The sequence below is a fragment of the Meriones unguiculatus genome, chromosome 14, assembly GCF_030254825.1.
Source record: "Meriones unguiculatus strain TT.TT164.6M chromosome 14, Bangor_MerUng_6.1, whole genome shotgun sequence".
Taxonomy (NCBI): Eukaryota; Metazoa; Chordata; class Mammalia; order Rodentia; family Muridae; genus Meriones; species Meriones unguiculatus.
In genome coordinates, this window is record NC_083361.1 from 21052094 (window position 1) to 21124182 (window position 72089).

The window sequence follows — 72089 nt, forward strand, 5'->3', positions numbered from 1 at the left end:
CCTTTTGCACCAGGCTCTGACCAGCACACGTGAAGAGCTGTGCAAAGTCTGCTGAAAGCAAGAATGGGTAGGTGACTCCAGCCTTTTGCATCAGCTCACACATGCCATTGCTCTTTATAGCCAGCCAAAAGGATGAGCTTTGGAGCAAAATTCTACCTTCATGGGGTTTTTTGCTTGTTTCTTTGTTTTTTAAGGGACAGGGCCTAACTACATAAGCCAGGCAGACCTCCAACCCATGATTCTTCTACCTCAGCCTCTCCGGTGCTGGGGTTATAGATGTACTCCCCACATTCAACTCAAGTAGACTGCGTGACTCCACCATACCTCTTCCCTAAGACCAAGAACATCCAAAACCAGCCAGAGCAAATCAAGCCAGACACAAACCCTAAAACACATTCCTATGCAAAAACACATTTTCCAAGAAACAGATTCAAACCAGCCAGCTGGTAATGGACAGTAACTCCCCTTCTGGGCTTGCATCTACCCTCCTTCCACCACACTCCTGTTCTCCCTGCTCAGTATCTAGAGGACAACAGAATTCCTTCTTTTCTTCATCCCATTTCACAGATGGTATACATTTGGGTCCTTCAATATCCCCCAATGGAGCGCAGTTCCTCAGCCCAGGCAGGTTCTATAAAGGTTCTCTATTAATGGGCCTTGGAATTTGAACCAGTTTGGAAGTGTCTCAGCAAATATGATCATTGCATGCTCAGTCTGAGGCTATGTCCCCAAATCCAGCACTGACCACACTGCAAAGACAAAGATAAACTCCTTCTCTGCAGCCTCAGCTAGTGGGTGTTGCAGATTTCACTCTTCCCATGAGTTTTGACTCTGCAATGTGCGGGTGCTGTGTAAAGCTGGGATGCATCAGAACCTCACAGACTAAAGGCCTTGACCTTCCCAGGGGGGAGTGAGACAAGAAACAAGACAAGCCAGATCCTATATGATGGGATGACGGTCCTCCTTCAGGGAGGAGGACACAGGGAGGGCAAGATTTGGGGTGAAGGATAATTGCGATGTCGATCTTAAATAGGATAGATAATCAGCGAGAAGCAGACATACAAGGGAGCAGAGACATGGTGAGAAGGCAAGCCACACAGCTTGCCTATGCAAAAGCTCTGGGGCTTTAGCCACTCACTATTCACAGTGTAGGCAGATCTCGGAGGAGACTGGAGGCTTTGCCAAGCCATGTACCCCCAGTTTCCCATCTTAATGCAGCGCCACCTGCAGGCCAACCCCGTCTATAGGTTTACAGCAATTATGTGTTGAGCTTTTATAGCAGTTAGGGGCTGCTTTATTTAGCATCTTAGGGGTTTGCTTTGTTTTCTTTTAGATTTTTACAGGAAGGATGGTCACATTCAAAATCACCATAGGAAAGAAGAGCGGAGTCTTTGTAGCCAAGGATGCCTTTGTGTTTGTGATCCTCCTAACCTCACTTCCCAGGTACTGGGACGATAGACTTGAACCACAGGGCCAGGTCTTATGTGCCAGTTGGTGGTCCAAGCCAGAGCCTCATGTTCAGTACGTAAGCACTATGCCAATCAAGCTACATCCTAGCCTGAAGAGAAGATTGTGTGTGTGCTTCCCCCAAAAGAAATAACATGTGCTTAAGGTGACAGGCATGCTAGTTAACACTGATTTGGTCATTGCACATCAAATACAGGAATCCAGATATCCCATTATACCCTGCAGAAATGTGCCTGATGACGTGCGTCAATCGAAAAGAAAAAATAAAGCAAAAAGTTAGACAGCAAGAGAGGTCACAATAATTTTTTTAAGTATCTAATGGAGCTTGAAATATCAGACCGGGCTACAGTGTAATAACCTGTCCTTTTAGGGGGCTGGGTGCCTGTACACCACACACCCAGATGAAGCCAGCAGATCCCTTTACAATTTTAGTTCTCCCGCCGTCCTCTCCTCCCCTCACTGCCCCTGAGAGCCCCTAATAGAGATGGGGACAGTGGGCTCTTGCTGGAGAGGCAGAAGCAGCTCAGCCCGTTCCTCTTCTCAGGAGCAGATGTTAGGGGGCTCTTTAAAGGGGTGGGCTCTCCAACAGCCTGGAGCCTGGTGACATGCCCCTCTCTTGCATCTGTTTCAGCTTGCTCCTGGAAAGCCTGGCCTCTGTGCTCCTGCAGTGCCTCTGACACACACACACACACACACACACACACACACACACACACACACACACTTGACTTGAGCCGGGGTAGACGTCTCTCCCTGGCAGATTCTTGGGTACCCTTGACAAGCGAAGAAGCTCTCGGAGCGCTCCGCCTGCCTCTCCTGCAAAGGGGGCGCCCCTTCACTGCAGGAATACCACCTGCTCTGCTCACACTCTCCTTCACACAACCTTCAAACACCCGAGCCCACCCAGCCCCCTACGCGCGTTTGTGTACTCGGTCCAGGCTCCGCCTGAGCCCGCTGCGCGCTCGTGCATATTGATGAGGGTGTCTGCGTGTTTTCACCAGCCTAGCTAGGTGTGGAAGATGGGAGCCTCCGCGTGCACGAGTGTGCGAGGGCACCCGCATGGCTGGGGCATTGTGTGCCTTTGTGTGCTCGTGGGTGAGTGTGTCTCAGTGTGTCTCGGTGGCGGCAACAGCCTTATCCCAGGCTGAGGGCTGTGCGTGGAGGGCTTCTTCTGAGCCAACCTGCATTCCATCCAAGTTCAGGGACAGCATCGCCGACCCGGTGGCACGCGCAAAGATGTTCGCACCCTTCGTTCAGACCCATAAGCTCCGCCCTCAGATACAGGAAGGAAAATAAATAAATATATAAAACCTTTCAACATTCCCTGGGCTCAAACAGTCGCGAACCCATCCCCCATCCCCAGGATGTAGAATCCTCTACTTGAAGATGGACTCACATTGGCGGGGAGCGTTGAGAGGTAGCTGGGGGGGGGGGGGGAGAGTCAGAAGAAAAACTGAGGACATGCTGGAGGGGAGAAAGAAGCCGCTGAGGGAGAAGCGGGTGGTACCCACGCCACGCCCCTCCCTCCCACGGGACAGCCCGTTCTCCGACCAGGTCTTCCTCCGGGGTTCCCAAGTGAACCCGGTCTTTTCCTCCAGAAACCAGAGCCAGAAAAGGCTGCTGGGACCGGATTCGGTTAACGTCCCACCCAATCCCCCCCCAGCCCGTTGCGCGTGTACGCGCGGCGCGTGGACACACACACACACACACACACACACACACACACACAGCATCCAGGCAGCTGCTGATTGGCTGCAGGGAGCGGCGTCCCGGCCGGGTTTCTGAGGCGGGAGCTGAGCGGTCCTGGAGGGAGGTGCCCCTCCCGCGTCCCCTGCGCCCTGCCGAAGAGCGGAGCTGCTGATCCAGGAGGACAGGTGCCCAGCCGCCGCCGAGGACACCGGCCCGGTGGTGGAAGCCGGTCCCGCGGTGAGACGGTCCCGCCCCAGCCTGCTGCCTGGTCCCCAGCCTCTTGGCAGCTGTGCCGAGCCCGGCCCGGCTAGGGGCGCGCTCATGGAGCACACGCACGCCCACCTCGCCTCCAACAGCTCGGCTTGCAGCTTGGGCTTCGTGCCGGTGGTCTACTACAGCTTCTTGCTGTGCCTTGGGTTACCAGGTGAGGGGTGTGGGGGAAGAGGGAGGGAAGCCAGGGGCCCCAAGTTGCAGAACCAGCCTGTCCAGAACCTCCGGGGTCCCAGACACCTCCTTGGGAAGTGCCCTGGAGCCCCTCTCGGAAAAATAACAAAGTTTAAACCTTGATGGCAACTGTGGAGGTTTCCAGATCAGGATGGAGGGGACGTCTGGTGGGTTGGCGGGGACGGTGCTTGTGTGGCGCTGGGGCATTGTGACTTGTGGGTGTACATCCACTCCAAAGCGCGCCAGTGGGGTGTGTGTGTGTGTGTGTGTGTGTGTGTGTGTGTGTGTCTAGGGGGGCGCGTTTCTGAGGGGTCCCGGGAGGGCTGCGTGAGACTTGACTGCAGCTTCTGGGCAGAAAGCCTGGGGAAGGCTTCTCTCTGGGTTTTGCCTCCACACTGTCACTTCAGCAAGAACACTTCTGTTACCCTGTCGCTCTGAACCTCCCCTCCTAACCTACTCTGCGTAAAGCCAAGACCTTGGTGATGGCCACTCTGATCCAAGTGACAATGAGATGAGCCCTTGCTATCCCCTATCAGCCCTGAGGGAGAGAGTGGCTCCCAAAGACTGAGAAGCGTCAAGGGCTGCCTCTGGGTCTGGGATGTACGAGGCAGCTGTGCAGAGATGCGCCCTGGCACCTCAGGGGTGGCAGTCTCCTTGAGTTGATGTCTGCCTCCTCTAGTTTTGCCTCCAGGTTGACCCCAGTCCTCTGGTACCTGGGCAGCTCCCAGGGCTGCAGACGAGCGGCTGGCTGGTCCCACATCTTAGCGTCCTCTGGAAAGTGGAGCTGAGCCTTGAAGTGAATTCCTAAAGAGAGATGAGCAGCGAGAGGAGGAGGGGTGTCTGCCTGGGCTATGAGGGAGAGCACTTGGGACCAGGAAGAACACTTCCCAGTGGGTGGGTGGGTGGGGGGCTTCAGTTTGGGGTCTTTGGATAATCCTGCCATCCACCCAATGTCATGGGCATTCCTGGAGGCACCAGCAGGAGGAAGACAGGGCTAGAGACAAAAAGGCTCAGAAAGAGAAACATCCCTGTCCGAGCTAGACTCAGCCTCCACCACTTGTCATCTGTGCTCTGAGGACTTGAGCATCCTGGGATCCTGAGAAGCTAGGTTTCGGTCTTCCGACATCTGAAAGCTCACCCTTTCTCAAACATTGAGGGAATCCAGAGCCCCTGGAAAAAAATGGTTTCCACTCCCAAATTTGGCCAGCACAGGCAAGCACAAGTTTCCTAACATGGGTTTTCCTCTGTCCCCCTGTGTGGAGAGAAGTCCTCTCCAGGAGAGGGGTTCCACCTCTCTGCAGCCTGCCAGGTAGGGCGCTCCTGTAATTACCTGGAGCTGAAATTGATTTCCATCCAGGCTGCACCTCCCCCTCCTGCCCTCCAAAGCCTGTCCCCAGAGCTCTCGATTGGGAAAATCAGTTTTTGAGAGGCTGGTTATGTGTGATGCTTGCTGAATTGAAGAAGGACCAGAGCCTCTCTCTGCCTCAGCACCTCCTCATCGGAGTGCGGCTAACTCCCCATCCTGAGCTCTTCATCTCCCCTACTGCTTGTGCTGCCCACTCTCTCGGGCATTTTCTCTATGAATTCTAAGGGACAGAGCGGTAAAGACGAGGAGGAGAGCGACCTCTAAGAATCCAAAACAAGACCCAGGGTTAGGAGAAGGGGGAACGCTCAGACTGACTGTCAATGACCTAAAGTCAAAGTGTCTTGAACCTTCCCAGTCTAACCGAATGGCTACAGTCTTTCTCACTCACAGCTTCAGCACCCGCTGTATGCCAGGCGCTGCGCTGAGCAGAAGTTTAGCCCACGGCTTACAAGCTTAAGAGAGAGGGTTGAGATTTGAACTTAGATGGTGCGGATGTATTTGTAGACTTAGCTAACTGTTTTGACCACCTACTGTGTGCAAATACTAAGGATGTGCCAAAGGGCTCCAAAAGGTCTTCAGAGGCAGTCCCTGCATTCAGGGAGCTCACACATGGAGGGTTCTGATTTTAGAGGCAGCAGCTGGGTGTGGAAGAATCAAGCTTCTTGTAAAAGAGTGAAAGGGAGACAAGTCTTATCCAAAACTGTGGGCTGAAAGCAACTTTATTAGCAACCTGGGAGGCTGGCTCAAAGGCAGAGTCCTTGCCATTCTTTGGAAGCAGCAATTCTCATCCTGGGGTTCTCAGCTTTCCTGGGTCGAATGGCCTTTCACAGGGGTCACCTAAGAGCATCAGAAGACACAGATATTTACATCACGATTCATAACAAAAGCAAAAATCACAGTTATGAAGCGGCAACAAGAATAATTTTATGGTTGGGTCACTGCAACATCAGGATTATTAAAGTATTAAAGGGTCCCAGCATTAGAAAGGTTGAGAGCCACTGCTTTAAAGCCACGCGGGGAAGCAAGCATATCCCAGCGAATAACAATGCAAACTGAGGATCCAGCCACAGCCATGTGGTAGCTCTGTAAAGTGGGCATCACGAGAGTGGCTTTCCCTAGGGTGGTAGCAACAAGTGACAGCTTGGTTGAAGGTGCGAAAGCAGTTAAGTGTGCAGCTCTGTGGTCGTCACACACACTGATCGGCACTGTGTGGCTGCAGTTATAATTGTCATCCCATGGAGGAGGGGTCAGGAAAAGGGGCTGCTCAATGTGATTAGGGAACGAGGAGGGCACTTAGCCCTGCACGTTAGCCGTGCAAGTTCACCCTGGTGGTCTCCTGCTCAAACCATGGTCACCTTCAATTAGTCTCTTCACCACTGCTGATGGAGAGACACAGCTATGTGGGTGTGATGTAACGGGCCACGGGCCTTGCTCATATTGTTGAAAACTGAGATTTTAATTGAATCACTATTCCCAGCAGTGAACTCACTCCAAGTTTTCCAAGCCCCACCCCCACCCCCCACCCCCCACCCAGTGCTGTTAGAGATGTGAGTGGAAATGGAGAGACCGATGGGGAACGCCTGGATATTTGCCAAGAGGGATCCAGTAATTACAGGGAAGTGGCAGGTGTCTCTGGCCACATACAAGCCCTAAGTCGGCAGAAGGAGCTTGAAAAAAGGCCCTGTGATCCAGCCCCTTATTTCAAGTAATTGCTTGTGTGGGGCAGTGCAACAGGCCTGGCACAAGTCCAGGAATTCCCATATGAATTATGGGCAGAGTTAGCCACCTAGGAATTGAAAGCTTGTCAGTTCCACAGTTTTCCCCACCAGTAAAATGGGTTAGAAGTCAAGTGTGATTACCTCCCCAAGTAGCAGCTATTAATTAAGATACTCCATATAAAAATAGCTCAAGTCATACCTATGGCCTCAGCTACTCAGAAGACCAAGGCAGGAGGCTTTTTTGAGATGAGAATTTGAAGGTCAGATTAGGGAGCATAGCAAATCCTCACCCCACAAAACATTCAGAATAGTGCCTGGTCTAAGACAAACACATTTTACTCAGTACCTTCTCCACACTAGAACTTTTCTCTCACACTCTGCTACTTCATCTCCATTACCTACCTATGACCCACAGATGCACCTGAACCCATTTTATGGCTGAGTAAACGGAGACGAAGTGTTACATCTGCCTTACAGTCATAGCTTCAAACCAGATAAATGCACCTGCCCTCTCTGTTGTATTGCATGCTTTTTCTTCCCTCTTTTGGGAAACTGATTTAACTAATCTTGGTCCCCCAGTGCTAAAGACATCGGTACCTCTGCCCTTCGTAAGACCCCATCTGTTTCTCTCCCCCTCCCTTTCAAGGGAGGAAGATGTTTCTTATTCCTCAAGACACAGGAGCGAAGTAGGCAAAGCTAGTGCTGATTGGCTTAGTGGGGACAAAGCAGTATAAAAGGAATGCCAGATGAGGGAGGGAGCTATGAACTTGAATGCCTTGGGAAAGACAGCAAGGGGGTGATGGGTGAGCTACCCTGATAAGAAAGGAACAGTGCAAAATTAAACAGGGATTTGAAATATTTTTTTTTTAAATTTTGCTTTCTGAAAGGTGCCCCAGACATGAAGGAAAGCAAAGTCAAAATGGAGATGATAGCTTGAAATGGCACCCTACCCTACAGGAAGGAATGCTGCCACAGCTCCCTAGCAAGAGTGATGAGATCTGCCTCTCATGGCTGGGTAGGGAGGAAGGGAGCCTGGCACCCCGTCGTTACCATGGTTATTAACTAAAGGTAAAGGTACTGAGTAGCCCAGTGACTGCCTTGAACTCTGCAGATCAGTTTTCTTACATCCACAAAGAGCTTTGATTAGAGAAAGTTGTGGCAAACAAGCTAAGAGTAGAAATGTGAAGGCTGAACCTCTGGATGTCTATGTTCTGGCTTGAAGGTTTATGCCCTGTGTGACTACGAGCACGAGGCACTGACTACCCCGTGCTCCTGTTTCCCCACCTTTAAAATGGAGCAGCGGTCGTAACAGTCCGTATGCTGTAGGGCTGTTGTGAAGATTGAGTCAAGCACAGGACAGCCCCTGGAGCACTGTAAGCCCTCTGAAATGTTGTCATCATTTGAAATGTGGGGAAAGGTGACACCAGCTTTACCCTATCGTCAAAATAAGACGGACATTAAAAGAAAATAAGACTATAAATCGCTAAACAGTAATGACCAAGTCACTCCATCAGCAGCTAAGGAGGATAACTCATCTAGAACTCAGGCTTATCTGGGGATGCCAAATTTATTAAGCATTTGACAATAATGTTAACAAACTGGAAGACAAAATCCAAGTGACCCATCTTAACAGATAAGAAAACAGTGTTTCACAATAGTTAAAATCCGCTTGTAGTCAAAACTCATCCAACAAATGATAAAGAGAATTTCTTTAATATGGAAAATCCACAAATAACTCAGGACTCCTACCACTCTCGGGGGCTGAAGGCTGGGTGCTCCCCTAATCCCATTTTCTGGAGCCTGGCAGGAAGAAGTGTGTTTCTTACTGTACTGGAAGTTGGGGTAAGTCAGGCAAGAACAGAAAACAAAGGTATCCAGAAATTAATAAGTTCGATCCTTTCTCTTTATGTTGCTAGAATAGCCTTCATAGAAAACTTAAGAGATGTCATTGAAAAGCTCCTAGGAGCTAACCAGTAGCTCCAGTGGATTTGAGAATACGAGATTAATATGTAAAGGCCTACTGTTACCTCTATCTACCAGCAATGAATAATTCAAATCTTAAAAGTGAAAAAGTAACCTCAATAGAATTCCAAGTTCCCTCAAAGGATTTAAATGATCATTCCAGGAGCTGAACGATAGTGGGTCCCCTTGAAACAGATAATGGCATCCATACAGTGCAGCTTGAAACCGTCAAATTAGGAAACGGCCCAGGCTGAAGTGCCTCCCTTTGATCACTTTCTCCCATTCGCCAATCATTAATACCTCATCCCGCAGGTGATCACTGCTACTGTGCCTTCATTTCTTATGATCTCTTCAGGATATATTAGTGCATTAACCAAATACAAATGACTCTCCATCCCTGACTCTGCCTGAAATGAGAACATCACAAGGTGATTTACCTTTTCTTTTTCATTTACTGTGTCAGTCATTCCCAGCAGGAGGCATGAAACTTGTCAACCCTTTATACAGCTGTATAGCATTCCCTTGTAACCTTGCGTCCAAATTCACCTGATCTGCTTCCTGCCATAAAAGCATGCACATTGATTTTAAATAGCTCTGCAACCCCTAACTTAGCGGGTATCCTGTCTGTGCCGTACTCAGGCCCATTTGACCTCAGGACCCCTCATGTATGAGCCAGACAAAGAGCACTAGATTTGGAATTCTGAATTCCAGGCTCCTCTGGCAGTAACCCACTGTATGACTTTAGAGAGGGGTCGTCGGAGCCACAAGAATAGCAGTTTCTTCCTGAGCTCTAGCTGGAGACATAACCCTTAGTGGGAATATACCAATGCAAGTTTATAGAATCACAAACTCATGGTACAGCTCTACTGGAAGCTGCCCATCACGGCCTTGAGACGGAGGCCAGAACAATTGCTTTCTAGGCCTTTACCCTCCTATAGTTCCTGTAAGCATCACTTCTTCTAGGTTCTACTCTTCAAGGTTGAATGTAAAGCACATTGCATAAAAAACTGGATGTGGATCTGCATCCTGTTTCTATTGTGGTCTCAAGTACAATACTTTACCTCTCTGCTCCTGAGTGCTATCATCCTCAACAGTGGGGTACCAAGGCCATCAGTTAAGCAATGGTTTCTGATATCTTACTACCTGAATTCCAGTCCTGGCTCCTCTACTTAATCATCTGTTACTTCCCCAAGCCTCCGCATCCTTGGCCTCGAGAAGGATATTAACAGTGCCAGTTCCAAAGGGCTATTTTTAAGATAAATTAAATTGTGAAAATGCTTAGTTCCATTCTTGGCATGTTTGCTCGCACGTGGAGCAAGATTTGATGTTATTGACCTCTGGGTCTTATATTGTTGATACGATGATTAGAAATAAAACACACAAAGGCTTCTCACAGTTCCTCACACAGAGTAGGAGATCCATAAATAACTGACATTGTTTCATTGTCTAATATGTCCACACATTCAAGCCATGTCTATGTCCTATAACCACACTTTGTACATGGGTCTTTCCCATAAATACAGGCTTCTACTCACAATAGTGATGAAAAAAAAAAGTGCCCTAGCAAGCCAAAGAAGAGTAATCCCATGAGTTAGCCGTAAATCCCTTCATAAGCCTAAGCAATGGGCCTTCCTAAAAAAAGCTTGTCTGGCTTTCTAGACAACTTTCAGAAATAGTACTGGAGCAAGTACCACATTTGGTTGCCTGGGAAAAGAATGGAGGGTCCTGAAAAGAAAAGGTCCCACCAGAAAACTTCCAGGTGGACCTGAAAAGCATAGGCAACACCTGAAAGAGGAAGCCAACCCACCAGAGCCCACAATCCTGGGCGAGGAGTGGGGTGCAGGTGCCATTAATTTAAATACCTACAAGGAGGCGGTCAGATCATCTGTGGACAGAGTGGTCCGGTTTTAAGTAATGATTCGCTTATCCAAGGAATTGTGCTTCCCTGCTGTTCTACTGAAACAGGAGATGGTTAATCTCTCTCATTTACCCCCAGTGACAGATAAAAGTAGCAAAATCCCAAACCATTATGCTTGCTCTTAATAATCACTGGGTCTTACATCATACCTACTGTGTGCCAGGAATTCATGAAAGCACTTGTTATGTGTGAACTTGTTGTATGATGAGTCTTTGAGCATCAACCACCAATCATTCTCAAGTGAGAATTTTGGGTCACCTACCCAAATTCACAAACCTAGAAATGGCAGAGCAGCCCCTGTGTGCCACTACCTAGCTTTATCATGAGAAAATGATCATACACACACACATACATACCAAGATGGCAAGTGAGACTCAAGTGGAGGGGACCACAAGGAAGGCCTGGACTGGGTGTCAGAAAGTCCTCTGCCACTTGACTTTCTGGTCAACGACTCAGTGTTGGCAAATTATTCCAAAACCTAGAGATCCATATTTATATGGAACAGACAATGTTTCAATGTTGGCAACTAACTCCAAAATTTAAAACAAACAAACAAACAAACAAATCTTGTGAGCCAATACCTCCTGAGCCAAACCAAAAAGATGTAACTGCAGGCTTGCTGTAGCCCATTAGCCCTGCTGACTTACAGCCTTGGGATGCTGCAAGAAGCATCAAGAATTCCCAGGGTGGATCCTAACAGAAAACAAAACACCTAGCTAGACAGAGAAAGGGAGGAATAATTCAGGAGACCCGAAGAGTTTTGGAATGAACAAAGGCATGCCAACTTCCTGATCCAGGGAATTAGCATAAGCTAGAAGAAACTTCTCCAAGATATACGACAAACTACATGTTGACGGGTCTTGGAACGCAGATACAGCATTTGGGGAAAAGAGAATAATCCCTCAAACCTGCCAACACGGAGAAATAGGATGTGGGCAGAAGCGACCCCAGTCCTGGATTCACATAACAACCTCATGGCTTCATGTTAACAGGACTCTGGCAAGTGGCCTCCATGCCCAACCCATAGAATAGGTACAATGCCTTTTGCTCAGGGCTTAGGGCATGGATGAGGTAATATCATTCAGGGCTGGCACGGGGCATAGTGTCTGTAAGTCATGGCTTCCAGGTGGTTTGGATTTGTGTTTGGTTCCGTCCTTGCTGAGCCCAAACACTCGCACTTTACAAAATGAAGAGTCAAGGCCAACCCTGAAGCCACAGGGCCGGAACTGGTAGGGTCTTCAGCGGAACTCAGCTCTTCTGATCCTTTCCTCAGTCAGCGGCTATTGATGTCTGGGTACAGGCACGTGATCAGAGCAAAGGGAGACGGGAGCCAGTGTGCAGTGACCACGTCGCACCGGACTTTCGTCTGGTTGGCGTCTAGAATGGCTTTTAATAGTACTTGTGTGCAGCATCTGTCTCTTCTCTTAAACTTCCTGATTCCATCAAAGGAATATCTCGGCTTGGCATAGTGTGTCCTTCTCAGGATGTGCTAAATCTTCTGGGCCCAGCACCTTCGCTGGCAGCAGCATCTGACTTGAATTTAATGTCTTGTTCTGTTATATTTTTCCCCAGCACTAGGAATCACACCCAGAGCCTTGCACTCACTAGGCGAGTGTGGTACCGCTGAGCCACACCCAGGCCCTGTGTTTGTTTTTAAGCCTACCTTGTCTTTACCGCAAGGAGACTGGCTTGTGAGTCGTGGTTCCATGCTGTCTGATACAGTGACACAAGCCATGCAAGGCTATAGAGCACTCGACATCAGACGAGTGAGACGCTGAATTTTTCATTTCGTTTCGATTAATTTGCAATTAAAATCTGATCGTTCAGTTATTAGGAAATAACTGTCTGGTTGGGACAACTCGGGTATGAATTTATTCATTCGGCTCTGTTTTATGACCTCTAAGTAGAGGTCACGAAAAACTCAGCACACACAAAGAGATGCAACTGTGAACTACACTCTGGGTTCTGCAAACTTAGCTCCGGGGGAAAAGTTAAATATCTCAATAACTCATAGGAATTACATGCGTTGGGTGTGTGTTTGGTTAATATATGATGTTAAACTTTTGTTTCCCTTTGTTTTTTATTGTAGCTAGTAAAATTTAACTGCATATATGATTCATATTACATTCACATTGGAGCGCATTGATATATAAAATTTAGGAGCTAAGCATAATGGCTTACTCCTGCCATCTCAGCCCTGGGGGAGCCAAGGTGGGCAGATTATCAGGAGTTTGAGGCCAGCCTGATCTACACAGAAAGTTCCATATCAGCCTGAACTAGAAAAAAAATCAGTCTCTCTCTCTCTCTCTCTCTCTCTCTCTCTCTCTCGCTCGCTCGCTCTTTCTTTCTCTCTCTCTCTCTTTGTCTCTAAAACTCATAAATTTAAGAAAAAAAAGACAAGTCATTTTTAAACAAAATGCAAAATAAACAATAGGATAGGTGAAACCGAGTTTTAAATGCAAAAAAAAATCATAAAGTCCCTGGGCATTTCACAGGTGGGGTTGCTGTAACAGAACACTACTGTCATGGCTTGTGGTACCAGAAGTTTACGTCTCGCTGTTCTGGAGGCTAAAAGCACAAGGCCACACATGGAGCCAGCATGTTCTGGCTCTGGTGAGGGCTCTGTGCATGCTGCAGACTGCCAGCTTCCTGTCGGATCCTCCAAGGCAGGAGAGGCGGAGTGCGCTGTGGTCCTCTTGTAAAGATGCTGATCCTGCCTCACCTCCCCAGGGCACCTGCCACTATCTAAACATCCCACCTGGAAGAAAAGGCCCACTTACAATGTTGGAGGGCACAGACATTCATTCCCCCGCAGTAGAATCATGACTAAACTCTAACAAATACTCTAAATGGAAAACCTGACACTAACAGACCAAACCAGCTCCCCAGCCAGACATGGGTGGACCTAACACACCCATGTGTGCTTTGGTCATTATAGCCCAAGAAATGACTCTCTACCATCAACACTTATACCATCCCCAACACCTGCACACACCCCCAAAATGCTTAGAAGGTGGAGCACAGGGTGGATCCTCCATGGAATTAAAGAAGGGGAGCATCACTGTGGGGATGACCAAGCACCTTCGCTTTCTATAGTCTGGACTCAGAGTGGCCTGGCGTCCTATGAATGAAGGTTACAATAAGCTGAAATACCTTACAAAGAAATTAAGGACTTTTCTTACGTGTTCTTTCATTTTTGCCCTGGGGGGGCGGGGATGTGACTTTGCTACACACTTGATCTGCTTCCCTGGTTCATTTTTTTTTAACCTGCCCATAATCCACCCAAGTCCCCAACATTGTCAGGTACTGGGCACAGTGTTAGCTGCATGACAAGCCGCCAAAGACTCATTCCTTTCTTTGTGACATTTACATGCTACCAAGCTGACCAAGCTAATGTGCATGAGCACACACACACACACACACACACACACACACCACCACCACACCACAAGATATCAGAAAGCCACTCAACTGTAAACATTCAGCTGTGCAAATGCCAGGATACTTGTGAGACTTTATCACTGGAAAACTTGACCCAGACCAAGAGGCCAAGGAAAGCTCCCCTCCAGAAGAAACATTTCAAATTAGAATGACAGAGAAGGGAAAGGAAGAAAAGTAAGGAAAGGCAAACAAAAGGAAAGAAAAGGAGAAGAAGACCAAGGGACAGGAGAAGGGAGGTGAAGGGGAAAAAGGGAGAGGGAAGAAGAGAGAGGAAGAGAGGAGAGGAGGTGATGGCGAAAGAGTGGAAGGGGAGAAGACAAAGCAAAGAAGTTGGACCAGGTCTCTTGCAGGAAGGGACTGATGTAAATAAATCAGGACGGAAAGAAGGCCAGAGTGTCTAGAATGACAGGGGAGTCAGTGCAAGAAAAGTGACACAGGAAGCCAACCCCTTACAAAACCCAGGTGAATTGCTCTGAGCTGGGACAAGCCATTTCCCAATGTATAAACCAATGTATCCAACAGCGACTCCTCTCCCCCTTGTTTGCCAGAATGCTTGGCAGTCAGCAGAGCTTGGGGAATTGCTTTTCTGCTACAGACATGTCTTATCATTTCAGCTAAGTGCAAAGCAAGCTATCAGCCCCATCATTCCAAACAAGGGACTCTAGCCAGGCACACAAACACACAGAGAAAACACATATAGGCCCACGCAAAGCATGTGCACGCACATATGGATTCACCACGCAGAGACACACTGGCACTCACAGAGACATGTGCACATGCATACGTGTACACACAAACGCCACTGCCAAAGACATAGAATGGACTGTGACTAGCCTGGCTCCATCTCTCTACTTTTAGCATTCACAGCCTCACCTCCACATTTCAGCTCTTCAGCGTGCTCGTCAGACACGCCCTCGGCCCACTGTGCTTCTGTGAAGAAATAAAGTGGCTTCCCTAAAATGTATGGATTGATATAGCACTTGCAGGTGCCAGAGGGAACAAGGCCACAGGCAGGACAAGGCTGAGCATTCCCTAAAACAGTGGTTCTCAACCTGTCTAATGCTGTGACCTCTTAATACAGTTCCTTGTGTTTTGGGGACGCCCCTCTAACCATAAAATCCTTTTTGTTGCTACTTCATAACTGTAATTTTGCTACTGTTACGAATCATAATGTAAATATCTGCTCTGTAGGGTCTCTGATAGGTGACCCCTGTGAAAGGGTCATTTGGCCCCCAAAGGGGTTTCCATAGGTTGAGAACCACTGCTAACCCTCACAGAATATGCTCCCATATCACGTCTTCCCTGTTCAGGACCTTTCATATACCAGGCATGTGCTATATACTAGGAATACTGAAGAATTCTGGGAGGCCCCTGCCCTTCTCCATACTACTTGAGAGACAGATGGCATGCCAGTAAGCAAATGCATAAGCGAAACCACCTGAGGTACCGATGTGCACTTTGACAATCATGTCGCAGGGAAAGGTGGCAGGGAGCTACACAGTATAGTTCCAAGAGAGGGTGATGTCCGAGTGAAGTCTGAATACCGAGAAGGAGCTCGCTGCGCGGAGCACAGGAGAGGACATGGCAGGAGGAAGAAGCAGACAGGGTGGAAGCCCAGAGATGTGAGCGAGCCAGCACCAAAGACCAGTGTGGCTGGATCACACTGAGTGAGAAAAGGTGATCAGAGGTCAGGATGTGCTGTCTTACAAAGGTGCTTTGCACAACGAGCGATCTGGCTGCCACTGTGAGCCTTGCTAGAAGACACAGTCTTTAGAGGAGGAGATGTGCTCTAACTTGTCATCCAAAGCTCTCAGTAGCTATTTGGTGGTAGGGGAAAGACAGAAAAGAGGATGGAGACCCTCTTTGCAGTAAAAGGGACCTCAAGGGCACTGGTGGGAGAGAGGGAACTGTGCACAGCCTTCACAGTACAGCCACTGGCATTCAGCAGGAGTGAAAGTCAGAGGTCATATCATGGCCAGCCTCTCACATCCTAACTCTGCCCCATTCATCATCAGCTGCAGGCTCAAGGGAAGACAGGGACAGCCACGAAGGATCAGCAAGTCCATGATGTCCTCAGACCTCAAGGACATTTCTGCCTGGCTCTTGGGGGCTCTCATGGCACCAGGGAGAGTTGACATCTTGACTGTGACTGTGGATAAGTCCTGCTTATGATCAGACTGTGGGTGGCAAGCATCAGAAGCAGAGACAAAGGCAGAGCCTGCTTTGAAGCTGTCTTGTCACCTGACAGAGGTGAACAGGATGGAGAAGGTCACCTTCAGCACTGTCATTTGACAAATGAATGGGACTGGAGTTCTGGCCAGCCAGGCAGAGGGACATTGTCACCATGACTGCATTCAGCTCTGATGATACAAAATCTGGCAAGGAATTTCTACCCCAAAACTGAGGTAGACATTCCAAGAACATCTTGTGTGAACAGATGTAGCTCCAGAAAGGGCAGGGCTGGTTGGTTCTTGGGTCTTCCTAGCATAGACCTGGCCATAGAAAGTTGTCCTTTGAGATAATGCCCCCTCAAAATGTTAGTCAGATGCATGCAGGCTCCCACTCTCCTTAGTCACCCTCACTTCTTTTGGGTTTTTTTTTTTCATTTATATATGTGTGTATGTATTTACAGCCTGATCGTAGGCCCCCCTTCTCTCCTCCCTCACACCCCCTGGCCTCATTCCCCCTTTCTGTACTTCTTAGGAAAGGGGAGGCCAACCATGGGTACCAACCCACCTTGACACATCAAGTCACACCAGGACTGAGTGCATACTCTCCCACTGAGACCAGCCAAGGTAGCTCATCTAGGGGAAAGGGATCCGAAGACAGCTAACAGAGTCAGAGACATCCCCGGCTCCAATTGTTGAAGACCCACATGAAAAACATTATCTGCTACATATGTGTAGGGGGCCTCACTTCCTTTCTTGAAGATGTCTGAACCAGCCTCAACCCTCACCCTCCACCCATCTGCAACCAGAACATCCATTCTAGAAGGTAGGAAATCCTGCCTAAGCTTCCTTCAATAGCAGCACCTTCCCTTAAGTAACAGGCATGCCAATCCATAGTTGTAAATGCAAGTATGGCTGCATTTCAGAGAGGATTGTGAGCTCAAGGCTCTTGGGGAAGGTACAGTCAAGTTAAAGAGATGAAGCTCAAGGCCAGCTTAGCCCAACTTTACAGCAGGACACAGTCTTCAGAAAGATCTGTGTTTCTCCTGATTAATCTTCCCAAAACATCCCTAAGAACTAAGAGCCAAGGCTGATAACCGCGTTGAGAGGAGGCTATGCTATGCACTTTGCCGTACCTCTCCTCATTGCCTCCCAACACCCAGAGGGTTTTATTTTTAATGCATGGTGTTTTCCCCTCATTTTGCCTCTAAATAAATTTATATAGGCCATTTTCATACCTGCCTCCCATTTGTCTACATGAGCTATACACATCACATGTAAACACACACACATACGCACACACATTTATGTCCTCACAATTTGACCTTACCCCACTTCTTCAGCCATCCTAAATGGGTTTCTTGGAAAAAAAAAATGGAAGCTATAATATCTGGATTTGAGTTCCAACTAGACTTCCTGTCTGTGTGTAATTAACATCTATAAATTCCTATGTCATTATCTGTAAAATAGGAAGAATGCCCATCAGTCTGAGGGCGGTCATGAGACAATCTGCACAAAAGACACTTAACAAATAGAAGACTTCCTTTCTTAAGCCACGCACCTATCAGCTCCCTAACTGGGCTGTTCAGGCTGCATCACCAAGAACTGAGCTCAGTTTTATGAGATCCAACTTCCAGTCAGAGAAGTAAACAAAGGAAGGAGAGACAAAGAGCATGATGTGTGTTCTTTGCCCTTAAAAACTCACATGCTAGTAAGACCAAAACGCAAACCAAAAACCATGACAATAGGTGACTTGTTCCACAACAGGGGTGAGGGTGCTGGGAAGTAAGGGTTTAAATTCCTGTGGAGACTCAAAATAAGAGGGGTTTGTCTTTGCCTGGGAATGTCAAAAAGATGCTAAATTAGACTAGGAGTCCTTGAGAGTAGACATATCTTACATTCAAATTCCAAATTCCCTGTCTTCCTTGGCTCATAGTTACGGGTTAGAAAGTATTGGATGGATGGACGGATAAATGGATGGATGGATGGATGGATGGATGGATGGATGGATGGATAGATAGTTGGAGATAGGTGGATGTACAGATGGGTTTATGAGTGGACAGGTGGGTAAATGAGTAGGGAGATATACCGAAAGGCAGATCAGATATTGCCTTCCAAATTTTAGAAGTGTAATCTCCATACCAGCTTTTAAGAAACTTGAGACATTGTAATTGTGTCTTTTTTAAATCACTATCTTCACCATAACCATCATCATCGTCAACAACAGCAGCAGCAGCAGCAGCAGCAGCAGCAGCAGCAGCATCCACTGAGAACTTAATATCTGCTAGCCATTTTGCTCCACGCTGCCTCACTTAATATTCAGAGCTATACCTGAGCGCCTGGCACTTCCATCATGTCTACTTAGCAGATAAGGAAGCAGATTGCAAAAGAAAGTGACCTCCCCAAGGTCATCCAGCTAGCAGGCAGCAGAGGTGAGGTGAGATGAGTTTGCCCATCACAGTTCATGTTCTGTGCTTGCCCACGGGCCCGCTGCAAATGTTGGTATTCAGGGCACGGGACAAGACAAATGCTGTGTCTACTGACCTCTGTCTTGGTTCACCCTCGCATCCTGGTCTTTGCAGACATTCTGAGGAACTTTGTCTTCCTTCTAGACTGAGGGATATCCTAATGTTCCCTTTGCCCTCTCCCTAAGTAGATGGTTTAATTACTTGAAATCATTTTTTTTTTAAACCAAGGACACACAGTTGAGTTTCCTCCTCTCCAGTCCATTACTAAGTTACAAAATGGAAGCTGAGTCTCTTCCTTTGCCCCTTAAGCTAGCATATCATGATAAAAATTCTTCTAAAAATATCTTCCCTCATCCAGATCCTTCCTATGTTTCCCTTGTCACTCATAAAGGGGTTCGGTACCAGTCAAGACTCAAATTCTAAATCCAGCTCACGTGGTCAATGTTCGAGCCAATCAGTCCATGCCAGATTGCTTTTCCTAATGTTTAGAGTCATCAATAACAATCACTAACGTTAATATAGTCTTGACTGATATGCAAAGTGAATTAAAACTTACAAAGAACTCATCTATTATGGAACAGAAGCTCAAAGTAGTTAAGTGGCTTCCCTAAGCTACTTCTAGAAGGCGGAGTTGAAACTGCAGCTATATGCCAGGACTTCGAAACCAGAGCCGCTGAACCTTCCACAACATGTGGAAGCCTTCAAAGGCATTGATGTAGAGCCTTCCTTGTAAATCCTTTAGGGGGGGTTTCCACTGTCCATTCCCTTGTGAATTGTCTATGAGCTGTACTGATGCTGCAGAGGCAAATAGAGCCAGGCTTTTGCTCTTGGGGAAGGTACAGTCTTGTTAAAGAGATGAAGCTCTCTTCATCTCTTTGCCACAGGCCAAAGATGTGCCTTGCCAGCACCAGTTGTGGGTTGGTACCAGTGCTGGGGAGAGGATGAGAAGATACAGAGGCATTCAGCCTGTTCTCTGGAACCCAACCCCCTCCTTTCTGAGACCCACCATGCCCTGTGTATGCTGGTCACAAAGGCATTTATCATCACACACAGGCTAAGCAGCTCTCTTATGAGATTCATGGCTAAACAATGAAGAATGACTTTTGTCCTTACTTATAAGACATGTCCTGTCCAGTAGGAAAAAAAAAAAAGCAAACAGACAAACTGTTACTATACTATGGGGAAGAGTCAATATTTACACACATTTTGTCTTTTATATCACCTTTTGTGTATGGTGTTTTCTTTTTTTAGTTTAACTTTTATTTAATTTTTTTTTAATTTATTCACTTTACCACTGGATTGTAGCTTCCTCCTTCATTTCCTCTGGTTTTGCCCTCCCTCTTTCTTCCTCTTCCATAGTCCTCAGAAAGGGAGAACCTTCCTCCTCTACGATACACCAGCCTATCTCCTCAGGACTGCTGGCATCCTCTTCCTCTGTGGCTTGGCAAGGCTGTCCCACCAGGGGGAAGCTTTCACAGAGCAGACAACAGAGTCCATGTCAGAGACAACCCCTGTTCCCTTTACTAGGGAACCCATACGGAGACTGAGCTGCCTATAGGCTACCTCTGAACAGGGGGTCTATATCCTCTTCATGAATGGTCCTTCGCTGGTACATTAGTCTCTGCAGGACACTCTGGACCCAGATTTGTTGACTCTGTTGGTCTCCTTGTGGAGTTCCTGTTCCCTCTGGGTCCTTCTAGCCACACACACCCCATTCTTCCATAAGACTCCCTGCACCCTACCCAAAATTTAGCCATCTCAGCATCTGCTTCAATCCCCTGTTGGATGGAGTCTTTCAGAGGACATCTATGGCAGGCTCCCATCCTGTTCCCTCTCTTCAACTGCTTTCCCTGTCTATTCTATTTGCCATTCTTAAGAGAATTAAGTATCCTTCCTAGGGTCCTCCTTGTTACTTAGCTTCTTTAGGTCTGTGGATTGTAGTATGGTCATACTGTATTACATAGCTAATATCCACTTATAAGTTAGTATATACCATGTGTGTCTTTCTAGGTCTGGATTACCTCACTCAAAATGATCTTTCCTAGTTCCATCTATTTGCCTGCAAATTTCATAATTTCCTTGTTTTTAACAGCTCAGTAATATTCTATTCTATAAATGTACCATAATTTCTTTATCCATTCTTCATTTGAGGGACATCTAGGTTGTTTCCAATTCTGGCTATTACAAATAAAGCTTCTATGAACATAGTTGAGCAAATGTCCTTGTTGCATAGTGGAGCATTCTTTGGGTATATGCCCAGGAGTGGTATAGTGGGGTCTTGAGGTAGTGCTATTCTTAATTTTCTGAGAAAGCATAGCATTTATTCTTTCAATACAGCAGAGTGGTTCACTTTAGAGAACATTTTCAGGATGAGCTCACAACCCAGAACAGTGGCAACTCATACATTCATTTGCTCTCCAAACATCAGTGTTCACAGCTGAAACACAGCAAGATTGCTAAAACTTCACCGATAGTAACTAAGCTAACTCATTTGCCACAATTTGGACTTGATTAACCGGAACTTTCATCACTGTCACAAAAGAGCTCACAAAAACAAGTGAAGGAAGGGCTTATTTTGGCTCATGGCTTCAGAGGTATCACCCTTCATGATAGGAAATGGTAGAACCAAGAAGCAGAGAGTAGGGAATGCTCTGATCCTCTGGCTTTCTTTTCCCCTCTTTGCCTTACCCAGGTCCATAACCAAATGGATGGTAGAGTCTTCTCTTCATTAATCTTTTCTGGACTCAACACTCTGCAGAAGTGTGTCTCAGTTTCTGGGTGATTCTACATCCTGTCACATGACAATAAAGATTAATCATAACAGTAACTAATGTCAATTGAGTGCCTACCCTACACAGGGCTCTGTTTTCAGTATCTTACATAAATTGACTGACCAAATCCTTCTAAATCCATGATGTAGATCCTGTTCTATTTTTTTTTTTAGATTGGTTTACTTTTGTTTTTATGTGAATGAGTTTTCACATGTGTCTAAGCGCACCACATGTGTGTATGGTGTCCTATGGAGGCCAGAAGAGGGTGTCAGATCGTGTGAAACTGTAGTTGCAGAGGGTTTCCAGCTGCCATGTGGGCTCTGGAAACAGAACTGGGGTCCATTGCAAAAGCAAGAAGTGCATTTAACCACTGAGCCATCTCTCCAGCTCTAGAAACTATTATTAAAACAGAAGCACAAAGTTGGGTGTGAATAGTTCATGGTCATAGTTGTACTATGGCAAAGTCATGCTCCCAATCTACTTGCCAAATGCTGTAGCCTTTGTTCTTTTTTTTTTTTTTTTTTCAGTAAGAGGTCAAGGAGTGCATGTTAATATTGCTTCCAAAAAGACAGATCTTGGTTCCAACATCACCAATGGTTGTTTCATTAAAGCCATAACCCCTCTCTTCAGACATGGATATAGGAAGTTGAATCCCTATCTTGAGATATGCAAGAGTTTCTCCAGCAACCAGAAGAAAAAAAAATAGAAATGTTTTCCCTAAGAGAGGTGACAGTGAGAGTGGTATTTAATGTCCCCATGGGCTGATAGGCTTGGAAGCACATTTTTCACTATGGTAAGATCCAGGAACTAATAGGAAAGATGTGAGTGACATTGTATGATTTTGGCCACCAGCCAAGCTCTCTGCAGACCCAGGAAACAAAATACAACCAAGATAGGAAGAAAGCACGGTCCCTACCCCTGCTCAAACTGTAGTTTCCCTCTAGAAAATGGTTAGGATGTGTGCACAGAACCCTCCCATCATACCTTCTGATCAGTCGTGACTGATGTATTTAGCCTTTGGTCAACTTTTTTTCATTCCTTGTGTAACGTTTCAGTTGATCGTTCTGTGTTTTGAAGAATATAACTATCTTTTCTGCAATTAATAATAATTATTATAATTTTAGTGCCTTCCACCTTTAATTCTCCGTCCTATGACTGCAGTTGGCATGCAAATTTGGATTCTTTATTAAAAACATTAGTATGTATTAGGTAAATTAGTTTTACCTATAGTATTTTGTTAGAATTGGGGGGGGATAAATTAAGGTTTTCTCCAAACACAGACAGAATGCCTTTGGGGACAGCAAACCCTACATAGAATAAAGAATATGGGTTATCTAGTCTCCAAGGTTACATTCTGAAAGAATATTTGTCACCAAGTACTGCTGTGCATACGATGTCATGGCACAGACTAAGCACATGTCCCTAAACAAGACAGAAGGACAGAGGGCTGAGCTCCTGTGTCAGGACAGCGAAGAAGAGAGACAACCCTCTCTGAGCAAAAGTATTTCGGTAAAGAATTAACTGGATGTGGTCTTATGGGCAGGCAACAAAATATTTCTCCAGGTCACTAAACCTGGCTGCGAAATCAATAATAACCAGGAAACTGGCTGAATGTTTATTAGCTTCTAAAATCTATTATAATCTATTTATCTGGGAATGGGAAGAGATGAGAGCAATGGAATTAGAGTTTTTCATGTATGAATGCTTTTGAGAATGTGGATTCAAGAGAAATTAGCAGCTATTTTAATTTTCTGCTATCTCGTCCCTCATACCAATCAGGCTACCTCCAAAATATCTCCTGATAATTAACGTTTGCCTAACGCTCTTTCAGTTTGCAAAACTGCTTCACGGGCGTTATCTCCGACAGTCCCCAAAACAACCTTGGAAGTTTGCAAAGCAATTTCACCGAGGTTATCACACTGGGCTCTTGAATCCTCATCCCTCATTCCCCTGCGGTCCTCACAGCAGCCAAGCCTGCAGTCTTACAGTTCTGCAAACACAGCACGCATTCACACTTCTGTGAGTTTGCACTTATGACTCCACCACCAGGAAAGAAACCCACTCTTTCCTGTTTTGACCAGAGTGTCTTTATTGATTCTGGGAACCAGAAAGCAAAGGAAAGGGCAGGGCCCCTGAAATTGTGAAGAGCTGATAATGGTACCCATGATAGGGGCAGCCCAGCAGAACAGAGAGCAAAATTCTTGACTTGCAGACTGCGTGGATATTGAGGAAAGCTATGGTCCCTTCTTAAAGAATCATGGCAACTGACCTGTCCCAGTTGGGGAAGACATGGGTTCAAATTTAGGCTCTGCCACTTTGTAAGAAGTGACTTTGAGGCAGTCACTAAACCTAGCCCACATCCTCTCCATTACAGGAAGGGTCTAAAACACCCCACCTGCGAAGTGAGAGACACAACAGGGATCATGGAGTATAGAGCTCTGCCCTCCATTTTAGCTTGTCGTGAAAGACTGCTTACCAGAAGCTACTGAGGTTGATGATGACCACTTCCTTTGTGGCAGGAAAGGGCATAGAATCATTTGTTGTCACCGCCCTCGTTTTTACTTCTCCTGAAGTGATTATTTACTGTGTCTCTTATTCCTAGGGAGGGGGCAATTGCTCTTCCCATAGATAATTAGTGCTCTGTCTTGCAAGTGGCATTTTTGCTCAGAGTTAAAAAAGACAGTTTGCTCAGTCATAGGCAAGACTAGGGGATATCAGGCCGTCACTGCTGGTGGGTAAACCAGCTGGTTCATGAAGGACAGGCAAGAGTCATTCAGATGATGGGTGCGGGAAGGACTAAAGGAGGAGATGAGTTCACAGGCAAAGACTACAGGCTGGAGAGAGGATGGCTCGTTTGTAGAGCTTTGCTTCTCCATACCGTGGACAAGAGTAAAACCAAAAGGATTCTTGAACTGAGGCCAAATTCCAGCCATGCCTGCCATCTACATCCAACTCTTTAAAGTCACCATTTCACACAGAATCAGTTTTCAGTTCCATTTTTCATAGGAGGAAACAGACGAAAATTTCATTAGGTTTTCCAGGGTCACTATCTTAAACTGGTTGTTGTTGCTATAACAAAGTATCCGAAGCCCGGTGATGTATGAGGAAAGAGATTTTAGTTTTAGATTTTACTTGTGACCCTGGTGGCTGTAAAATTCAAATATTAGTTTTAGATTCAAATTTTAGTTTTAGATTTTACTTGTGACCCTGGTGGTTGTAAAATTCAAATAGCACCAACTATGTGACATCTGGCCAGGGTGTCCTGGCTGTGTCACAGCATAATGGCAAACACTGATGCAGAAGGAAGTCCATTCAGAAGCAGTGCGGGAAGAGATGAGGTCAGAGAGGCCAGGCTTGCTCTATAAAACTTACTCTCATCCGAGCTAACTCCTACGAGACCCGAACCAGTCTACCCAAAAGAGTAGGCATCAGCTAGTGAAATAGCTCAGTATATAAGGCACTTTCCACCCAGCTTGAAGACCTGAACTTAGTCCCTGGAAGGCACATGATGATGAGAGAGAACTAACTCTCACGAGATGCCCTCTGATCTCCACATCCATGCCATGGTACACTCCCTCACACATGCACACATAGAGAATAAATAAACCTTTATAAAAAAAAAAAAAAGTCATGACTTAACCACTGACCACCAAGCACCCCATCTTAAAGGTTCCATAAGCTTTTAATACCACCCAGGGAAAGCAAGCTTCCAGGACAGCCAGCCTCATTTAAGCCATACAGATTAGAGCTGAACCCGTCATGCACAACATCACGGCTGAGCCAGAAAGATACAGCTTCTTCCCTCTCTGGCAAGCAGGCTGGGCCCTGAAGCCAGAAAGAAACAAACCGCTCCAAAGTTACAAGGAAGCAATCTCCTGCCTGCTTATCATTTCATCTCAGGAAGGTCCAAAGGCCCTTCCTCTCCACCACCCCCAGGGCACAGAAGTGGGTTTTCAGAATCTCCCAACCTAAAGCCATTTCAATATAATTATGCCTCCTTGACCTACATGTCATTCAGCTTGGGCTGGAAACACGCACCCACGCATGCACACGCACATGCACAAACACACATACACACCACTTAAATAAAAAAACGAACAATTTCTCCAACCATAGAAAATTGTTCCCCAAGGTTCCCAGGTAATTAGCCATTGTCCTCTAGGTATGGCCTGTTCCCTGCCTGTCCGTGTCTCCTAGCACAGACAACACCACTTCGACCCTGCTTCTGAACATGGGTCCCACTGCGGAACAGAACATCCTGAGAAGGGCAGCCTTGGAGGCGCGTGCCCGGGCCGTGTGTGCTGGGGAATTTTCTGATGTTCTTGAACATCCAGATCCCTCAGATCCTTCCTCTGCTAAGCCAAGGAGGGAGGAAAGGAAGCATGTGCTGTGTGGGAAGAGGTTATTTTTCAACAGCCCCACCTCTCTTCTCACATCACGTGGATGAGGAAGTGCCAGTGGCTGGCTGTATTTACCAGCTGTGTTGGTATTCATGGCAGAGCCTCTGTTACACACACACACACACACACACACACACACACACACACACACTCCTCATCACCCTTCAGAGATGCCTGTGGTTTGAAACAAATAAGCTTTATACTTAGCAAAGCCCCTTAATGCTCAAAACCATTTTGCAAATCCCCACTGCCTTATGACAAAGCCCCTCCAACATGGCTGCAAGGCCATTGACCGGATGGACTATTTCCACTTCTTCCCCAGCAAGCCCCCTCTCCCCCTCTCTCCCTGCTCCATCTCTGTCTGAGAAATGAGAAAGGATGACATAAATAAGGAGGCTTAATGAGGACAGCTTGAACTGGAAGCCACCCTACATGGAACTGTGGGTCAGCATGACCTCCTGGTTCTCCTCTTTTTGTAACGTATTAATTGTGTGTATGTGAGTGCAGGTGTGTGCATATCAAAGCCAGAGAACAACTTTCTTATGCCTCAACATTCTTGGCTTCCACCTTATGGCAGGGTCTCTCTTGTTGATTCTGTTGCCACCCAGCTTGCTCTAGTGGTCCACGAGCTTCCAGAAAATTCTACTGCCTTTGTCTCCCATCTCTCCGTGGGAGTTCTGGGGTCACGGGTGCTCACCGCCACACCCAGCTCTTTGTACATGGCTTCTGTGGGTTAAACTCAGGTCATCAGGACTGGGGGCTAGCTAGAACGTTTACAGCTGAGCCATCTCCCTGGTCCTTCCCATCTGATTTTCAAATCAAGCTCAAATCCTAACAAAGGCATGAAATAGACAGTTTGGAATCTCGGCAGCTCATTTAGTTGTCCCCTTCTCTTCACTGCTGCATGAGTGACACTCCCTCTGGGGAGCCTTTCACAGTCCTTAGGTCAGATGTGACCTTTCTTCTGAAGTGGTTCCACCACTGTCTTCTGCCCCTGTGGCACACCTATCTGAGTATCTACATGGCTTCCACCAAGCTAGGAGTCTCAGCCTGCTAAGATATGTGTAGCCCACAGTAAAGAGGCTAAAAGCAGAAAGGCCAGCGTCTGGGTTGAAAGGCTGAGCAGGGAGGTTGGCCAGAGCATAGACTCTCCCTCACCCAGATGAAGGACTCTCCCTCACCCAGATGAAGGACCAAAACCACTTCTAAGCACTTAAATTGTGTCCGATCATATAAGTGACATAATGAACCTGAAAGGTGGGTGTTTTCATCCCCATTTTACAGATGAAGAACACTGAGGTGCAGCTCATGGAAGAAACTTAGCCATGGTTCCAAAAATAAGGAGCAGTAATCAAGATATGAGTTGCTGGTTTCAGAATCAATGATCTTATTGTTCCCACTTTTAGCAAGTTCGGGATACCAGGAAGGAGACCCTCATGCTCAGCAAAATGAAGCATATCACTGAGTAGCTTGCATTCCAGGCATGGTGCAGTGTTCGTGCATGTAATAAACTCCCCCATCTTCTTCGCTAGTCTGGTGGGAAGATGTTGTTTTTCCTTGCCTAGAGGAAGAAAGTTAAGTAACGCACTCATGTGTAAAAACGGGAAGTTTGAACTCCACTCCATCAGTCACTGCAGTAGGTGATGGGGAAGAGTTTCTGAAAGGGACCTAGAGAAATGGGTCCACAGGGAAGGAAGCAGACATGGTGCATGTAGTGCTGCGCCATGAAAGTAACAGCAAGTGGATAAATGTTCAGCAGAGAGCCTCAGTGGGTCCACCCGACCATCCATCCACTCTCCATACATACATCTGCCCATCCAGCTCACCCATCCTCATCTTATTCTCCACCCATCAATCAGCCCATTCTTCATCCTTCCAATCCTCCATCCATCCATCCATCCATCCATCCATCCATCCATCATCAATCTTTCATTCTACAAATGCCGAATGAGGTCATAATTTGTCACAACCATTTGACCAAGTTAATTTCCAATTAATAGCTGGCACGTTTGATTGTATCACCCAATTCGTGAGATCTTCACAGCACTTATCCCAAACACATCGTTTAGTTTCTCACAGCTGAGCAAACTCAGGCATGGAGAAGTTGGAGCCACTGCCCCAAATCACACAATCAGAGGGTAGCAGAGGCGTATTCACCATCCTGTTTTTATTTGTGACACATGTCTTTTGGGGATGATGCCAGGAGCCCCTGAGAGACCTTCTCAGTCATAAGAATGGGGTCTATGGCCCTTGTGATTGGCTCTTGCAGCGTCTGAAACAGGAGAACTATCCCAGCACGTTCAGACCAGCTCACTTTTCCCCTAACGTCTTGTGCAATTGCGGGTGCTGGATGTCAACCTCATACTAAGAAAAAGCTGGGATTTTGAAGCCAAGTTGACCGCTAAAGTGTACACACGGCCTTGGATGCTGGGCTGGGAGCTGTCTTTAGGGCGTGGTTCTTGAGAGCAATAGCCTCAAGGCTAGAAAGGAAGCTTGGGTCAAAGGCTGGGGAACTGTAGCTCTACTGTATTTCTGACATTCTTATTTACTGAGTGTGTTTCTCAGTCACGAGCTCCACGCCTTTGCTCAAGCTGTTCTAGGACTTCTAACTCTGTTCTCCTTAGCTTCTTCCTTCATGCCCCTAAGAAGTCTTCCCTTGACCCTGACCATAACCAGCAGGTGGCTTCATCCCTTGAGCCACAGTTGCTGCATATCCAGTGTCCTTTCTGCCCTTAGTCCGTGAACAGAGTAAGATATGTGTTCAGCATGTGCCCTCAAATGAAAGAAGCAAGTCCAGAGACATGTGACTTACCTGGAGCCACAGAGCTGGTGGATAGAAGCACACAGCCCTACAGGCCAGAGTAGGGTATGAGGTCCCCGTGGAGAGGGAGCACTGTGTATCTGTTCATCACTGCATCCTTGTCAATGGTACAGTGCCTGTTGCATGGTAGGTGGCTTAGGAAACATTTGTTGAATAGATATGTGAATGTCAACATTGTTTATTACTTCTTTTGTCCTTGCCTGTTTAGAAGAACAAGTCAGGGTCACAGAAAATGATGGCTTTCTTCTTGGCGGCATTTTATATGCACAATTGATAAGCCATTTGCCCACTGCTAAAAATACATACCCCTGCAAACCATTGGATGGCCAGTGCTTAGCTCAAGATGTTTAATCAAACAGCGACAACCGAAGCAGAGCCACAATTAGCCTCTGACACCCCAGTGAACTCCAGATGAACAGCTCGGAAGCCTCTGACTTCCTGTTAGTCCCCTGGCACCCAGTGACCATCGCCCTTGGGTCTACAAAACAGCAAAAGAATAAATGAGCAGTCTCTGCCCAAGGCAGACACCAGCTGGAGCAGATGGGCAGGGTAGGCAGGAAGAGAACACATGGGATGAATGCCATGGAGACTAGCCAGTGGGGAACATCGCTGGGTACCGGATGAGACAATGGGGTCATCTCAGTCATGTGCAGTAGAGTTCAAGAAAATCATTAGATCCAGAAATCCCTTTATCCTCTCCTCCTCCTCTACTCCCAGGGGTCCCCAAAGGCCATATGGCTCCTCTGAAAAACATTCTTTTCTCCCTCGACTTTCTCATGCCACACACAAGCTTGTTGATATATACTGGTATCCTAAGCGGGGGGGGAGAAAGACAAATTGGACCAATTTTACATAATGGTTCACTCTCCCAAGAGGATCAGAAAAGTGCATAAACAAGTAAGTGTGTCAAATGGGCTTTAGAGTGTTCATAAATTCTGTTTGAATCTGGGGTCCAGCACATTCTTCTTGATTGACCTGTGACAGTTACCCCTCTCAGCTTCCATATTGTACCTCTAAAACAAAGGTAGTTATAAGTCCACCTCATGGTATGAGGGTTAAATTCAATACATAACAAAACTTCAGAAGGTGAGGTGCATTCAGTAAGTATTCAATAAAGAGAAACTTTCTGGGTGCTGACCTCTGCATGCCAGGCAAGCTCTCTACCCCAAGTTACATTCTCGGCCCTTGGGAACCATTATTTTAAAATGTAAGAGCTTTGCCCAGCTTTTGTAGGATTCATTTCAGAGGACAAGAAAGCTGGTTGGGGCATTAGATGCGATCACGCCCCTCTTCCAGACCTTGGCATTTTTCATCTATAAGTGGATGAAAATCTTACCCACTTCATTAGTATGGATTAAGTGCTATATGCAAATGGTCCTCAACTTGCAATGGTGTTATATTCTGATAGACTAAACCGTCCACAGTAAGTAGATGCTATGGGAAGTTGGTAATAGGTTAATATATCCAATCCACAGAGAATCCTTCTATCAACAAAACACACCACAGACTCTTGGTTGTGTTTCTTCACAATGCCAGGCCTGAGAGCTGTAGTTGTTGTCAGCACTCAGCATTTAAAGACAAGATTATATTTCAAATCACTAGACCATAAAATTATCCAAATTCAGACCTTAAAGTATGCCTTCCACTGAATGCATAATCGTCTTTTCCCCTTTATGCAGTTGAAAGATGCTTAGTAAAAACAGATTTTGGCAGAGACCCTTTATACTGGTATTCCAGTTTGAATATGCAACATTCCCCATTAGCTCATATTTCAAACACTTCAATCCCAACTCTTGATACTATGTGGGGAGGCTCTAGAAACTTCAAGAGGTGGCTTCTAGCTACATGGAGGAGGCCATTGGAAGCAGCTTCTTAAGAGTACATTATTTCTGTCTGTTTCTTGTCTTGCTCTGTTTCCTGGACTGCTATGTTTGCTCATCATGATGGACTGAACCCTCTAAAGCGATGCTCCAAAACAAGGCATTCCTCCTTTAACCTCTTTGGTATAGGTGTTTGGTCACCCTGATGAGAAAAAGTAATGAATACAATAAGATATTGTATTATTAGAGAGTGTGTCATATTGCAGCCATTGTGTGTGAAGAAGTAAGCACTCTGTGAGAATGGCAGGTATCTTCACATCTCCTGACTCTTGGTGTCTTTGCTGTTCACCCTTTGTCCCTGTGAGCCAGTGAGACCCATACTCACCCTTCCCAGATGTGAGCTAAGATATGAGCACTGATGGGTCCCTCTCCCTTACTAACCTGCTCTGGTTGTAGACATAAAAATTGAGGACCTGAGCAGAAACAGGGCTTTCCCTGGGCACCTGGGACCTACATCAGAATCCAGTCCAACACAGAAGCATCTCCTGTGGCATCTCCTGAGTCTAAGAACACTTGTATTGACTAAACTTGACACTTGAGTCAAACAGTTCTTGTCCAGAGTTAGCTACCTGCTCCATAGTCCAGGAGAAGGCTCAATCAAGATGGCCAGTGCCCCATGGAATCTTCCATCATTCAGTGTCCTTAGAAAATGCAATCGTAACAGTTATATGTGATGAGAATGACTGCTAACTGAATATTTCCTTGAGCCTGGATCTAGCCAAGAGTTTTATATGTCCAAATGGCTCTAATCTTCTTAGCAGACCAGCAGCCATCCTCATTTCCTGATAGAATAGGGTATGTGAACCTTGTGTTAACAGAACATGATCAAGAGTGCCAGCTAGAAAAATGAAGGCTTGGAGCTTCATCACATGGACCCCATATCTGGTACTGCTAAAGGGGTCAAGAACATGATCCTAGATAAGTCATAGACCCTTGGGAGGAATCCGTACTATTATTCTGCCAAATGGACATAGTGTATCCCTCATCAGAGAGCTTCCCCCTTGCAGTAGATAGCAACTAACGTGGAAACACTCAACTGGTCATATGCAGAGAGTAAGAAACTGAAGTTCTCAGCTCTAAATGATACATCACACACACACACACACACACACACACACACAGTGAGAGAGAGACAGAGAGAGAGCACTCAGGAATCTTGGCAGAAGAAGGGAAAAAAGATTGCAAGAATCAAATATGGTGGATAATATTTAGGAAAGAATATTTTCTGGACTCAGGGCAGGTGCACACAGGAACTCACAGAGATTGTGACAGCGCACACAAGACCTCAGCAAGCTCAAGCCAGATAAAACCCCAGCATGGATATCCTACTAGTAGCTGAAGAGCTATTGGCATTTGAAAGCTGCTGAGTAAGGGACAGCCAGTTTTATTTAACAATATAACCCCTGATATATTGATCACATGTCGGGACAGACTTCACTCCCAAGACTAACTAGACTTGATGGTAGAAATACAAAAAAAGAATAAATCTCAAAGTTGGATAACGAGGAGAGGGGGTGGTTAAGGGAGAAGGTGGGAGAGAGAGGAGAAATATATTCAAAAATTACATGAACTCCTCAGATAATTCATTAAAATGTTGACTCTTAACAACTGAGGATTTAGGAACCCAACCAGGTAGTCCAGAATCTAAAAGTATACCTCTTGTTGGAGATGTCCTAACCATCTTGGTAACTCTCCCACTTGGTGATTGCTGCAGAGCCACCTGCCAGCCCAAGACTGGCTCTTGTAAAGCCTTGCCCCATCTGTCTTTCTGACAGACTCGCAGAACTGGGAAGACACAGCTGCATCCATCACTCTGTTCAGAACTTGACCCAGAATGGCACCATCAAGTGCTTGCGAGATGCTTCTTCATTTTGCCAGCTCTGCTGTCTTGGCCAGGTGGCATATTCTCTCTGAAAAATCAGTTTTCTCATTTGTTCTCAGAGACCAGGGCCTGAGTTCCACCTGCACTGTCATCTCCCTATAGTTTCCCATGTATCGTCTCTTCTTAAATAAGTGAAGTTTACTTTGTAAGCAAACATTTACCACTGCTCTAAGTAGAAAAGAAATATTCCTATGACAGTCCTAAACTGTGTCATCTCACTGCATGGTGTAATCTTTTTGCAAGTTCTTTATAGTAAGGTATTAATAAATTTACAAACAAATTAACTGCGTTTATAACTTCCTAAGTAAGAATGTTCATCAGCAAATTCCGTAAAACCATCTCATCTCTACAAAGCTACCAACACACTATAGGTCCTCAATAGAAGGTAGCCATAAGAAAATGAACTTCTAGCCAGGTGTGGTGGCACACACCTTTAATCCCAGCACTCAGGGACACAGAGGCAGGTGGATGGCTGGGAGTTTGAGGCCAGCCTGATATACATAGTGAGTCCAGGACAGCCATGACTATACAGAGAAACCCTACCTTGAAAAACAAAAAGAAAAAGAAAGGAAAATCATCTTCAGCACTAGGAAGTATAGTTTGGAAGCTTTGGGGTCTGTTGGCTGCCTTGAATGTAGCTTTATGATCAAGCTCTAAAGTTTCCCTGGTTACCAAGGAAGTTGCCCCTGGTCAAAAAGCCAAAACCAATTCTGCTCTCAAGAGAAGGTCAATTGATTGGCAGGACTGACTTCAGCCTGCAGCATGAATGCTGACTCACTGTTCCACTGCCCTGAGTCAACCTTTCCTGGGATGGCAGCCATCTTTGCTCTCACTGCCTATTAATCCACAGAGAGAGACCTGCCAGTCTAGTCTACACAAGAAACCACCGCTGTTAATTTCTAGAGGCAAGCCAAAAGGCTACATGGATCCCACACCCAAGAGCCGCAGGCCAAATCCACAGCATTTGTTCTACCTGGGCAGACATCGCCAATTCATCCTTGTCCCACTGAGCCCAGCTGTAGTTCGAAGAATACTTTCAATGTGGTGGCAAAGTAGCCACTACCAAAAGATTTCACATGGAACTTTTAATATATAAAAATAGAAACAAAAGAATGAAAACACTGGTCTGGAATGTTTCAAGGTTAAAGTTAAGAGTATTTACTCATCTATTAAAGACAAGGAAATCATGAAATTTGCATGCAAATGGTGGGAACTAGAAAAGATCATTTTGAGTGAGATAACCCAGAAACACAGAGACACACATGGTATATACTTACTCATAAGTGGATATTAGATATATAATATAGGATAAACACACTAAAGTCTATAAGCTAACCAACACGGAAGGCCCTAGGGAAGATGCTCAATCCTCATTCAGAAGGGCAAACGCATTAGACATAGGAAGCAGGAGAAGGCAGGGAACAGGACAGGGGCCTACCACAGAGGGCCTCTGAAAGACTCTACTGATCGAGGAATCGAAGCAGAGACTGAGACCCATAGCCGAACTTCTGGCAGAATGCATGCAATTTTATTAAAGAAGTGGGGAGATAGAAAGACTTGGAGGGGACGGGAGTGCCAAAAAGAGACCAGCAGAGCCAAAAGAAAACTGAGACCTGGAGGTCCTGAAAAGAATGATACCCCAACCAAGGACAATGCATGGAGAGGACCTTAAATGCAGGCTCAGATGTAGCCCATAGACTCAGTCTCCAAGTGGGGTCCCCAGTAAGGGGAGCAAGAGCCTTCTCTGGCATGAACTCAGTGGCAGGCTCTCTGATCACCTCCCCATGGTGGGGTGCAGCCTTGCCTGATAGGATAGGGTCACATAGAAGGCAAGGAGGACCTCCCCTATCATTGGACTACGGGAGGGGCATAGGGGAGGAAGAAAGAGGGAGGGAGAGTGGGATTGGGAAGAGGGAGTGAGCCACAGCTGGGATACAAATTGAATAAATTGTAATAAATGATAATAATAAATAAAATAAAAATACAAAAGTATTTTAAAAGTTAAAATCTTCCTAATATATAAGTGCATCATATCCACAAAGAAAGTAATAGAAAAGAACATAATAAACAGAAAAAAAAAACAAATGAGTTAGAAGCTGCAAAAATTGAAGCACTTTCAAGAGAATAAGTAATTTTGCACTTTTATATGTAATTTCATACATTCACACGTGTTTCGATCAAGCCCATTGCCTTATCTCCTCCCCTCCAATTTCTCCCCTTTCCCCTTAATCACTTTACCCGCCCAACATCATGTATTCGCTCTTTTCTAAAACCCTCTGACTTTAACTGGTGCTACCTATTTGTATAGTGGTCAGGTGTGTGTTTTCAAAGACTGCATCTCCGAAGAAAACTTACTCTCCCTCCTGCAGCAGCATCTTGCTAACAGATTCCCTAGCTTTATCTTCTCTCCAGGAACTAATTTTTTTTTTTTTTAAGAAAAAATGTTATATCAGAGGATGCAATAGACAAGTGAGCCGTTATCCAATGACGGCTCTTAAGGGCTTAATTTTGTAGATCATAATCAATGTTCTCCACCAAGGACAGAAAACAAAGAGGACAGAGGTTGCATCAGCTACAATTGGAGGGTTAGATTAGAAGCAACGGGCCAGGGAAATCAGAATCTTCCCCGAAGAAGATTCCAAAGGAATGTTCAATTCTTTCCCTTCCTTCTTTCATCCGTTTGTTTGTTTGTTTGTTTCCTTGAGCACTTTAACTCTCTCCCACTCATCTCTGCATCTACCCCTGGTCTAGCCTCTTGCACATGCTCTGCCATCGTTAACTGATACCAGTTGGTTGGGCTTTAACGGGCAACAATAGTTACTTGTTTTAGTGTTTACTCACTGCCAGGAAATATGCTAAATACTGTGTACACATTATTTCGTGCAACCTCACAACAAGGTAAAAGGGCTCTCATAGCTGTGATTCTCATCTCACAGTTGATACTGAGGCTTCAGGGTTAGAACGCTCACAGAAACCTTTCTCTTGGGATTTGATTGCAGGAAGCCTGCTCCCTGCTCCTCTAAGGAAGGGTTCTTAGATGCCCTGATACCTTGGATGAGGTTCTTCCTGCAAAGAGAGAACAAGACCATTTGACCCTTCAGAATCTTTCTTGGAGTGGGAAGGCCATTCCCTAAAGTTGTGCATCCCTTGGGGTAAGGGTCTGTTCTTAACTATTAGTTCCCTAGTCCACAGTTAATTTTATGCTCCTCATAACCTGCAAAAGGAAGAAAGCTCTATTTCCCAGAGTTCTTGATAGGCAGAAGTATAATCATGGGAAACAAAGATGGCCACTGCCCAGCTGGCAACATTTGAGACTGGAGATACAGGATGAGACAACCACCCTTAGGAGTTCCTGCCCTCCTTCTCTTGTGAAGGTCTCCCTCCCCCAGAGTTCAGATTAAAATCCCCTGGAAGCCTCCAAACACCATCCACAGAGGCCCCCAAAGAAGTCTTTTCAGCATCCTGCGTTTCCTTCTCCTCCCCAGCCTTCCACCAAAAACCATAGAATACCAGTATCAGTGAGGAGGAGGGTGGCAATACCCATCACTCAGTTCCATCTGCTCTCATCACAGGATCTAAGCAAGGTCACAGCCAGTTTCCTACCCAGCAGGCTGTGTGATTGCCCTTCCTAACAACCCAGTCTTGGGAACCCTGAGGAGTATACAACGTCACCAGCAGACTAGCTCAAAATGCCAGAGGCCAGCACGGTGTGAGAGCTGACACTCCTCAGACGAGAGATAGACAACTAGGGCTGCATTTAAGTGGCAACAGAAAGAGGTGAGTATTGCTCTCTGGAAATTCACAAGGGTGTAATTTAGGATGCAGAGAGATGGGATTTGTGAAAGGTTAGGCTAGGAATTTAATTAGCCCAGATAAGCAATTCTCTCTCTCTCTCTCTCTAAATTTTTTCTAATTTTTGAGAGCTGCATGGATGGAACAACAGTGCCTTTGGTGCCCTGCTCTTCACAGAATCACTGTCACTATCAAAAAGTTCTTCTTGGCGTCTAACCTGGTCTTTTTATAGCTACAGCTTCATTTCTTTTTCCTTCTTACAAAGTCTCTTTAGCTGCCTGTAGGAGGGAGATGAAAGGAGACAAGGGATAGGACAAGAGAAAAGAGAAGCATTTTGTTCTTTAAACCAGTGTTTTTCTGTTTAGTGGGATTCATCTTGTAGACATACACAAAACTCTTAAGGAAGCACCATGCTGCTCTCCCCCAAGCAATAGTTAATAAACAATAGCCAACAGCGGAAAGAAGCTTCATAATTCTTATAGACATGGAGGAGACAAAACCTAGGCTCTCTCTCTGGCTGAAAACCTCCATGGCAGGGAAGCTCAAAGCTAAGATTTATGGTTATGTGCCATGCTTCATGTGCAGACTGAGCTCCGCAGAACAGGTCTCTTGGTTTCAGGTTCACACCGTTGCATCCAGGGAGCATGGAGGGCTGCTATCACCTGAAGCTCCGTAGGCCTGTGCACCAAATATGGAGACTCACCCCATAGCTGACCACTGATATTAGAAGCTTAAGTGAGCCTCTCACTCTGAGCCCCCACATATGACCTCTCCGAATGACAAAAAATTAGTCTTCCAGAGGGAGCAGGGTCCCAAAGCAGGTGTTCAAAGATCCCGTATGTCATAACATCAACAGTCACACAAAGCCTTCCTGTCACCATCACAGGTCAATATCCCAGGACAAGCTCAAAGTGAAAAACCTATATAGGCATGGGCACCAAGTGGTGTGGCTAATTGGAAACCATCAGGGAGCCCAGCTACCATATTATGGGGATGGGGACGGGCTGACACACTTTAACTATCTAATGTCTTTTTCATTGTGTGTGTCTGTGTTATGTGTGTGCACACTGTGTGCCTAGGAACTCACGGAAGTTAGAGAGGTTATCTCGTGTCCTTCTGGATCTCTCTCTATGTTGTTCCCTGCTGACTTGAAACTCATTTTCTTAGCCAGGTGGCCAGCAAGGCCCAGAAAACCTCCTGTCTCCCCTATCCCCACCCACCATGCTGTAGTTAAAGACACAGGCAAGCACAGCTGGTTTTTACATGACTGCTGGGAACCAGAATTCAGGTCTCCAGGCTTGTACAGCCAATGCTCTTACTCACTGAGCCATCTCCCAGGCCTGTCTACAGTGTATTGATTAAACATATAAACTTGGGTACCAAAGGTCTCTCCTGCCTCCCCACCCTTCAGCTGTGTGTCCTCGACAAGGGATTTAACCTCTCTGAGTCTCCGAGCTCTCAAATTATACTACTGCCCTCACATGGTAATTAAGATCAAAGGAGATATTGTGAAATGCCCAGGACAATGTAAATGTTGAACTAATGTTAACTGTTATGTGCTGGGATAGTTAAGATGCTGAAAATTTTTAATTGTCAAAAATAAAAATTGGGGAAAAAAAAGCAGAACTAAGAGAAATGAACTCAGAACTCTAAGTGATCAGCCTCCCCAGCCAGCTGTCTCTTCTAAGGAACCTACAGGGACGTCATAGTCATTCCAGACACCAAAAACATCTCTGAAAGACATTTGACCCTTCTCCGCAGCTGGTAGATCAGTTGGTGGGATGGTTTGATAACCATAACTGTGCTGTTCTCCCTGCCACTCTCCAAATCTTCTCACGTCTGAAGACTATAAGAGGCAGGTGCAGGGAATCAGTTGTCCCAGGAATATCAGAGATGACGCTCGGGGTCCCAGAACATGGGCTTTCTGTTCCCTGAGTGCTTGAGCCTGTCTGACTGCACCAGAACAGGATGGATCCCCAGGCCAGTTGGTTTTAGAGAGAAACTGTGAAATGCAATTTCAGGCAGTGGTGATGTGGGTTTCTCAGCTCATTCACCCCTTGCAAAGGTGCGCTGACTCTGTCAACACCACTTTCCCTTTGTGGAAAAATGTGTGACAGTAGAAATGATGGATAGTTTTCATATGTGAAGTCAGAGCAGCATCAGGTCATAAGAGTTGAAGTTTTTACCTTCCCGTTGCTTTTCTAAAAAAATCAATACACAGTTCCCTCTAACTCCCCAAAGCTCACCTCAAGGTCTCCTAAGTGTCCCTGATATTAGCCTGGGATTGGGAGATCTCTCTGCTCACACAAAAGAAATGAGAAACTCCGTGTCTACAGATTAGTTTCTCAAGAGAAGCAATTACTAGAAACTTCGGGAAATGTCAAGTATGAATACCTGGCAATTTTGTTGGCTTTGATGGCTTGCTTGACTTAAAGCACTCGTTAGGTGGGACTGGAATATTTTTGCCGCATTTCAATCTGGAGAATTTTTAGCACCATGCTTGAAACTGGGTTCAACTGGGGAGGAAGAGACAAGGACAAAGTCATTCTAGAGAACACACTCAGAACATTTCTCGGGGACACCCTGGAATTTACCCACCTCTGACACCTGATAGTTATAGAGGCCAGCGAGGCGCTGCTCAATGAGTGAGGAGAGATTGTGAGAAATGACAAGACTTTTCTAAATTTGAATGACTGGCTGACACCCTTTCCTATGTCCAAGACTAAAACAGAGATCAAAAAGGTGGCTCAGTGTGTGAGAGTATTTGCTCTGCAAGGAGGACTGGGTTCATATTCCCAGCACACATATAAAAAGAAATAGCAGGACATGGCTGTGGTGCCTAGAACCATGGCAGTCTGGGGAAGAGACAGATGGACCCAAGAGCTCTCTGTCCAGCCAGCCTAGCTGAAAGGAAAAACTTCAAGTTCTGTGAGAGACCTTATTTCAAGGCAATAGGGCAGAGCATGACAGCAGAAGACACACATTGACCTGCTCTGGCTACGGCAGGGGGTAGGGGGGAGGAGAAATGGAGGGAAAGGAGGAAGGAGTTTAATGTGGGGTAAAGTCACAGAGAGCTAGAATATCTTCCTGGTTTCTTCACCTGTTTGGTTTCTTTGGACAACTGATACAAACCTCAGTTTCTCCATCTATAAAATGACAGTATTATCACTATTTTGTGTTCTCCCATTACCTAGTTCATTCCCAAAGCTTTGCACAGGCCTAGAATTCTTTTTCCATCCTGGTGAGCTCTTTCTTCTCACCTCAAATGTCACTTCTCATCCCTTGCCTTTATTCTGCATGGTATCATTATCTGGGATTCATTGTGCATTGCTGTGTGTTGTTTTTTTTTTTTACTCATTTATTCACTCACTCACTCACTCTTCTTTCACTCTATCATTCCTGTGACAGAAAGAAACTTGTCCATTTTGCTAATCCCCTCGTGTAATGTCTATTTTTGAATAAATGAGTGAGTGAGTGAGTGAATAAATGAATGCACAAATGAATGACAATAGGACACAGTCACCAAGGACTTACCATGTACGAGGTACTGTTCTCTCTGTGAAAATTGTCTTGTTTAATAATTCTTCCATCTGAAATCAACCCCATGATGTGGATATTCTTATCAGCCTCATTTTATAAAGAAGGAAGCTGAAGCACAGTAATTGAATAAATTTGCCCCAAATCTATGAGCCAATAAGCAACAGAGCCAGGATGAAACCCCAGGGCAGCCCTGCTCCAGACCATCCATGATTGGCTGTTGGGTACCCCATGTTATTAGTGTAGTAAGGGTCTAACAGCCTGATTTCCAGAAAAGTCTAATTGTATGAGATTGAGTCATGGCAAGCAATGACTAGAAGGCAGCCCTTTGATCTAGATGCCCTTTCCAGATCTTTGCCTTCCGCTCTACCTGCATGCTTGCCAGCTTCCCTGTGCCCACTGTGTGCATTTCTCATTTATTTCTTCTGTATGTAGCTATTTGTAGGCTATTTCCACACGCTGGTGGAGACCCTGACCGTCTGCAATGCCAATTTGTGCCCACCTTCAGCCCATGCATGGTTCATTGCCTGCAAATATAGATGCTAAATACTTGGTGAAAGGATTTCAGAATGAATAAAACATTTTGAAATGCTTTTGAAGAGAACACAACAAAGCTGTTTAATAAAAGAGAGCTATTAAGTGCAAAAATGCTTACAGAGCAAGCACAAATCAATAGAAGTGTTCTTTGCCTTAATAAAAGCAATGTTTCATGTGTCCCACCACTGGGCCTTTGCACATGTTGTTTCTTCTATTGAAATGCCGTCTCCTTTCACATGTCTTCCCTCTTTACCTCCCTGTTTGTCCCTTGATCTCAGCTTGAACATCATCACTCCCTCAGAAGTGGTTTCCTGGTCACTGCTCCCAGCCACTCCTTTCTAGCACTCACTATAACCTGAATTTATGCATTTTCTTCTGTTGTCCCCTGGTCAACATTTTTCTCCACCAGTAAGTCACAGGGTATTAAAGCAAAACAGACAACATCTGTCTCGTTTACTGTCTCCTCACTGCATATAACTCACAGGTCCTTAAAAACATTGCTGACTACACAAACTTACGGGATAGCAGGCTTACAAATACAAACTATTCTTTTAGAAGGCGATGTTTTCTGAGGTAGGCTCTTCATGGAGCGTGTACTCATCATTGTTTTCTTTTGGGTACAATGAGTGGGTCCCCATCCCCCTGGAATAAATATTATTAAACTATCATCTGCAGCATGAACCTTGACCCATGGCTTGAAGCCTGGCTAATGTAACCAGAATTCTGTCATCGCCAAGTGCTTCGAATGAGAGTGAGAGCGACGCAGGCTTGAAACAGAACACTAGCGGGCACTACCAGCTACTGAGAGGATGTGGAACGGCTGAGCCGAGACAGTTCTCATTATCTGATACAGGAGACGAACACTGTGGGCTCATGTATTTCACAATCCCCAGCCGGTCAGCAGTGTGGAAGGCTGTGGACTCTTTAGAAGGTAGAACCTTGCTCCAGGAAGTGAGTCTCGGGGGTAGGCCTCAATGCCGGAGAGCCAGGCCTTCCACACTACTGTCTCTCTGCTTCCCGACTGCGCACACAATGTGATCTGCCAGCTCACACCCTCACTACTGTGCCTTAAACTGTGAGCTAGAATAAGCCATGCCTCAGTTAAGCTGCTTCTGTCGGGTGTCTGATCACTGCAAGGAGAAGAATAATGACAGCTACGCACTCTAAAACATAAACACGCTTCTGTGTGTGCTGCCCAGTAAAATCTCACATGGGCATGCTTCTCAGTGAGGGCCATACTGAGGTATGAGCAAGCACACTTATAACCGAAAAATTCTGAAATGAATTCAAAAGTGCTGCCCGCCCGGATAGAGTAGAAATAACAAACTACATGTAACACACACACAAGTTGTGCTAAGTTGACACAATGCTATAAAACTGTTCGCGTGAATAAATTAGAACTCCAAGTATTGACATAGCAAGGCCTCAAAAACATACTGCTGAATAACAGAAGGGGACAGTGGGATGGGCCAGAATAGTGACAGTGTGGAAAAGCAAGAGCAGGCAAACATCACCCTGGACGCAGACTCTGCTTACCCCTGGAGAGAGAAAGAGAGGAGGGAAAATAATGGCTTTGGAGCTATTTCAAGACAGACTTCACCTCTGCCTGCAATGTTATTTCTTTTTTATGAAGGAATGAACCAAATATAAAAAACAATGTTCAAATTGCTGTAATTTTAGGACAAGTGCACCGGCTGTGTGGGTGTGCTTGTTGTTAGAGGGTTCTATTTGTGAACTACTGCGCGCTTTGCCTTGAGTTTGGGTGCAGGGCCTTGCCACACAGCTCTGCCTAGCCTTGAGCTCTTGGATCAGTCCTCTTACTTTAGACTTACACATGCTAGGGTTGTGGTGTACACCGTGACATCGGGTTCAGGTAATGTTTTAAATGGCTGCAGAGAAATGAGAAATGGGAGCAAGAGAGAGGAAGAAAGGAAGCGAGAGCAAGGAGGGGTGAGAGGAAGGAAGGGAGGAGAAAGGGGAGAAGGGGGAGAGATTCTGGCTTTGTTCCTAGACTTCAGACAGAGGACAAAAGCTCTCTTTGACCCTCGATTGCAAAGCAAGATTGACAGTGTCCAGAGTTGATTGTAAGAATGAATGAGAATCAGTTTTATCTAAATAACTTTCAGACATCATCCATGGGTTATTGCTTTTAAATTATTCCCTAATGCCTTTCTAATTGCATCGTATTCAGGGAGATTTGTGTTTATAAAAGCTATCAAAGATTGTTTCTGTGAGGGTGTGTGTGTGTGTGTGTGTGTGTGTATAAAATCATATACATCTGTGATATATGGGTTTGTGTACATATCAATTGTTTATTGCCAGCAATTATCCTAAGGGAAAAGAAGTGGGTGATTAGAAAACAGTAGAAGAGCAATTTCTATTTTTTGTGATTGTTTTTTAAGTATGCACAATGTATGCTGATCACTTGCTCCAAAAAAAAAATCAATACAATTCTTTTTAAAATTAATGCAAAGGTCATCCCTTAAATGCACTTAAAAGGAGGTCCTAGAATCTAACTTCCATAAAGGTTATTAAAAGGTCACGCTGCTGAAGATGTAGCCAAGTGGTAGGGCATTTGTCAATATGTAAAAACCCTGGATTCTCTCCCCAACACCATAACAAGGAGGGTATACAGCTCAAGCAGCATGGAGGCAAAGGCATCCTAGTCCCACTGCATTACACTTGTCTTTTTGCTGTTATAAACTGTCTGGGGTGGGGTTTGTCAGGGTGCAATCTTTCACGAGGACATGAAGGCGAGAGCAGGAGGCTGCTGGTCATGTGGTATCCTCAGCTAGGAAGTAGAGAGAGATGGGTGCTTGTGCTCAGCTGGCTTTTTCCTTTGTGTTCAGTCCAGGACTCCAATCCAAGAAACAGTTCCACCCCTCTTTAAAACGGGCTTTCCCATCTCAATTAGTCCTTCATAGGTAGGCCCAAGATACTTGTCTCCTGGGTGATTTTAGGTTCTGCCAGGTTGGTGATCAGCATTAACCATCACACCCCTATTTCCACAGTAACTCGGACAGACATTTGGGTAAGGATTCAATTTGGGGACACAGCACGGACTCTCCTGGGCACTTGCGGTTCCAGTTTCACATCTGTAGTAGGTTAATGTCAGCATCACCTCTCACAGTTCCGTGCGACACAAACAAACTACAGCATGAGCATATATTTAAACTGTATCCAGCTGTTCGTCTGAGGTGTGATCTGTGGTGCTGGATGTCCCACAGAAACACCCATTTGATCCTCTGACATCCTATCCAGATGAGAGGTACCCCAGAAACCTCAGACCTAGGGTCTTACTGGCAGCCAGTAGTCATCTCTGCCTTGGGGATAACCTTGATTCTCTTCTCTCCACAGCAAATATCTTGACGGTCATAATCCTGTCTCAACTGGTGGCCAGGAGGCAGAAGTCCTCCTACAACTATCTTCTAGCACTTGCTGCTGCTGACATCTTGGTCCTCTTTTTCATCGTTTTTGTGGATTTCTTGTTAGAAGATTTCATTTTGAGCATGCAGATGCCTCCGATCCCTGACAAGATCATAGAAGTGCTGGAGTTCTCCTCCATCCACACCTCCATTTGGATCACAGTCCCCTTAACAGTTGACAGATATATTGCCGTCTGTCACCCACTCAAATACCACACGGTTTCCTACCCAGCCAGGACCCGGAAAGTCATTGTGAGTGTTTACATCACCTGCTTCCTGACCAGCATTCCCTACTACTGGTGGCCTAACATCTGGACTGAAGACTACACCAGCACCTCCATTCACCATGTCCTTGTCTGGATCCACTGCTTCACCGTGTACCTGGTGCCCTGCTCCATCTTCTTCATCCTGAACTCAATCATTGTGTACAAGCTTAGAAGGAAGAGCAATTTCCGCCTCCGTGGTTATTCCACAGGGAAGACCACCGCCATCTTGTTTACCATCACCTCCATCTTTGCCACCCTCTGGGCCCCCCGCATCATCATGATTCTCTACCACCTGTATGGCACACCCAGGCAGAAGACTTGGCTGGTCCACATCATGTTGGATGTTGCCAACATGCTGGCCCTACTGAACACAGCCATCAACTTCTTCCTCTACTGCTTCATCAGCAAGCGGTTCCGTACAATGGCAGCTGCTACCCTCAAGGCCTTGTTCAAGTGCCAGAAGCAGCCTGCACAGTTCTACACCAACCATAACTTTTCCATAACAAGTAGTCCTTGGATCTCACCAGCAAACTCACACTGCATCAAGATGCTGGTATACCAGTATGACAAACATGGAAAGCCTATAAAAGTATCTCCGTGACCGCATAGGGCTGGCACTCGTGCCTCTGTGTAATCTGTTTCCAGATGAGAGGGTGTCCCATCCTCTGGCTGAACAGCTCTCCTTAAGAGTGCTAACCTGATTTCCTATCTCCACAGACTGAGCAGCTCTCAGACTGGCAGATGAGAAGAGATGGAAGAGAAGAAAGGAAAGCATGAATCTTGTTTTTCTTTTGTGCACTTAGTTTCACAAAATCACACTGACAGCCAAAGTTCCTGCTGGCTTGAAGATCCCAATGGCAGTTATAAATGCCGTCATATTGTGACCAATAAAGACCATGGTAGAGGAGTAGTTAGTGCTGGTACCATCCACAGCTACTAGGAACTAACCGCTCATGTGTGTAGCTGATGAGGTCATCCATCATTTCCCTGTGCCATTGCCAGCAGCTAACAAGGCTGACTGTTTTGGGGTTGTTTTTTTTTTTTTTTTCCAAGGTGCCCTTTGTCCAAGACAGGGTTGTAGTCTCCAAGTGGCCCTGGCAACTCTGGCTGCAGAATGACAGCATGGGGGAAAAAAAGTATCAAATACCATCCAAACTGTTGTAGGAATGTCTATGGGCGGATCCAAACCGACATGACTATGTCCCTTAGACTTGGGGTCTAAGGGGCAGTTTTCTATTTGCCATAATGTATAGATTTTATGTCTCCTCTAAAACAAAGACCCTGCCTGGTGCGTGGGGGAAAGGAGGAGTACTTGAGCCCAGAAAAACAAAAAATCAAACCCACTCTTGCCACTGTTTCAATTCATCCCTGTGTCAGCTGTATGCGACCCTTGCATTCAAAATCACTTCCTACTGTGGCACTGCGCATGCTTCCCAGAGAAGCCTCCTATGCGTCAAGTTTTAGTTCTGCCTCTTGCTTGCTCAAGCTCCTGCCAAAACTGTTCAGTCATGGGGGGGTCAGAAACTGCAGCTCTTCTGGTGGGTAAGGGGTGTCTAGCTCCCACCACAGCCCAGCTGGCATCGCCATGGAGGACCTCAAATACAAACAAAACTGATCCAGAGGGGTGGCTGTGCCAACCACTGGTATGTCCTTTGATGTAAGTGGCTCAGTTAGGTGGTGCCAATTATCATTAAAGTCGTTCAACTCAGATGCTTCAAAGATGATAAAATATATTTATTATTCTCCCCTTGCCCATTCAAGGTAGGAATGAGTCTAGGATGCGGATAGGGGCTTCCTGGAGAATTAACACTTGTATGTACAGATGTATAACACACACATACACACATGAGTGTATTGACTGTGTCCTGAGGTGTGCTTTAAAGAAGATAAGAAAGCTAGAGTTCCTCTTGTTTTGCATTTTATTTGTGCCCCTTTTCAAGATTCCCAGCATTTGAACCCATCCCTGGTTCGGAAGAAATCTTTAAAATGATTTTTGAAACTGCATGATATTTTTGGTGACCAACCTAAACAGTGAGCTGGAACACTTGGTTCCACAGGCTTGATTTCTACTGCATTTTCTTCCTAAATCGGAAGGCATGTGCCTATCACGTTAAGGGGTCTTCAACAAAGAAATGGGATGGAAAGGTCCCCGGGGCAACACAAGTCCTAAACTTCCACCAAGGCCCTTCAGTCCTAACCCAGTGGAACTTGGGGTCGTATCGCTCCTGCTGGTGTTCATTCCTATCCCTTTCAAACGACTTATGGGAGAGTCTCACCAAACCCAATGGTTACATTCTAAAGTCAGTGCAAAAGGGAATGACTTTCTGGTTCCTGTACCTAGTCCTCAGGGAAGAGGACCTATGAACACCCAAGAAGCTGCATTTTTCTCCAGTGTTGGGACAGGCTGCTGATACTTGGGTTGAAGATAATACAGAGTCAGCTGGTGGCAGGGGATGTGTCCTGCTATGGTGGTATATCTGAGAACAGCAGGACAACCGGGACACAGCAAGCCACTCCCACTGAAAGGTCTGCAGAAGTTACTCACGTGAGGGATGAGCAGAGTCCTAGCTTCCATCTTGCTTGCTCCCCAGACCATATGCTCAGTCCGTGAAACGAGAACAAACTCTCCCACATCACTTGAATTGCATTTCTTTCTTTCTTTTTCCCCAAGCATGTCCAACTGAATGTATGTTCATTAGCTGTGTGTACGACACACTTCCACTGCACCCGCCCCATAAGCAACATTAACCAAAGGCTACCTATCCTGAATATATATTATATATGTGTGTGCGTTTATTTATTTTTTAAAACGTATATCTCTGAAAATGTTAGTTTGAGCTATACATAAATGATTCAAAGTGCAATATCTATAAAGGTTAAGCAATTCCTTTTTGAGAATGTACACAAGATGAAGGGCAAGTCTTTGACTCTCAGTGCTGTCTGCCGTGTGTTTTAATTGTATGTAAAACATATTAATTATTTAAAAGCTGGGTGTGCAGTGGGAATGCTTTGCACAGATTCTCACTTAGTACTTTTCTTAACAGTAGTTTCTACCAGGTCGTACGGTGTCATCTCCTTCTTCTGACAACATTTTCTATCTCTCTAAGTCATTTTTTAAGCTAATCTATGAAAGCACTCCAGATAGTTGCTACATCTTCTGTTTAAAATACACACGGATACCCTTTGGGTATATATATATATATATATATATATATATATATATATATATCCACCTATACATGTATGTATATATACATATGTACTTATGTATGTATACGCCTAAAGTTTATTTAAGATTTCGGGATGCCAGAAGGAACATTCATTTATTATTGATATTCATAATAACAGACAATAGTGAAGATGCTTTCTTTCTAACTTTAAACATTGCAAGCCTTTTCTCTCAGGCCGGGTTTGGGGATGAAGCCTTGACTATCGAAGCCTGTCACATAAACAGCTGCTGCTAAGGGCCACCACCTTAGCCTGGGTTTTTGTGGTGCTTCTTTCAAAGACTGTTCACTATCACTCCCATCGCTGTATGGTTTGTATCCTTGGACGTGGCGACAGCGCCACACATGGGTACATGCCAAGTCTTTTTCTTAGCAAGTAGAAGCCTGAAAAAGGAGACTGAGGGGAAGGGCAGACAAACCATAGATGACAAGCCATGTGACTGCATGAACACCCGTGTTCCAAACACCTTGCAATAGGAAAGGGTTATTTTGTACAGTTGGTGCCTACCTGTTCAACCTGGGGAGCCCTTTGGAAGTGCATAAACGACTCTAATGTTGACTACTACTGCTCAAAAATGGAACAGGAGGCTACCACCGAAAAATAGTAAATGCTCATATTTTTTTAACTAGATAATTTATTGTGTTTGGACTAGTTTGTATTCTAATAAATTCTAATATGGTGCGCACTTGGTGTTTGCTGTTTGCATATGTGTTCAACCAACTGCAGAATGCTGGGGTTTTATTCATATTATTTTTAATTGATAAAATCATAATTGTATACAGTTATGGGGTGCGATGTGATGTTTTGATATATGTATTAAATGTGCAATGATTAAATCAAGCAAATTAACACATTGCCTCACTTACATATTTGTGCTGAGACATTTGAAACTTACTTTTGTGTCTATTATGAAGTTTACAATACCTTATTAGTATCAGAGAACTTCATCTGTGGAATGGGTCTCAAAACATTGAATCTTTATACCCTGAGATCAACAACTCCCTGCTCCTTAGCCCCTACTTCCCCAACCTTCTGATATCATTATTTTCTCTACTCCTATGGCCCCAATGGTTTTTTGTTTATTTGTAGGTTTTGTTGTTGTTTCGACATATGATTGAGATCATACGATCTTTGTCTGCCTGGAGCTCAGTCATTTCATTTAGTATAATGTTCTCCAACTATCAAAATACTGATGAAAGTTTTAAAATATTTTTAAATGATCATTTTACTAATATCTTGTGTTGAATGTTAGCATTAAAAACAGAATCCCAGGCTGAAGAGATGGCTCAGCTGTTAGACTCAAAAAAACAAAAACAAAAACAACCAGACTCCCACCTGCCTTCTTGTTGGTCATGTGGATTTCAAAAAGTTAGAGCACAAAGTTCTGCTTCCCATAATCCTAAATTGCTCATCCTGGGTATAAATCTGGGTTCTGTTGTATTTTGTATCCTCTGTGAGTGGGATGTGATCATAAATAGAATCAGCATGTGGCGAAGTGCTCAGACTTGCACATCAGGCAGTTGTAGACTCATGACCCAGCTGTGCCACTGACCAGGTGTATGACTTCAGCTGGTCCTTCAAGGCTTTAACCCGAAGAATTTTCCTTATGTGAAAAGTACTACCAATTGCAATATTTTCCATTTGTCTGCAAGGCCTGTAACTGTTCTCGTGGTGAGACACCTACAGCTCGGTGTGGAGCACTGTGGGCTGTGACCTTGGACAATGTTCTCAGCCTCTGAGTCCCAGATTCCCCTTCACAATGGTGACTAATCAAATTTCTAGTAAGTACCACATAGGGTGCCTATCAGTATCAGGATTTCTACAACACTTTACAGGTGAGGATGCTGAACCTGGGAGTGGATACGTCCAGAATCAAGCCCAGGTCACTCCGTATGTTGCCCTTTCTGCTGTGTCTCACTGGACCACCTGAGTCATCAGAAAGGTCGCATTATTTTTATGACCCTTTTCTAGGGTTGAGAATACTGTATAGTTCTGAAGCTCTTCAAGCCCAGGTCACCCGAGTATGAGATATATTATAACTGCATTGTCATTTAAACACACAGCTTGACATTTCTCTGTCAAGTGGAACTTTTCTTTAAATTGATTCTATCAGCTCTCAAACTCTCTATGCATTTTCCCACACAAACCACCATCAATTCTGACAGCCACCCACAAACTATTGTTACAATCCATCTTTGCATCAGCTTAGAGACTGAAAGTGACATAGAACAGCAGGAAAAAAATGCTGACAGGGTCACAGGATCCGCTGGCCATGGCCACAGCATCCTCATTAATTTCACTCACCAACTTAGAGAGGGAGCCGATAGAGGCTGAGCTGTTAGATAATGATCCTTTTATTAATACATTCTGCTAAATGATGGCTCAGCCTCGTTGGAGAGTGTACAATTAATCCAAATACTTGCCAGGCACAACAGGAGGGATGAGCAGCTTGTAGCTATGGGGAGAAATAGAGACTGTGAATATCCTGGGTTTGTTGGGAGAATGTGTTACATTCCAAAAAGGATGGAAGAGTTTCCTGATTTCAAAAGAGCAAGTAGGGCAATAGGGAGGGGAAAGACCTTGTCATGAACTCTCTGCACAAGGTGTTACCCTGTGCATGAGCTCTGTTACCTACAGAATGACAGTGACACAGTAGTTTTTTTCCCAAGTGAGATGTAACCAGAGCAAGTGAGTTAAAACTGCAGCAGAAGGGATTTGTACTAAATCCAAAGAAGAAACCTGCATGCGGATGTTTATTAACTCCACAAATGAGCTTCAGTGGCAGCTTGGAATATGCTTCTATACTTCAAAGTCTGCAGCACAGAGGGGCAAATCTCACTCAGATGCTTTAATGGAGAGACTTGAGTCATGAGATTCTTAATGATGGCCTGAGCAAGATTAAAAAATAAACAGTAAGTGCTGTTGAGACCCCTGAGAAATGATGGAGAAGCTCCCCCACCCCCACCCATGAAATTGGATGAAACAGTGGAATTTCATGGATTTGAGCTGGCATCTTGGAAGAGGGCCTTTCCAGAAAAGAGCTCTTCCTTAGTGCTATCGGACTTAGGATGTCACAGAAGAAGATAGAGCTATGTTCCCCCAGATATCCCTTCTTTTAGCGTCTACATAGATGCCTATCACTGCTAACTCACAAATAGAAGTCCAGGAGGAAGGCAGAGCAGGTGGTTCATCTACAATGACCAGACCCCAAACAAAGCAGCAAGTGAAGAATAAGTCAAGAATAGAATGAGACAGGAAGCAACGGAAGAATAAACAACCACGTTTGGAGCTTTATTTGACTGCTCTTTGAGTTCTTAGAGGAACAGTGAGGCTCTTTGTAATTATATCATCCAAAGATCTAAAAAGAAAGCTAAGACCTAAGAAAATTTCCCTTACTCAAGAGCATAGAGCTTAAGTGTTGGTAAACATGATATTCAGTAATCTTTTTACACATTTTCCAAAAACACAAAATGTGTAATATATCTTTCACAGCTTGCTTTAAATCTCCATGGTTAGAAATTTTTCTATTAACCCTCAGTACTTCTAAACTAGACTATCAACTTAAAGATGTTAAGGATAGAATGCAATCATTCATTGAAAAACCACTGGGCCCTAGGCATTCCTTCAGTCATTTATTTATTTAACTGATATTTATTAAAGTAAGCCATGTGCCAAAATATATTCTAGTCAGTAATTTGTTAGTGAACAAGACATATACCCCTTATGTCAGGTGTTCTCCATGGGGAGATACAGTAATGGTGAAATCGAGTTAGATTAAAGCAGACCGTGATGAGCACTGAGTCAAACAGTAGTAAGCAATCCAGGAACAACGTTAGGTAACTCATTCAAGGAAGCTCTGTTTGAGAAGGTGGCCAGAGAACTGGGGCCCATATAAAAAAAAGGAAAGCAGCCACAGCAAGGTGATCAGAAAAGAGAAAGGCCTTGAAATGGAAATGACCTTGAGCACTGGGTAGATTGCAGAAGACTAGAACTGCTGATGCATCATGATCCAGCAAAGGGATGTTATGAAACAAGGCAAGGCAAGGTGGCAATAGTCAAATCATGCAGAGCTTCGTGCCCTGGTCAAGATCCTGGAGAAAAACCACTGAGCATCTTAAGCAAGAGACTGAAATGGTCATCTTACCTCTGCCCTCGTGAGTCTTGAAGGGGAATGCACTCATGTACATTTTTCAGGTGAAAAAAAAAAATGGAGTCTCATAGAAATCAAATTAAATTTACTCAAAATAACAATGAGTAACTCATGAGTTGATATTTAAGTCCAGGCCTGCCTGCTTCCAAGAGCCCCTTCAGCAGGCCATCTTGACATGTTGTCATTGACATCCTGCGTTTCTGGTCCTGAATTAGCAGTTTGGTCCCATTAGCCTTTTCCTCATCCAAACTTGATATTTAGGCTAAAGTCATCCTCCAATTCCATTAATGAGGAGTCAGAAATCATCCAGGCCTCATACCCCGTGGTTCCTCTTCATGACCCAATTTGTGTGTTTGATGAAATCTGGCAGAGCTGAATTTCAGAACTACAAATAAGATAGTATTAAAAGCGAGGAATGCAGAAAAACAAGTATAAACTTTTACGCTTTCCCTGAATTACTCTCAGTAATAGTATTTTTTATGTCATCATTGTTTTGCAGAGGCTTTCACACCCAGATTTTACCAGTTGTTCTTTCTCCTGTAAGACTGGCAAGTGTTCCCCTGTCCAAGGTTCTAAAACTGTCCATGCCTGATCAAGTATCCGAGAATATTCTAGAAAGTTGCCCACCCTCCTCTTCCCATAAAAAGACATGGAATACTACTGTGTGTGTGTGTGTGTGTGTGTGTGTGTGTGTGTGTGTGTGTGTGTGTGAGTGAGTGTGTGGTGTGTGGTGTCTGTGTGTGTGTGTGTGTGTGTGTGTGTACATCAAGATCAGAGATTAACTGTAGTGTCATTTTTAGGAATTTTGTTTTTGGAGACAGGTCGCTCACTGGGTCTTCATTGAACGCACTAGGTTGACTGGCCACTGAGCCTCAAGGATACTTCTGGCCCCAGATCTCCAGCACTGTGCGTGCCATTATACCTGTTTGTTTTTTTGTTTTTTGTTTTTTGTTTTTTACATGGCTCCTGGGGCTTGAACTACCTTCAGCACACAAGTGCTGTTTTCCATGAACCCACAATCATTTACCTTATTATAGATTTGGGATACAGTTTCTTACAAAATCCACTTCCATGGGGACTTTGCACCTGAAGGCAACCTCAGTGCCAGCTGCAAGCTTTTAAGAAATGTAAATCCATAACCACAAACCCAAAGCCAAGTGATGAAACATCTGTATTTTAACAACATTCCCGTGTGATTCCTACTCTCATTAGGACTGCAGTAGCCTTGGGTTGGTGCACTTTAAACCAATGGTTCCTCACTCCTGGAGAGCTGGAGAATTCCAATACCAGAATGAACTACAGAGATCAGCATTCTTTAAAGCTCTTCAGATGTTTTCACTGTAAACAAGATCATTTATTCAGGTAAAATGTTATAACCATAATATAAAAGGAAAGCCTACATCATCGAACATAGACAGAGATCATTAAAGCTGATTCAGGAATGCTGCCAACAGTTCTCAACACTTAACCATTGTCTAAACCAGAAAATCTTCAGTTAAGAAACAAAAATTGAGAGTGAAAGGCCTGATATCACCGGGTTGATACCTTCCCCTCACCTAGCTATGTAACAAGCTATAGGAGAACTCTTTCACAATTTGGTTCAAGGTTAGAAAGCCTACTTGCACATCTCCAAGGTTACAAGAATCACCCCCTGGGAAATGCCAGTCTATTACATGGAGCTTTGACAGTACTTTTATTTTAGTGACCCCCAAGCCTCAACTGCACTTTTAGAATCCCCTGGTGTTGTTAAAAACATACTTCCAGATGCTATGCCTACATGTTCAATTGGAACCTTCAAGAAGAATCCAAGGCATCAGAATCTTCAAAATCATGTCCAAGTGATTCTGATACCCAGGCAAGATTGAGACACTTTTACTGACTTAGTGACACTTTGCCAGCCATAAGGACTCACAAATCACAGCTCTCCCCAAGAGTCTGCCATGCACGCCCTCACCAACTCATACTCAATACCTTGTTGAGATTTCGCCATATGTGTACCACTCACAGATGAGGCCCAAGGGCAGGTTACAACAGCTATCTACCACCCATCCTGTATCCGAAACGAGTTCAAGAATGGACTGATGGGGCTGAGGACAGGCTTTGTTTCTGGAAATATGGATTAGATGATCTTGGTTGAGCCCAAGGTCAATGGCATCCCATCCAACCAATTTGGATATTGGCGCAAACACACAGGCAGAGCAGGGCTTCACAGAAAATGACTGTTATGATCATTGCAAGCAGACTTTCTCCGTGCCAGATTGATGTCAAGTGAAAAGCACTAGAGATGAGACTTCATGCCATCTTCGGGAAGCCAAGCTTGGGTCATCACAGCTGGTGTCCTGAGTGGACGACAGAGTGTATGAAGAATTCTTCTTTCCTGTGGGCAAGCTAGCCTGAGAAACAGAGAATGGAGAGCATCGACTCACGCATATGGCATCCCTTCTCTAAACTGTACAGATCAATCAGTGATGGCACAGAGAGTCACATTTCAGGGTGCTGAAATTGAATGTAGAGTGGTGTGTGGCTTTCCCTCTCCACTGAAGGCGAAGAGAAAGAGCAAGATGGAGAGAAAGATTGACTTCCAAATGCCTCTGAGAATATGACAAATCGTTCCTGAGGTAGACTAATGTACAACCAATAGAAAAAGAGCCAGGTCCCCCTGTACTCATGCCTTCTGACCTAGAGAATCTAACAAAATATGAGTCCAGGAACTGCACAACCCACAGAGAAACAGCGAGGTGTCTTATACTGTAAAGATTGCCCTGGTCCTCTGTCCTCAATGAATACTTTGGCTATCGGACATCTCCAAAGACATACTTCCCTCTTTGGGAACAGAGGTCCTTAATCTTGGTATCCTCACCTCTCTAAGTTCTTACAGAGTTTCCTAAAAGCTCTGGGATCAAAACTAATTTCAAATGACTTTGACAACACTAAATAGGACTTTTAGGAGTAAACAAATATAAGGCCCAAACCAGACACATGAAGTGCTGGAACTCATGTGAACAGCAGACGCTTGTGAAAGGGCCATGTAGATACAAGTTCAAATCCTGGCTCCTTCTCTCTGTAGTTGAAGAATGTCAAACAAGCCTCTTCCAGTCCCTTAGTTCCTGCTTTGTTATCAATAAGATGGAAATAACAATTACTGACTCCAAATGGGGAATAATGGGGTTATATTTAAGATGCTGAAAATCTCTAGAAACTATTAACAGATGTGTTTAAAATACATCATATCTACTTCCCTGCACAAGAATGCTAAATGTTCAGAGATTTCTCTCAGAACCTGGGTCCACTTTGAGTTAATGAGGTCACTTCCAAGATAAAGGGTTTAGCTATACTCTGCCCTGGCTCTCTCTTCCAGAGCAGAGAAAGTATATCATTCATTGCCCTCATTCAGTGACAGTCCTTGAAAAAGACAGAGCATCGAGGGTTTGGATGGAAGAAGGCAAGCCATCCATCACTGCATGTTCTATTCCAATACCGTGATGCATCTCCCAGTTCCATCAAAGTGCTTTCTAACAACTCTCACCCACCACTCCTTTCCACAGCAGAAAGTTAAACATCACAGAAAGTTGCATGGAGGTCACTGGCCTGTTTCATTGAAGTTGCTATCACTGAGGTCCAGTGATGACAGAAATGTAAGTGGTCTTATTGGTGAGTGAGTGTCAATACAGGTCACCTGTGTGTGTCACACTATGTCAAGTGTGTCTCTAAGGCTCTGAGCTGAAATACAAATATCCCCCAGCAGGAGACAAGGACTTCATGTTTTTATAAATTAAACTTATAAATATCTGATTTCTAAGAGGATACCAGGAAATGACTCCAGGTTTCATGTGTATGTGCCTCTTTCTGTGAGTGATTATCTGGGGGCACAATGCTGTTCTATGACAAGGGACAGACAAAAAACCTGAGAGAAAAGGGCAGGTTCTTTCCCAAAGAGTGAGGTCATAACAGCATCAATAGTCACAAGGAAAGGCAGTCATCAGGCAAGGAAAGAGAAAATGGACCTGAGAGGCAGCAGAGGATCGAGTCTTCTTTGTCCTGCTGTAAGCACTCTGTTGATTTTCTGCCACAATCTCAGACCAGAGTCTTACCCTAATATCCTATCCAGCCTCAATAGAGCAGAAATGCTGAGTGAGTATAGCCCCAGATAGGCCAGCAGGGCTCAGAAACAAGAACTCTCTTGAAAGGCATAACGACTCCAGCAAGGGGTTACAGCTCATAAAGCCATCACTTCTTCACAAAGAGGCTTTGTCTGTAGCCACACTAGCCAGTACAGCTTCTATCCCCTCAGAGTGGAAGATCTTTGGGGCTCTCAATATTCCCAAGGTGGGGAAGCTACCTCAGCCTCTCCTGGGCTGATGATGATCAGTGGGCTGGAGAAGACCCAAACATACTTTTCATCTCTGTGCTCTTAATTGGGATGGGGATTTTTAGAATCCATGTCCACTTACTCCCAACTTTCTTTCCAAGAGGATGTCTCCCTCTAAGTCCTAACTGAAACAATGCCGTGGTGTCACCAGGTGGGAAAGCAAAGGGGGGGAATGAAGGTTTAAAATCCTGCTTAGTGCTTTCCACGCTGCCCAGTGACAGGTCCACATGGCATTGTTCTTGATTCTCTTCGTAACTTAAAGGGAAACTTACACAATGTCTGGAGCCCTTGATGTCCTGCAGATGAAGGAGGAGGATATCCTTAAATTCCTCACCACAGGAACCCACTCAGGTGGCACCAAGCTTGACTTTCAGATGGAGCAATACCTCTACAAAGGGAAGAGTAATGGTATCTACATCGTAAATCCAAAGATGACCTGGGAGAAGCTGTTGTTTGCAGCTCAGGCTATTGCCATTGAGAACCCTGCTGATGTCAGCATTATCTCCTCCATGAACACTGGTCAGCGGGCTGTGCTGAAGTTTGTTGCTGCCACTGGAGCCACTCCAATTGCTGGCCTCTTCACACCTGGGAACTTCACTAACCACATCCAAGCAGCTTTCAGGAAGCCACAGTTTCTAGTGGTGACTGACCCCAGGGCTGACCACCAGCCCCTCACAGAGGCCTCTTACGTCAACCTGCCCACCACCGCTCCATGCATCACAGATTCTCCTATGGGCTTTGTGGACATTGCCATCCCATGCAACAACAAGGGAGCTCACTCAGTGGGTCTGATGTGGTGGATGCTGACCTGGGAAATGTTTTGCATGTGTGGCACTATCTCCCGTGAGCACCCATAGAAGGTTATCCCTGATCATTACTTCTACGGAGACCCAGAGGAGATTGAAAAGGAGGAGTGGGCTGCTCATGAGAAGGTGTGACCAAGGAAGAATTCCAGGGTGAATGGACTGCACCAGCTCCTGAGTTCACTGCCGCTCAGCCCGAGGTGGCAGACTGGTCTGAGGGTGTGCGGGTGCCCTCTGTACCCATCCAGCAGTTCTCTACTGAAGACTGGAGTGCCCAGCCAGCCACTGAGGACTTGTCAGCAGCTCCCACAGCGCAGGCCACCGAGTGGGTTGGAGCCACCACTGAGTGGTCCTGAGCTCCTCTGCAGACACCTGAGCAAAGGAAAAAAAGATGGAAGGAAAATAAAGTTCCTAAAAGCTGAGAGAGAGAGAGAGAGAGATGGATGGACGGATGGACAGACTGACAGATAGATGATAGATAGACAGATAGATAAAGAAGATCCTGCTTAACAAGATGCTCTCAGCCCAACACCTAATCTTTCTTCCTTTCTCCCTGTATAAAAACAGTCCTTGCTCTCTATTTCAATGTCCTCTAAGCTTTCGCAGAGTTGTCAAATTTCATCATTTTCTTCTTCAACTCAAACAGCTTCCTTCAGTGTCTTTGTCTGCAAACAATGAAGTCATTCTTCAAAGAATGTGCATCTTCTTAAAGGTACTCCAAGCACCAATGCTTTCCCCAAGCCCGACAATTTCACTGCTATTTTGCCTCTCCGAAGTAAGATAAAAAGGCAGACAGAAAGTAATCAGAGGGAGATAATTTCAGACTAATTTATTTTTACTTAAAGTAAATTTCCAGGGGTTTTTTTTTGTATGTTTGTTTTGTTTTTGTTTTTTGTTTGTTTGTTTGGTTGGTTGGTTGGTTGGTTAGTTGATTGGTTTGGGGGGTGTTGTTATTTGGTTGGTTGGTTTGGTTACTTAGCTAGTTAATACCAAAACTCTCAGAGATGTGCCTGAACAAGTAATAGACTCAAAATAAGTCATGAAAATCAGTAATTGCTATGTATTGGCTCTTTTACAAAATGCACATTTATTGGATCCATCATCCATTGGTCTTTCATAATCGCTATTTTACTAAAAATGCTCACCGGCCTGCTTACACTTCTTATGCATTCTGAAGGTCATATTCTATAACAACTGGGTCAGTAGAATTTCAGTAAACCTAACACACACATACACACACACACAGAGAGAGAGAGAGAGAGAGAGAGAGAGAGGCAGAGAGAGCGAGAAAAGAATGCCACTAACATGGATGGATTCTATGTTGATTTCTCAGGGTGTGAGAATCTCGATTCATGACAGAACGCACTAACACCTAAAAGCATAGATTTTTTTTTCATGTAACTTGTCCTAGAAAGACACGCCCACTACTTCAGCTGCTTCAAGGTTGTACAGATAACGACAGGGGATATTTATACTCCTTACCACATACCATTCTATGAATGATTTAGTGGACTTTATGCAATTTTTGCTACTCTCAATTTCATCGTCTTTGTTAATTTTCAAACATAAGCTCCGTCAGTGGAAGAATTCAAGTCCCTCTTAATACATGAGGAATTCATCTGGGTGGCAGAAATGTCTTTGTCAAGGACAATAAACTGGAAACGTTTGCTTCTTCCTAGCATCCTGCTAAACTTGGTGTTGTTGATGGATACTAATAATTCCCTTGATGAAAATTGCAATGTTCCTCACACTAATGGAGTTAACATTTTACTTTTATATCACGAGAGCTAAGCACCTTTTCTTTGATTGTTTAAAAATGCTTTTCAGGGCCTGTTCAGATAATTACCCAACTTAGAAAATAATGATGGCGTAGAAAAACAACGGTGTTTTAATGTTTTCTTTTTCTTTTCTTTCTTTTTTTTTTTTTAGTTAAGGTGAATGACTCAGCAACTAAGGTTGCTCAGTTCATAAAGATGTATTGTGTTCAGAATACGTAACAATTCCAATTACTTCTGGTTTACAGAGGAACAATTTGCTGCATGAATTTCTGTAGAATTGTCAGTGATTGTTGGCAGCATTTGGCCTTCTTTGTTACCAGCATGATGTCACATTTCACTTATTGCTGTCTTCCGGAAAGCTGTGGCCTCTGCACACCACACCTCAAGCCTCCCTCAAGTGACTGCCATCGAGTTTACAAGATGAAAACTCCAGCTGAAGCTGAAATAACCTTGTACCATTTTTAGAGCCAAGTGAGGTGATATGTAGAACCCCAACACTTGGGAGGCTGAGACAGGATTGAGAGTTAGAGACCCACCTAGATTATATACAGAGTCTCTGTCTCACAAATTCAAGGAGGAAGAGGTGGAATAATTTGGCAGAAGACCTAAGAGGGGTGTGTGTGTGTGTGTGTGTGTGTGTGTGTGTGTGTGTTGGTATCCAGCTGGAAGCCACTGAATTAGGCTTTAGTGCACATGTCTAGAGATTAGAAGTTCAAGACATAAAGCAGTAGATCAGCGAACTGGATGAGGAAGAGGTAAGCTCAGCCAAAAGAGGTAACTGTAGCCTCGGCATAAACTTCTTGAGTAAACTCACGACGCCTCTGCTCTCTTCTAAGATGAGAGAGGATTTATTCAAGAGAGATCCATGCACATAAAAAGCTTAGCACCTGTTTTGTTTAGCACCAAAAACTAGAAGGAGAAAAAGAAGTGATGGAATCATGTAAAAAGTTTAAACTCATGCTGAAAAATGTGGTCAATCTATTTTACAGACCATATACAGAAAGCAGTAAGAAACAATATCCTCAATGTACAAAGAGTGATTAGGAATCATTTGAAGAAAAACTCTTTAAATGTCTAAAAGATACTTTTTAAAAAGTCGCTCAGAAAATAAGAAGTCCCTATGAACAGGGTATAATTGTCAAAGGCAGTAAAACCATTGTTCTAAAGATATCTTTGCTCCCATGTTCATTACAGCATTGCTCATAATTGCTAGGACATGAGACCAAGCAAATGGCTATCAAAGGATGAAGTAAATGTGCGGGGGCTGTGAGTGTGTGTGTGTGTGTGTGTGTGTGTGTAATGAAATACTGTTAAGCCATAAAAATGAAGTTCCACCATTTGTGATAGGAATGGCCCTTAAGGGCTTTGTGTTAGGTGAAATAAGCCATGGGAAGGAAGAAGAATGCTGAACAGTCTTGCTGAGAAATATAATATGAAAGAAGTCAATCTCACACAGAGAGGATAGTGGCTAACAGGGGCTAGAGAAGGGAGGAGATAGACGGCAGTTGTCAAATGGGTACAAAGTTAAGAGTTAGACAGTTATAACTGGCAGACACCTCACAGTAGGGCACTACAATCAATAATAATATACTGTGTGTTTCCAATATTTCATTATAAAGAAATCACCAGAGAAAAATGACGGTAATCAATGTATGAAAAATTCAGCACCATTTCAGAAGATACACAATGAAAGAGCATGAAGTTATCCTGTGTTTCCAGGTACCCACACACCCATAATAAGTGAGGGTGTCTATGAGCATTATTTGTGTTCATTCAAATGCTTGTAGCTGTTTTTGAAAAGAGGCTAACAATAGCTATTGCAATTTCAGACGTAATTGACTCGCTACTTCCTGTTCTTAGAATCCATCCTTTTTCTTTTTCAAATTGTTGATAAACCATGCAAAGATGTTTGAACAAAAGCATTGCAGCTTTATTTAATAATAATAACAGTTGAGGTCTGTCCTGGGGTCTGTTCAGTAGAAAATGCCTTACATAAGGCAGCATGTGGCCCTACAAATGAAAGTATTACTCAACTACTTAGGAATGATTAGATAAGCTTGTGTACGTCCATGGTGGGAATCTGCCCTATATTTTCAAGTGGAGCAAATAGAAAGGATTATGTTAGCCTATCTTGTTTTACAGGAAAATGCATGGCGTGTATGTGTGCATCTCTCTCTCTCTCTCTCTCTTTCTCTCCGTGTGTGTGTGTGTGTGTGTGTGTGTTGTATATTGGTAGTGGTTTCTTAAAAGGTGACCCCAAATGTTAACATGAAAATGAAATATGGTATTTTAGCAAAATTGTAAACATCTCATTTTTCTATGATCATGCATCCATTTTATTGTAAACATAATACTTATAAGATGGGGAGGTGTTTTTTTTTTCTAGCTAAGTTATGAATGGGTATGAAAACAGGGGTATTGGATCCTGGAATAATTGTGTGTCACTAAGAAGCATTTTAAATCACTTTCTGGTGAACATTAGCCTAATGATCAGTAGTCATATTCATTAAACAGTTTTGGAAAAGCAGATGAATAATGGGCACAAGGATGAATAGATGAATGTATGGATAGAGGCGTGGAGGAATGGATGGATGGGCATGTGGATGGTTAGGGTGCATGTATAAATACCTGGACAGGTGAGTATATGGATGGATGCAGGCGGAAGGACATGGGTTTCAAAAAATGTTACTGTTATTTCCAGTGGTGACCTAATAATTAAAGATTAAAAGTTGCCCTGCAAATAGGTTGTTTTAAAAAAAAATGCAAGGATTCTCAGTTACAGTGATGACTTAGGAATCTATCTCTTACAAGCAAAAGATCTGGCGAGGGATCCGGATGGTATGGAAGGACAGTGAGTGCCTCTGGATCTCAGGTGATTTCCCAGCACATTGCTCACTAAGGCTGGCCTTCAACGAGCTGTACCTACAAACACAGAATGAATTGGAGAAAAGGGGACACCATGAGGTCCAAGCTTCTGCTGGGGACAGGGGTATGCAAGAATTCTCCGCAAGAATATGTTTTCCTCTCCGGTTCATAAAATTGTAAAAAGAAATTACAAAAGGAATTTACTGGTGCCATGTTGATTCACAATCCAGAAGTAGCTAACGTGTATAAGGATCACACAGCCCCGCCTCACCATCCTGCAGAATCAGAAGCTGCAGCTGCAATGTCCCATTAATTATACTGTCAAAAATGTTTGATGTCTTCCTTCTATGTGTTCGTCTGCTTCTCTCTTCAGGACTTCAGGGAGTGTCATATATTTCAAGAACATGTTTCCGTGTTCCCCATCTACTAGCGACAGCCTCCCTATCCCTGATCCTCTACCCCAAGTCCTCTTTGTCGAGTGTCTTAAGGATGATACATTTCAGAGGAAATTTATTCTGCCATTACTAACAAAAGCCATCAAGGTGCTGCCGCCTTGTGTGTGTCCAAGGGGAAATGGGGAAATGCTTCATTTATAGGTAGGATCACCTTGGCATATATTTGGGGTGGGTGGCAAATGAAACTTGTAACTGCGGCTAGATATTGGGGGGGTATAAAAACTTTATGTGGGCCCTAAGTGGCAGGAACACATACAAGAGATAGGTCTTTGAGGGGTATACCCAGATCCTGGTTTTTATCTTGCTGATAGCATGCTGGCCCATCATGATGCGGCAGCCTCTACCACGAGCTCCTGAATCTGTGGAATGAGTTGTTCCATGCCTCTTTGCCGTGATGGATAGAAACTCTCAGAAACAGTGAGGCAACATGACTCCTCCTTCCCTTCAAATGCTTCTCTGGGGAGTCTGTCACAGAAAAATAAAAGTCACTAATGGGAGAGGGGCAAATATTTAAAAGTGGCAGCATGAGATTAGAGTCTCACAACAGCATAATGCAGCCATGATCATTCAGGCCTTTATAGCCATTGAAGCAGGACAGTCTCCCCAAGCATGGTTGGCTACCATAAAAAGCTAAAATGTTATGCTCAGGATGCGAGGCTAAGCACTGCACTCAGGGTCAGCCGCTGTAGACCCAGAGAAGAGCATGTCTGATTGCATGCGGGTTGATGCCCCAGGTCCCGCCTCTGAGAAAAAGGTATCGGACGGGTCTGATGCTCTTTGGGTGGATGACACCTAAATGAACATCAGTACAAAGTCCCAATTTATTTCTAATATCAGAGATCAGACCTCTACTCTTTCCTGATGCGTCTAAAACAAAAAGGGGGAACTGTAGAGAGCTGCGTAATGCCACGCCTTAAAGATGGAGCTGGTTTCCGCCTTCCACCTTCCCGATGGTGAGCGCTCTCTGTCACAAACAACTCCACATTTGGCTAAGGCTGAGGATCTGGCTTGCTTCCATGTATGTGGACCTATCTACATTGCCCACGTGGCACGCTGGGGTTGGCTACCCAGAGGCTATTTAAGCTGTGGGCTGGCTTTCCCCAGGGTCCGAGGATTGTTCAAGGTTCCTGAATAAACTGCATTGAAAAAAGAAAAAAAGAATGTAATCCTTAGACTAAATGACATAATTTTTATTGTATGAATACACATATATTGAATATTATTTTTAATTAAATTTTTATTTTTATATTAAAAAAAGTGGCAGCACGTTATCATATGATTCTTTCTCCAAGTACTCTGAGGTGGGGGGGGTGGAGAAAATCTCCTGCATGGACTCAAGCAGATGCGTTCAGTGTTCACTGTGGCAGTGGCAAAATAAGTGGAAGCAGCCTGTTTGCCTAGTCACAAAGGAATGGGCGAGTAAATGCAATACTGTGCCACACTGCGAATAAACTACCACCACATAGACCACCAAAGTACACCTGGCCCTAACTGGCTTCACCTGTCATGTTGACACAGCTTAGAATCATCTGAGGGATTCCCAACTGAGGAACTTCCCAGACCAGATTATCCTTGACCATGTTTGTTAGAAACTGTCTTGATTGATGACTGATGCAGACAGCACCGTCCCTAGGCAGAAGAGCCTCAACCATAAGAAAGCTAGCCGATCATGAGCCAGAGGATGAGTCAGTAAGCAGTGTCCCACTGCGGTTTCTGCTCCAGGTTCCTGCCTTGAGTTCCTGTCCTGACTTTCCTCGGTGATGGACTTGTTACCTGGAAGTATAAGCCAAACAAACTCTTTCTTCCTCCTGATTGTTCTGGGTCAGAGTATTTTATTTCAACAACAGAAAAGCAACCTAAGCTAGACCTAAAAGGAGGAAATGCTGGAAGTTGACAGTTTTGGCAGTGTGTGATGTGATCCCATTTATGGGAAGTTCCTATGCCTGCAACATCAATGGAGATGCTAGGTTCTAAGCCTTTGATAGTGGTAGCTTCTTAAACAAGAGGGAGAAGATAACACTGGGACAGACACACAAAGGCTGCAGCCCCATCTGATAGGTCTCATCACTTACACAAACAAGGCAAAATGTCAAACTGTCACAAGGCTGAGTGTGCCCACTTTTATTTCTTATGACTTTCTGTGCACTTCCTACTTTTTAGTAATAATGTGGCAGATAGATCCTAAAATAACTTAAATGAGTCATGTTTATGTAATCCCCTCCCCGTGAGGACAGGCAGAACCCATGATTTGGTTAGAGAATGGTTATCTCTTTTTTTTCCTTTTTTTTTTTTTTTTTTTTTTTTTTTTTTTAGTACTGGGGGCTGCACTCAGAGCCTGCCATATCCTGGACAATTCTCTACCACGAAGCAATAGTCCTTTCCCTCTCTTTAATCTTTCTTTTGAGACAGGGCCCCACTAAGCTATCCAGGCTAGCCTTGAGCTCACTGCAATATAGGCAGGTTGTGGGCTTATAAAGATGCACCACCAGGATTAGCTCTATGTTTCAGACAGTTTGTTTACACATCACAATGATACAAACTTAGGGACACAGTGTGGTGTTCTAGCACATGAATGCAATTTGCAATCATCACACACGGGTGACTGGCATATCCAGCCTTCCAGGATTTCATCACTTATCTGCATTGGGAATTCTCCCTGTTCAATATTTCGAAGAGGCAATTAATTGCTGCAAGTCGAGGTTATACCACTGAGCTATAGAACAACAGAAGTGATTCCTCCCATCCACTAACATACTTGCAGCAGTTAACCATCCTGTCTCCATCTTCTCCCCTCACATCCTTCCCAGACTAATGTGGCCATGGTCGTATTCTCTTTTATTGTGAGACTGAAATTTTAATTTCCACATATATGTGAGAATGGGTAGCATTTGTATTACTCCATTCTAATGAGTAGATTATGGCAGAGGCGGTGGACCTTACTCCTGTGATTAAGTGTATCGTTTCAGGAGATACGACAAACCCATGATTGCTTTGTGTCATATAATTCTCTGCTTAAACAGACTAGATTGGCATAACTGAGTTGGATTTGAAAATGAGATGTCATGCTGTGAAAATGCCAGGTAGCAGGGAACTATGGATGGCCTTCTAGAACCTGAGAGCTACTCTTACTTGATCCCACCAAGAATTATAGGCTCACAGACATATAGGTACCAGGAAATAAATTCTGGCAGCAGCCTGACTGTCTCGGGTTCATATTTCCCTCACCCAGACTCAAGGTGAGGGCAGAGGAGGTAATTAATTTAATAGAACGCATGCCATGCCACCACAAGGGCCTGGGTTCTGTCCCCAGAACCTGTATCAAGAAGCTGAATGTGGTGGTACATTCGTGTAATCCCAGAACTGGGGAAGAAGAAGTAGCCAGATCTCTAAGTTTCGCTGATCAGCCAGCAGAGCTTGCTTGATGAGCTCTAGGCCACTGAGAGCCTCTGTCCCAGAAACAAGATAGATAGGACCTGAAGAACAACAGAAGAACAACACTGGAGGTTGACCTCTAGCTACACACACACACACACAAAGAGAGAGAGAGAGAGAGAGAGAGAGAGAGAGAGAGAGAGAGAGAGAGAGAGAGACTGGCTCCATATGAAAACACAAAAAAAAGAAAAAAAGAAAAAAAAAAAAGAAAACAGAGTCCAGTCAAGCCCTGATTGCAGCTTTTGCTGATCTTTGTTCCACCAGTGTGGCAAAGTACCTGAGAATGTTTACTTAACTATGCAAAGACTTATTTTGGATGGTAGTGGTGCAGATTTTAGCTGGATGGCTGGACTATTGCTTTGAAGCCTATGGTGAGACTGAACATCATGGTGAGGAGCAGGTGGTGAACCAAAGCTGTGTACCTCATGATAACCAGGAAGCAGAGAGAGAGGAGGAGGAGGAGGAAGGACCAGGATTCCAAATCCCTTAAAGGACATACTCCCAATCCCAACTCCCTTCTACAGGGCTAACCTTTTAAAGTTCTGCCACTTCATAACACCACAAGCTGGGGGTCAAACCGCTAATGCATAGTCTTTGGAGGATGTTTCAGGGTGAAAGTACACTGCAGCCTCTGGAGACTGGAGGTGTGCTGTATACAGGGCAGCAGGGGTGTGCTGTATACAGAGTTCACTGACTGGCACTATTCTAGGGCACATAGTGTACCTCATCATTGGACAACTGAGAACGATTGCAAATAACATGCCCATGAAAATAAAATGGTGCCAGAGGATTCCCAGAAAACTGTGACGTCATAATGCCAAAGTTTCTAGAACATGGAAGTAATTTGCAAGACAAATGCTCCAAAGGCCAAGACAGAGGATGACCTGGACATTGCTTTTAGCTTCAGTAGATTCCGAGCAGGCGACAAGGCCAAGCGGGTACCCGTAGGTAAAGGAAGCAGCAGAAAATGAGGACTTTGAAACAGCTGGACAAGAAGTTTAACTAGAGGGAAGACTGAAAAGAACAGAGCTGCTTGCTTCTTGAAAGAACGAGGCTGGCCACAGCTAGTTTGGGTCTCAAAAGTTCTTCGTGCCACTGTGGTTTAGCTCGATGATTCTCAAGCCTTGCTGCACATAAGAACTACTTAGATAACTTTCCAGAAGCACCCACAGGCAGTGTGTAGCCAGGCAGTATAACACTATTCAACAGAAAAAGGAGGCGAGTACCAATAAGTGGATGAACCTCAAAAAGCAGGAGCTGGAGAAATGGCCTAGTAGTTAAGATCTCTGGCTGGCCTTCCAAAGGACCCAAGTTTGATTCCCAGCACCACAGGACAGCTCACAACTACCTGTAACTCCACTTCCGTGGAATGCAACATCTTCTTCTGGCCTCCACATGCACCAGACCGTTACACATATATGCAGACAGGCAAAACACTCATACACGTGAAATGATAATACTATTAATTTTAAAACATTATGCAGAGTGGAGACAAAGTACAAAAGATCACTTCCATGTGAATCTATTTATGTGAAACGTTCTAAATACACAAGTAAAGGCAAGTCTGTAGAGAGAGAAAGATCAGTGGTTACCTGGGGCTGAAAATGGAAATAACAGATAACTAACATTGTTTCCCAGTTTTCCATGTAATGAACTTTTTAACCCATTTGTCCCCAAGCCACTAGCAGTTTTCCTTTTGAGTATTTTAGTTTTGGCTCCTCAGAAGACACTCAGGTATGACATACCACTGAGGATCATACACAACTTGCTCTCTTTTATGGACACCTTATAGACAACCCTGCCTTGTGAGACTAAAATTAAAAACTACTTCCGGTTCCTTTTTCTCACAAGCCTTTTCCAACCAACACTGGGAATATCCAAAACCCCCAAACAGCAATGCTCTAGAGAGAGAGAGTTTCTGTGTATGTATGTATGTGTGTGTGTGTGTGTGTCTGTTTTCACATGTGTGGTGCAGGTATAGGTGCACACCAGTGCATGAGCATGCGGACAATAAAGGTCAACCTCATGTGCTCCTGTAGAGCCATCTACCTTGTTTGTTGAGATGGGGTCTCTCCTCTCTCATTGTCTTGGGGATCACTAAGTAGGTTAATCTGTATGGCCAGTGAGCTCCAGGCAGCCACCTATCTCTGCCTCCCCAGCACTGAACTTACGAGAGTCTCCCTCAGCACCAGCTCTTGCACATGGGTTCTGAGAGTCGAATTTGGGTCCTCATGCTTGCATTTTACTGGCTACCTCTCCCTGTCTCCCTGGATTTAGCAGCTTGACATACTGTTTCATCTTATGCTCTCTTACTATAGCATCCTGAGTCTGTGATGATCAAATTGTGACTTAAGGGCGTGTGTTTCTTCTAGGAAAAAAGCATGAGTAGATAGATGTATCCCACTGACGGACATGTGAGAAAGCTGTGAGATGAAAGCTTCACAGCTTGTTCTCGGCCTGTAGGGATGATAGATAGATCTCCAGGGGGTTTCAGGTAAGTGTTATTACACTTGGTTGTGCTGTGCTTACTGGGTGGATGGGCGACTATGAAAAACTGTCTTCATCACATTTTTCTGCTCTTCCAGAAATACACACAGATCACCACACTCCTTTAGAACAGGCAAAACCTGACAGTTGGATGAACTGAATTTGCTATGCAGTCCAGAACCTGGGTGTTCAAAGCTGTGGCTCATCCCTTCATAGCAGAAGACTACATGGTAAATATTTCTGACTTTATACGCCTCATGATCTCCAATGCATCTACTCAAACCCACCACTGCAGGACAAACATAGTCACAGACCAAAAATAGATGAAAGCACACTTGTATTCCAATAAAGATTTATTTACAGCAATAAACAATATCCAGGTTTAGGTCAGACAAAGTATTTATCAAAATTTAGGTAGCTATTCTCAGAAACACAACGTAGAAATCATTTCTCCAAATAATTCCTTTGAGTCTTAGTTATTGCCCAATAAATTGTACGTTTATGAAAAAGAACTTTTCTGTGTCTTAATAAATGTAGATGGATGTAGGGATGATGTGTAGATTTCAAGAGTTTTTCATGTAGATGTTATTCTACTTGGCTAAGCTGTAGTTACTGTGTTGAGGAGTCCGTGGAAAGGACAAAAGATGAAAATGCTGGAGAAGTTGGACATCAAAGACCCTGAGAATGCAGAATGGGATTCCCCAGAAAACATGACTCCTAGATCATAAGGAAGGGAAAGAAAGTGGGCTGGAAAGGAGACTCAGCTTTGATGGAAGACTTCTGTGATGTTCTGCTGAGAACATGATGGGTATCAGGAGGCCTAAGAATGAAGATTTGACAAATGCCTTTATGGACAATGGACAAGAGAATTGAACAGAAACAAAGACAGCCAAAAAAATGGGTACATCGAAGCCTCATAAAGTCATATTAACAATGAAAATGCCATGTATCCTATCAGCTGGGGTTGAAAGCTTAAAAAAAAAAAATAAAGCCAGTTCATTGGAGTAGTCCAAACCTTCAGTGCTGGGGCAAACAGCTCAGAAGTAAGTTGTTTACTTAACACACACAAGATCCCCAGCTTGGCACAAAAGAATTCTGAGCAGGCAGGGATAGCAAAATCCCCAAAGCTTCCCAGCAAGGAAAACTGCCACTGAGGATGGATACAAGTTTTCTACATTGCTCAGACATGGATCCCATAACACCAGCCTTCCAAGTGGCAATGCCTCCAGCTCTACCTGCTTTCCACCCTTCTCATCACGACCTGTGAAAAACTGCAGTCAGAGACTGGCCCACCTCTAACACTTCTCTTGAATGGGTCATTTCTCCACATCACCAATCATTTTTGCCTTCCAAAGACAAAGGCTCTGGGGAGAATTTCTATCATGCATGGGCTTGTCTCTTATAACTCATTTTTATGTATCTATCTCATTGACAGCCATTGATTCATTGACTTCTCATTCATGGCATGCATATGTGATTCTAAAATATTTTATTTTACCATCAGATTAAATTTAGTTAGCTAGCTAGCCAGTTAGTTATTGAGGCAGAGTTGCGATACATACCTCAGGATGACCTGAAACCCGCTTTGTAGCCCAGACTGGCCTCAAACTTGTGAAGATTCTTCTGCCTCAGCATCCCAAATGCTGAGAGTATGGGCGTCCACAGGCCATCTGTCTTGTGGGGAATCTGAAGCCCATCATTCTTGAAAGGAAAACGGAAAACAAGATTCTAGTAAATGTTCAGAGATAGGCAAAGAGTAGAGGTGTTGTGCATCAGATACCACATGCAGGTGTTGGCAGCAGAGAAGGTGCTTTTCCAGTGTCCAGCAGCAGCTGGATGCTGTGTGGAATCTAACACTAGGTCCCATCACTCTTAACCCTTTGGTGTTCCTGTTTAAAAAACAGACCTCACTCTCACTGGGGCAACCCCATCCATCTGAACCAAACCAGATCTACAGCCCTTTCTTTCTCTCCTTTCCCAGATGCACCTCGCCAGCACACAGTTCCCCACCAGCAGGGGGGACCTGGAGACATGTCCTTCATCTCTGGACTCTCAAACAGGCCTGAGAAAGCCAGTTGGGGGTCAGTCAGTTCTCAGGGAGACACATGCCCACTCCATCCCTAAAGCTGCTTGGGGAATCAGGCCATTCCATCTGCCATTAGTGCCAGCTGTGATAAGCTGAGGGGGAAGCAGGGAAACAGGAGGAGAGCCAGATACAGGAGGACTTCAAAGGGCCAGGCCTCCTCAGAACCTCGGGGCAGAGCCCACCCTGCCAGCTTCGTAAGTAAAGCCTGGGTTACTGCTTCCTGTTGGGCAGGATGATTGTTTGCTCACCACTGAATCCCCGTGTCCTGGCACCTGGTAAGTCTTAGTGAGAGTCTGTCATGCCACGTGTCTAGTGAAGGTAAGACTTGAGTGGAGACAAGAAGGGGAAGGGGAGAGTAGCAGAAAGGAAGGCAAAAATCCTGTGATTCCTACGTGAATAGAGACTGTGTCTAATTTCACAGCTGTTTCTCCAACTAGTAGGACAATACAGGATATATAAAGGACTCAGCAAACCCTTCAAATGGAAAAATAATATAAATATATAATATAACCTATAGTGTTTAAATATGACATAAATTCAGAAATAACCATAACATGTTTTTTTTTTTAATGGGAGTTTCAAAATAGTCTCATAGACTGTACTTCCTGGCTGCTACTATAAGCACCAAGTACACGTGGACTGTGTCAACTCTGCTGTCACTAACCCACCAAGCACAGTGCTAGGCCTTGGCATAGATTATCTCCTGTAATCCTCATTACCATGCATAGCAGGACTTCCTATCAACCCTACTTTATAGCTTAAATAACTAAAATCAGAGAATCCAAGAATCTTAACACTGCTCAGATAATAAAGAGTGATGGTTCTAAGGATCCCAACCAGGCCTCTGATTTCCCCAAAGTCTGGGATCTATCAGTGTGATACCCAAAGGCTGGATGGGCATGACAGGTGTTGAGAGGAGCCGATCGCTCTCAGCAGAAAAGGAAAGGCAGCCGTGGGAAGCACCACCAGCATTCACCAATCATATAGCCTTACATAAAATGAATCATGGTCAAGTAACCTCTGACCCAGGAAATGTAAGTGTAAGTGACATTCCTTCTCAGGGGACAGACAAACATAGGAGTCACTAACTGATCATGTGTGTCAGTTTGTCCCTGCAAAGCAGTGCTCAAAACAGTTATGGGCTAAGCCATGTAGAGGACAATTTCCTCCCCTGAATTCAAATTTCAAAAAGGAAAGCCAGCACTTGGGAGGCTGAAGCAGAGGAATCACAGGTTGGAGGCCAACCAAGGCTACACAGCAGCTTCAAGGATAGATAGCCTGAGCTATAGAGTGAGACCCTGTCTCATAAGCAGAGTGAGTGAGAGAGAAATTTATACTAAGAAAGTACTATAGCATAACCTCACACACTCTAATGCTATCCTGATTAAAAACACTGCAAAACAGTGTTACCATTCTTTCTGTCTCTCTGTCTCTCTCTCTCTCTGTGTGTGTATATGTCTCTGTGTCTCTGTGTCTCTCTCTCAGTCTCAGTCTCTGTCTCTGTCTGTCTGTCTGTCTGTCTGTCTGTCTCTCTCTCTCTCTCTCTCTCTCTCTCTCTCTCTCTGTGTGTGTGTGTGTGTGTGTGTGTGTGTGTGTGTGTGTGTGTGTGATGTTGGACAGGGATGTGACTCAGTGTTTGCCTGGCATGCATGAAACCCTGACTTCCATCCCCAGCATCACAAAAATGTAAAATGTCAGGCACGTTCTTTGTTTTCTCAGATGGATCTACTCATGAATGTCAAATACAAAAAGAGAGGTCGCCTAGTCTAAGAGTAGAAAGTCAACAATGGGCAGGGAAACGTGATGGTAGATGAAGTCTGATGTACCTGGCTTAATTCCTGTCTTGGGTGTTCACCAGCTGGGTGGACTTGGCCTCTCCAAGCTGTGTCCTCATCTGTTGTATGGATGGACGGTAGCACTAACCACACAGGCTTCTGGGTTTTGAATGAGGTGCTCAGCATAGGAGTACATAGCTGTACTCCGAGTGCATCTTCAACTATCACAACTGGTGAGGGAGGCAGCCATAACCCAGGAACATTCACCTCCTTCTTCCTAGCCGCTGCCTGGGAGTCCATCGTGGAGCCTGCAGGAGTTAGTGCAAGATATGCGCATACGCACACACAGGCACATGCACGTACTTGTCCTGTGACGCTGTTCCCAAGGCACGGATGGAGTTGAATCCTGCCAGCGGCACAAGCTCTAATTGCATTTTCTCTCTGAAAAGAGGTCTGCTGCCAGACGCCTGTGGTCCAGCGCTACGTGACGGCAGGGCTGTCCCCATTACAGGTGGCAGAAGCCCCAGTGGTGAGTAGCTCCCGGAGCCTCTCAGGACTGTGGCTCAGGCAGAACCAGAGTGTCCCCCCAACAGCTGTTCTCACCCCTAAAACAGAACAGTCGTCCTACACAGGGTTGGGGCAAACAGGAATTCCGTAATTAATTCCCATCTCAAGGACTCTCAGGTCTGGGGACAGGGAGAGAAGAGAC

General features: G+C 44.7%; 1 protein-coding gene and 1 pseudogene across 1 annotated transcript; both read left to right on the forward strand.

Moving 5' to 3' along the window:
- Positions 1-2949: 2949 nt before the first annotated feature.
- Positions 2950-48020, forward strand: Gpr139 (G protein-coupled receptor 139). Its single transcript, XM_021648791.2, has 2 exons — positions 2950-3580; positions 43619-48020. The coding sequence occupies exons 1-2, from the start codon at positions 3478-3480 to the stop codon at positions 44551-44553; spliced, it is 1038 nt and encodes a 345-aa protein (XP_021504466.1). The 5' UTR covers positions 2950-3477; the 3' UTR covers positions 44554-48020.
- A 7954-nt stretch (positions 48021-55974) lies between these two features.
- Positions 55975-56858, forward strand: LOC110555534 (small ribosomal subunit protein uS2-like; annotated as a pseudogene).
- Positions 56859-72089: the final 15231 nt, after the last annotated feature.

Bases quoted from the DNA above. Each gene is read 5' to 3' on its own strand.
- Gpr139 (XM_021648791.2), top strand. From the start codon at position 3,478: ATGGAGCACACGCACGCCCACCTCGCCTCCAACAGCTCGGCTTGCAGC. The intron at 3,581-43,618 runs GTGAGGGGTGTG...TTCTCTCCACAG, and splicing joins GCTGTGCCTTGGGTTACCAG to CAAATATCTTGACGGTCATA.